General features: G+C 40.3%; 5 pseudogenes and 2 gene segments (V, D, J or C); 3 read left to right on the top strand and 4 right to left on the bottom strand.

Annotated features, from left to right (window-relative positions):
* Window positions 1-31,794: 31,794 nt before the first annotated feature.
* LOC147303276 (immunoglobulin kappa variable 2-29 pseudogene) lies at window positions 31,795-32,341 on the bottom strand (annotated as a pseudogene).
* Window positions 32,342-33,306: 965 nt separating this feature from the next.
* Window positions 33,307-34,065, top strand: LOC147303275 (uncharacterized; annotated as a pseudogene).
* Window positions 34,066-35,522: 1,457 nt separating this feature from the next.
* Window positions 35,523-35,995, bottom strand: LOC147303274 (immunoglobulin kappa variable 6D-21-like). The segment is given in 2 exon segments: window positions 35,523-35,833; window positions 35,950-35,995. Coding segments are annotated over 2 exon segments (357 nt in total).
* A 2,468-nt stretch (window positions 35,996-38,463) lies between these two features.
* Window positions 38,464-39,042, bottom strand: LOC147303273 (Ig kappa chain V region GOM-like). The segment is given in 2 exon segments: window positions 38,464-38,804; window positions 38,991-39,042. Coding segments are annotated over 2 exon segments (360 nt in total).
* A 2,260-nt stretch (window positions 39,043-41,302) lies between these two features.
* Window positions 41,303-41,745, top strand: LOC147303272 (Ig kappa-b4 chain C region pseudogene; annotated as a pseudogene).
* A 1,730-nt stretch (window positions 41,746-43,475) lies between these two features.
* Window positions 43,476-47,157, bottom strand: LOC147303271 (immunoglobulin kappa variable 6D-21 pseudogene; annotated as a pseudogene).
* Window positions 47,158-51,038: 3,881 nt separating this feature from the next.
* LOC147303270 (Ig kappa-b4 chain C region pseudogene) lies at window positions 51,039-51,481 on the top strand (annotated as a pseudogene).
* Window positions 51,482-72,089: the final 20,608 nt, after the last annotated feature.

The raw sequence follows: 72,089 nt of genomic DNA, 5'->3' as shown, positions 1-72,089 counted from the left end.
CTGGTGTGAAACGATGACAAGCAAGAGCAGAGACTTTTATGCTACATTTTTACCTTTCATGTTTCCGTTTGCACTTTTTTTTGCTATGACCACAACTTCTTGATTTTACATTGAGACTTCAAAAGATCACCATTACCAACTGAGTCAGTTTCTTTTGTGTTTTCTTCAACTCAATTGTATGTGTGCTCTATCATATTTTATTAATGAAGAATGTAAGTTATTCTACATACTTCTATTCATGAAGCATAATCTGGTTCCTCACAAAATTTAGGGAGTTCTTAAAAAAATACAATGTGTGTCTGAGTGTGTGTGTGAGTGTGTGTGTGTGTGTGTGTGAGTGTGTGTGTGTGTGAGTGTGAGTGTGTGTGTGTGTATGCGTGTGTGTGTGAGTGTGTCTGTGTGTGTGTGTGTGTGTGTGTGTGTGTGTGTGTGTGTCCTCAGTGAACTGTATCAGTCTCTGCAGTATCTTCCAGCTGCAGCAGTCACTTCAGTTTCTGTTCAGTCTGACTGAGGGAGGTTTTTGTACGACTGTTTTTCACTGTGTGAACACATACTGACTGTTAACATAGAATTCTCCCATACAGTAATAAACTGCTGCATCTTCAGCCTGGACTCCACTGATGGTCAGAGTGAAGTCAGAGTTTGATCCACTGCCTGTAAAACGAGCTGGAATCCCTGATACTTGAGTGCTAGTGTAGTAAATGAGCAGTTTGGGAGGTTGTCCGCTTTTCTGTTGATACCAGGATAAATCATTACCATCAACATCCTGACTGGTCGTACACTTGATGCTCACAGATGCTCCCACAGCAGAGCTCACTGCTCCAGGCTGAGTCACTGTGATCTGTCCTCTGGACTCTGAGGACACAGAGACAAAAACATAAAGCAGCTTCATGGTTTTGTGGGCTTCATTTCAGAGGGACAGATGTTGATAGAGGAGAGGAGTTTGATTCTCTGGACTTTACCTGTGAAGCAGCAGCAGAGGAGAGTCCAGATGAGGACGCAGATCAAAGTCATGTTTTTGATGAGGAGGATTTCTGTGGCTTCTGTTGTGATGAAGGACAGCTGTCAGTCATCCAGTGTTCAACTCTCAGGACTATAAACTCTCCCAGAGCACTGGAGCATGGTGCTGCTGATGCAAAGTGCCTCTCTATGGAAATGACTGCAACAGGGAGTGGGATCGATCTGATGATGCTGTTGATGATGTTCACTGTAAATTATTTCAAAAAGAACATTTCTTCCTCCTTCTATGAAAAATTCAATTCTTTTTATCTTGATCTGGTGGTGAATCAACTGATTTTATCATTAGTTAGAAAGATATTTCAGATTTTGTATAATTATATTTTTGAGTGAATGTATGATTGTAACGTCGTGTCTTAGGTTACAATCATACATAGGTATGTTTTTAAATAGGACATTTTCTGCAATCCTCTTAAAAAAACATCTCAGCTGAAGGAGAAGACAAGAAAATATTTCAAGAGCAAACCTGAGCCCTACATTGTAATATAATACTAAGTGTTGACCAGTCTGGACTGTGCAGGGTGCCAGTTCAAGCTCAGTGGGTGCGCAGACGACCACATGCCCCATGGGATTAGGGTATCGCTGTCATGGTACTGGGTCTGAGACCCAGTGTTTTGTGTATTTTAGTGCTATTTCGTTGTTTATTGTATTTTTTGGCCGTTTTCTCTGTTTTATTTTTGTTTTATTTTAATTTTGAGTCTTGTGTTCTTTGTTCGTTGTATTAGGTTCACTTCTCCTGTCCCGTCATTATGTTAATGTCAGTCAGCTGTTTCCCCATTTGTCCCCACTTCCCCATATCACCTCCTGTATACAATACAATACAATTTTATTTATATAGCACATTTAAAAAAACACAGGTATGCCAAAGTGCTTCACAGAACGAGTTAGAGCAATAATAAATACAAATACAAAACACAAAATACAAAATACAAAATACAAAATACAAATAAAATATACTAACAGGCGGGTGACATAACTAACCAATAATACACCAGGCGTAGTAGGCACAACCTGAAAGGCTGAAGGTTAAAACATTATAAATATTAATAAAGCAAAAAAGATAACTTACAGTACACCAAAAATGCAGGTTCTAGGAGGCGGGGAAAGCAAGGCTAAACAAATAAGTTTTTAATCGAGATTTAAAAGATTGAATTGAATCAGACGCCCGAATAGCTAGAGGGAGGTTATTCCAGAGGTAGGGTGTGACAGCAGCGAATGCGCGGTCACCTCTGGTCTTGAGCCGAGATCTAGGTCGCACCAGGAGCATTTGGCCTGCTGATCTAAGCGCTCTCCCAGGGGTATAAAAGCTGAGGAGATCCGTAAGATAGCTGGGTGCAGTGTTACTTATGATTTTAAAAGTGAGCAATAAGATTTTAAAATCAATACAAAGTTTAATAGGGAGCCAGTGCAGGTCGGAAAGAACTGGAGTAATAGACTCAAACCTGCCAGTTCCAGTTAAAAGACGCGCAGCCGCATTTTGAACGAGCTGTAGTTTGTGAACAAGGGCAGAATGGAGACCAAAAAAAAAAGATTCGGCCCAAGGGTAACAAGTATAAAGAGAACAGCATGGGACCCAGCACAGACCCCTGGGGGACACCAGAGGTAACAGGGGCAATGGAGGAGGCATAGGTACCCATGGTGACAGAAAAGGACCTGTGTGTATTTTTTTCATACACTTGATTAATGAAAAAATTCTTGGCAAATGCTTTCGCTTTCGTCCGCCGTATGTATTTAAGTCGGTGTGTTTTCTGTATGTCTGTCATGGTCCTGAGTCTGACGACTCTGTGTTTTGTGTGTATTTATATTATTCTATGTTCTTTGTTTATTCTGTTATATCTTTTGTTAAGGTTTACCATTTGTTAGGGTTTTGTTCTGTGCCTGCCTGCTCCCACTTCTCCGTGTTCGTTAGCGCTTCAGGTTTGTTTTCTTAGTTTTTTCCAGTTTAGGTTTTGTTTAGTTTCCTCCACTCCTCTGCCGTTTCTGTTTGTACCTCCACCTTCTCTATAAAAACTCCCCTGCATCTCAGCTGCCTGCATCTTGGGTCCTCATTAAATTCCACACGGCTCATCCCACGAGCCCTGACAATGTCATTGTCAGGTCGTCTGTTATACCCACCACAATTGTCACTGTTGTCACAGTTCTCATAGTTTTTTCGTAGTTTTCATTTTTGGTTCAGCCCTCAACCCAAATAAAGGCTCGTTTTTTGCTGAAACCTGCAACTCCTCTGTCATCATCTGCTTTTGGGTCCTGTATCAAAAAAGCACAGGCACATCCTGCCGTGACAGAACGATCTGACGCAAGATGGACCCAGTGGATGCTGTTCGTGAGGAGGGTGTCACCGTCTCTGGAACCTGTGAGCATACATCTCTGGCACCTCGGATGTGTGGACAAAGCTGGTGGGAGTAAACAACATGGAGGCGATTCTTCACGGCAATCCCGAACTGCTGGAGATCCCGTCGGCTTCGGCGCTGATCTGCTATCTGGTCCGAGCCAAGGAGACGATCCAAGCCCGGGAGCTGCTGGATTACTCTGCCCACTGCGGCTGCAGCTGCCAGTGGACTGCACGCCTGCCGTTTCTGCTTCGTCTCCGCCAGCAGTCCCCGCGCTTGCTGGTTCGGCTTCGTCTCAGTTACGAATCCGTCGCCAGCAGCTCCACTATTCGTGGCTCTCATGCTGCCGTGACATTTAGCGTGCCTGACGCCTGCCAAGCCAATGCTATGCAGCTACGCAGAGTGTGTGTAGCCAAGCCACTGGGGGCTTTTCTGCCATGGCCTCACCGACGACGTCACCGCTTTGTATGCAGTTCGCCACCACAGGCCTCCTGGTTGCCCCCAGAGTTACATCGGTATCAACTGTTAAGCTGTCGACCCCCACAACTATTTGATCGTGGGCTATTGTGTTGCCGACCTCCGGGTCGTCCTCTGGAGCTTCATTGAAACTTCATTGATTTTTGGGCCATGTGCTTTTTGTATTGGATTGTCTTGGACTAAAGTGCTGTTAACATGTAAGCAGGACAGAATAAATAGTAAAGTCTGTTTTCCAAAAGACGCCTGCACATGTAAACAGGGCCTCAAAAGTGAAGGACATTTAAAAAATATTCAGAGGAAAGGTTCAATTTGTAAAACTTACTTTAGATTTTTAGAAAACTCACTCAGTTAAACACACTTTCAGTGATTCACAATGATGTACAATGCTGACCACAGGATGCAAAAGTTAAACCTGACCACAGCTCAGAATCATTCATCTCTGTTTTAACTTCACATTTGTATATGTTTTGTAGAATAACAGGACAACCTGTGACACTGGACAGACTTGAGTTTCATGTCCTGAACAGGTTTTGTGATGTAGTGTGTAATAACTGCTCCTTATCGTTTGTAACCTGTGTGTGGGAGTACACACAAAATAGTTTTTTGATGCAGTTTGAAGTTTAGTGAATGTAGGTTAAAAGTACATTTTAATGTTTAGAGTAGTGCTGTTAGCGTTAATTTTGTTAAAATGACGTTGAAGTCACAACTGCATTAACACTACAAATCTCTCTTAGCGAGTTAACGCAGATCGCCCCGTGCGTTGGCTGCACGGCGTCAACGCATTAGCGCAGTTAGATCGTTAACGTGTTAGTGGCGTGCAGCCCCATGCACAGAGAAGGGCTGCAGCCACTGGGGAGCGCCATATTGCGACCTCCACAGTAACTGGAAGCATGTGACCTCCACAGTAACCGGAAACACGTGATCTCTACAGTAGGTGGAAATGCGTTCCTGCATGGATCGTCGTCTGTGGAAACCTTGCAAGTGGATCGTAAAGGTTGGGACAGAGTCTGTCATGTATAAATTTGCCGTTAATAATTATATAATTCTAGGAATCATCTAGTTTGCTTACACTGATTATGTTGGCACTTTGTTAGCGTACAACAACGGTCAGACCCCCGAGGTATCTAAACTTGCAATGTGTGTACTTTTGACACCTCTGGTTAGCTTTTAGTGGTCAGTTTCAAACGTATTAGATTTTTGCTTGTTATTGAACAAATTCACTTCACTACTTTTCTCTATCTGACATCAGTGCACATTGTTCCCTTTACTGCATATTGCACTTTATTTATGTCTCTCATTCCACCTGCATCAACATTGTAGCGTTTGTCACAAAGACAAACTTACATTCTGCTCTGTTTTTTATTGCCCAGATGTTAGTTAGCCTTTGCTAAATTGTCTGTTATATGTCAATAGATACGTATGTCACTAATAAAAGTGTCTGGTAAATTATGTTTTTGTAAAGAATTTTCTCCCAAATCTCTTACATGCTAACTGTAACGTGTTATTTCTGCTAAAACCTGAACTTAAATGTGTATATGGTGTTTATCTGTTGTTCTCTCTGTTTATTCTGCCTCCAAGCCAGAATTGCAGGGTTAGGGTTTTTTTGTCCTTGCTACATTTGGAGCGCTTAGGCCTAATAAAATATTGTTAAACCATCTGCTGTCTCTGCTCTGGGTTTCTGCGCCTGAGTTCAGTTCAGTACAGACCACTCGGTCCCGTGGCAGTAACAGCATTGTTTATACTTCTTACTTCAAAGTAAAAAGCTTACAGTTGCTATTAACATTAATGTATTACCCTGTAATCAATAATATTTTTATACATTTTATGGGCTCTATCCTGGCCATTTGTGGCCACTTCACTTTTCTTTTGACTGCTACACTGCAGTGGACCAAAAGAATGGTGCAGGTTTGATCTTAATGTGGTTATGGCGTTAACGTCATTTTAACAAGATTAACGCTGACAGCACTATTTTAGATTTTTTCTAACTCTAAAATACACAATATATCACAGCCATAACCTTTTGGTTACTGAGGACCAAAACTGGATAAAAACTCTAAAATAAATGCAAATTACATTTTTGGAAAATTGTTTTATTGTGTTTCATTCATTTTTATTTCATAATTATAATAATAATATGTCATGAAATTATGATTTAAAGAATTCATATTGGTGAGTTTGTTTGTTTCAGAGTCAGAGAGCCGTGTCTCTCTACAGTCAGAGGTTTTTGTACGGCGCCTCAATGAGTTTGTATCACTGTGGTACACGTTCGGTGGAGGAACCAGACTGGATGTTGGAAGTAAGTCAAACTTAAACCGCTTTTACTTTAACAGATTTCTTTCTTGTAATTATCTTGACTTTTCTGTTCAGTGTGCCAGAAAAAAACTCGGTAAAATATTTTTTCCATCAATTTTCATGAAGAAACAAAGTTAGCTTCAGAATAAATGTTAAAATGAATATTAACAAATGATATAAAACATCAGAGTGGAATTGAGGATATTTTACATATACATACATCTGGTTAAGTCTAGAGAGCTTTTAGTTTTAATTCAGTCTGTTAGTCAGAGAGCCGTGTCTCTCTACAGTCAGAGGTTTTTGTACGGCGCCTCAATGAGTTTGTATCACTGTGGTGGACTTTTGGTGGAGGAACCAGACTGGATGTTGGAAGTAAGTTAATTAAACTGTGTTTATTATTAAATATTGTATCATTTTATTTAATAATTATTTGTTAGGCTGCTTAGATGAGACAAAAGTATTTTTTTTTTATTTAAAATAATTTAGTGTTTGATGTTTGTCCTTTTTACTGGACTAATTCAGATGAGCTCTGCGAGTTTCTCTTGTTTAATCTACATTTCTGTCACAGTAAAATGTAGACAAGAGTAAACTTCATCATCTTATGATTAGTTTGTAAATTTCATCCACATCAGCTGCTGTTTGGATGAGTTAAAGTTTGCTTTCTGATGTTTTTATCGTGTCAGATGTTTCAGATTTAGTTTGAAATCATGTGAGCTGTTCAATAACATTTCAAATCTACATGAATGAGTAGCTGCTCTGTGCTTGTGTCCACTCATTTCTTCAGTCGTCCATGATTTAGACTTCTAATCATTTTAAAGCCAAACTTCTGCTGTAAATGTTTCCACATCTGCTTCTTTTATTTCCAGTGTAGTTTGAACATATTTCAGCTCAAACTGTGTGATGATTCTCTCTGTGCTGATATGCATGAGAGGTTTCTTAAAGGGAAGTGAAACAATGTGTGAGTGAATGACTGGTGGAGCAGAAAAAACACCTGACAGAAACTTCTTAACGGAGAAATTCAAATTGTGGTTTGTGTCCTCTAAGCTGATTGGTGTTTCCTAGGTGATACCCGCCCCGCCCTGAAGGTGCTGGGTCCCTCCAACAAGGAGCTGGAGCAGGGGAAGGCCACGCTCATGTGTGTGGCCAACAAGGGCTTCCCCTCAGACTGGAGTCTGTCCTGGAAGACGAGCGACAGCAGTGGCAGCAGCAGCATCAGAGGGGAGGAGAGCAGGACTCCTGGAGTGCTGCAGAATGACGGCCTCTACAGCTGGAGCAGCACCCTGACGCTCACTGCAGACCAGTGGGGGAAGGTGGGCTCTGTGACCTGTGAGGCCACCCAGGGCTCCCACACTCCGATCTCAGAGATACTGAGGAGAGACCAGTGTTCCCAGTCCTGATGTCAATCACTGAGTCTTTGATGTTGATTTTCTTCTGTCTCTTTGTTTCTTTGTGTTTGCAGATTTAAAAAATAAACTCATTAAACAGTCATGTTTCCATCTCATAATGACAACAATCAGAGCAACAATCTCCTCTAGTTTCATCCTTTTGTGTCTGTTGTAAAGCTGATATTTCAAACTCTTAAAAGAATAAAAACGTACCGAGAAAACATGTTCTTTGACTCTGTGAGTTTAATAAATGCACATTAAAAAATTAAGATTTTGTAATATTTATTAAACCAGACCAAAATAAAAATGTAAACAGACACATCAAGTGTAATGTGCAGTGAAAATGGTTAAATATACTTTTTAATCCACATATTAAATATTTCTCTATAAGATGTTGAGGTCATGTCAACCATAGATTATCTGTGTGCTCTTCATAATTTCTAGTCTCAAAGCTGTTTTATGATCTACATTTTAATCTGATCTAAAACCTAATAAGTAAAATTAAAGAGCAGGGTGTCATCTGTATGTTTAAACAGAGATCATTTAAATCAAGTTCAAGTGAAGATTTACTGAAGTTTGATTAATGAACTATTTGACAGTGAAACTGTGATGAAGCACCAAAGCAGAGAAGAGTCTAGAAGCTGGTGGTGGCAGAGGTGAAGCAGGTGGAGACTTAGCTGAGGATCTCTAATTGTCAGGATGAGGTGGAGATCAGGAGATTTAAAGCACACAAAACAGAGGCTGAGTAACTCACAGAAGGCAGCGAGACAATAACTGGACTCAAATAATGACGACAGAATTGAGCTTGAAGTGGACATGATGTTAAGAACAGACTAACAGAACAAACACAGGAATGCAGGCAGATGAGAGACTACAGGTCTGCTTTAATCAACTTATATAGAAGTTAATCTCTTCTAGTGTTCACAGCAAAATGAGAGAAACTCACTTCACTAAACCTCTTAACACAAGAAAAAGACCACGGTCTGTCAGGAGGACGCTTGCTGGTTTTACATCTGACAGAGACAGTCTGTCCTGGAACAAAAGACTGAGTCGGCACTTTTTCTCCCAGTTAATAATAAAGAATATCAGAGTTATTGAAGTTACAGGTTTCATGTTTCATGCTTCATGCACGACATTCACAGTGTTGGTTTTTGCCCAGTTTAGGTATTTGTGTCTTAGTCCTGTTTTTCCTTTGCTTTGTATTTTTCATGCAGTCTCAATGAACGCCTCGCTTTCTGGTAAATTCCATCCTGTTTCCACGTGTCTGATTTTGGGTCCTCTCACTCTCTGCTCCACACAATCTGCTGCTGCAGATCGTGACATTATTTGAATTATTCATTCTTTTTGTTAAAGTCTTTATTAGTTTCACTATTTGACTTGTCCAGGGTGTACCCTGCCTCTGACCTTAAGACAGCTGGAATAGGATGGGATGCATGTATAGTTTCATTATTATCATTATTGTCAGATCATCAGCATGTGATAATGTGGATATAACACCAAAATAGTAAAATGCCTTCTTATTTTGCATTTATTTATTACAGTTTTTTCATTTTTGATTTCAGACAACCAAACTGTACGATTAAGAAGAAAGCTGTGTTTCTTTACACTCAGAGGTTTTAGCTCAATCATGATGATACAAACTCTTTTCTTTCAGGATCCAGACTGGATGTCTGGAAATAAATCAATTTTAAATGAGTATTTTAAACAATACTTTGTCCTTCTGTTTTTGTTTTAGCATGCTAAGTATGTAAAAAAAGTCCTGTTTAGAAGCGGACATGTCACAGTGCTGGATCTGTGACCCAGTGTTTTGTCTGTGTTGTTAATTTATATTCTTTGATTACTTTTATTCATGGTTTTGGTTATCTTTTTTTCTTAAGTTCTTAGTGATCCTAGTTCTCCCTCCCTCAGTGTCCATCTCAAGCCTGTGTATAAGCTCTTGTCTCCATGTTTATTGTTCCCTCTGTTGCACAGGCAGTCATGTCTCCATGTCTCAGTGTCTAGTGTCTGTCTCTGTTTTTGTTCCCCCAGTCACGGTGTCTTTTCTGCATCTACATATTCGTCATGCTTCCTGTTTTCTTCTGATAGTCCTTGTCCTGTGTTCAGTTTTCAGTATTGCTTCCCCTTGGTCTCCTTATGTGTGATTATTTCCATCTGTGCTCTCCTCCTGTGTGTCATTCCCTTGTGTGTTTCCTCTGCCTGTTGTCGTGTTGTCCAACAATGTGTCACCAACTGCTGCACCTGTAAGAAAAAACAAAGGGAACAAAAACATACAGCACCTGGAACACAAAGATATGAAAATGCACAGATACATAAATTAACAATCTTTTTGTGGTGTGTGTCATTGTCACAAAAGGTAGACAATAATGAGGGCAGGGAGGTGCAATAATGCCCTCCTGGGTGTCAGAGGCAGACAGCGATAGATCCAGGAGATCCAGGAGGCCACAGCAGGAGAAGGAGGAAGGCCCCAGATGGGGCACCCAGAGGGTGAGAGTCTCAGAGAACCAGAGGCAACAGGCATCAGTCAGATGTCCTAGCACGAGCCGAGAACAGTGCCCAAGGACCACCTGGCACGACTTTGAAAAGTGGAATGAGAGGCAGAGTCTTCAGCTCAGAGAAGATCAGCTTCCAAGTTGAAGTCATGAATCACAATCACACACAAATCTGTGTTTATTGATACCAAATACAGTTACAATGCATTCATTGTATACTCTGATTACATTGTATAAAGAGTGAAATGCATGTTTATTACTGCTTCTATTAATAGTGTTGTTATGAGTGGTTATGATGCTGTTTAAGGTAAATCTGGAGGAAATCCATCAGTCTCTGCAGCAGTCAGCTCAGCTCTTATTCAGTCTGAGGTAAAATAATATTAAAATGTGTAAACACATCTGTGCTGAGATAACTCTGAACTCTAAACTTATTTGTTCTCTATCATGTAGGAACGTCTGTGAGCAGTAAAGTGCTTTTTCTGTAGCTCCTTATTTATTCATGTTGCTTTAAAATTTAAGACTTAAGATTCAAACTAATAAAATCATTTAAAGATTTCAAAGTTATGCTCTGATAAAGCAATTAACAAAGTGGAGTCTAAGCAATGATGGGAAAGAGGAAACGAATGCTGGATTCAAAAGTTTACTATTTAAATTTCTACAGCAGCTAATTAATAAATACTTAATTTATCTACTGATGTTTTCTGTGTGTTCAAAGTATTTGGTGGTCTTTTAATTTACAGCAATACACTCAATGTTAATGCTGTGTGTGTGTGTGTGTGTGTGTGTGTGTGTGTGTGTGTGTGTGTGTGTGTGTGTGTGTGTGTGTGTGTGTGTGTGTGTCCTCAGTGAACTGTATCAGTCTCTGCAGTATCTTCCAGCTGCAGCAGTCACTTCAGTTTCTGTTCAGTCTGACTGAGGGAGGTTTTTGTACGACTGTTTTTCACTGTGTGAACACATACTGACTGCTGATATAGTGTTCACTCTGACAGTAATAAACTGCTGCATCTTCAGCCTGGACTCCACTGATGGTCAGAGTGAAGTCAGAGTTTGATCCACTGCCTGTAAAACGAGCTGGAATCCCTGATTGTCGAGTGCTAGACCAGTAAATGAGCAGTTTATGAACTCCTCCATCTTTCTGTTGGTACCAGGCTAAATTGTGGTAGTTGCTCCAAACATAAACATCCTGACTGGTCCGACACTTGATGCTCACAGTTCCTCCCACAGCAGAGCTCACTGCTCCAGGCTGAGTCACTGTGATCTGTCCTCTGGACTCTGAGGACACAGAGACAAAAACATAAAGCAGCTTCATGGTTTTGTGGGCTTCATTTCAGAGGGACAGATGTTGATAGAGGAGAGGAGTTTGATTCTCTGGACTTTACCTGTGAAGCAGCAGCAGAGGAGAGTCCAGATGAGGACGCAGATCAAAGTCATGTTTTTGATGAGGAGGATTTCTGTGGCTTCTGTTGTGATGAAGGACAGCTGTCAGTCATCCAGTGTTCAACTCTCAGGACTATAAACTCTCCCAGAGCACTGGAGCATGGTGCTGCTGATGCAAAGTGCCTCTATGGAAATCATCTGACTGACTCCAGCAGGGATGTTGTTTGTCAATGAATCAACCACTTCATGATATTGACAGAAACAAAGGTGCTCATTTCAGTATCCAGTTAGACTTATTAAAGTGGAAATTATTTTTCTGAATGTCTCTTTTTATTTAACCTTTGTGCCCTCATCAAATTTTCCACCATGTCGACACCTTCATATACAAAAATGTACATTCAAAAAATTTGCCATAAAGTCCCCATATGGCAATATTTTTTCTCCTTTGTTTTCAAAAATAAATTGAGCCCTTTTCCAATTTAAATAATTTTCACAGTTTTAACCCTTTATATGCCACTTTAAACAGTTTAATCTTTATTGAAAAAACTCTCAAAAACTAAATATTTTCCATATAATAAATAGGATGGGGATGGGACATTGGTGTTTATTAGTGTCTTGGACATGTCAAAGTTGAGCAACAAAACTGATTTTATTGCTTAATTATTAAGTTATTTATGAAAAACAAAAAAGCTGAAAAAATATTGTTTTATGACGATTTAATGCCAGATTCTGTTCTTGTACATTTTGGTCCACAAAGGTGTCGACAGGGTGCAAAATGCATCAACAGAGTACGGATGACACGTAAAAGTAAAAGACACCAGATTTCAAAAAACTTGACCAAAAAGAAGATTTCCTTCAAAAATCCATGTCACAAGTTATAACACAGCCAAAATGATCACAAAATTTAAAAAAGTATAAAAAATGGTTTAAAATGTAAACATCTGTTGATCCTGTTACAGTCCCTAAATTTATGGCTCAAAGAATGAGAGGATGAGATGAGATGCCACAAGGCTGCTGCTGGTCTTTTAATAAAGCTTTTAATAAAGGGGATGTAGCTCCTCCCAAAAGGACAGACGGAAGCAAAAGGAGGAAGAAAACCGTGAAAAGTTCCAACAGGGCAGATTGTTAAACATCAGGTGTAGTAAAAAGGTTGAATGTGTTCTTATGTCCACATCTAATGTGAGTCGAGCTGTTTGGGTCACGTCAGCGGTCGATGAACCAGATGCTCTTCATAATTTCTCATCCTGAAGCAGTTCTTTGTCCTGCATTTGATTCTGATCATCACATTAAAACTATATTAATAAAGAGATTCAGTGACATAATTAAAGTACATGGTATCATTTGCATGGAGAACTTTACCAAAAACAGGAGCAGAGAGAAAACAGTCTGTATCTCTTGTTGTCTTACAGTGAATTACTATGATCCCATTTTCATTGCTGACATTAATGCTAACAATAATTTAAAATAGAACATAAATACTCTCAAATCAGCCGTGTTAATGTCTGTGAAGGTTCTCAGTCATCCAGGTCATTGTAGTCAAAGGAGCTTGCAAAGAAATTGTCATTGACAACACTGTCATCCCCTATGTAGCCGGTGTATCAGAGAAACTCAGGAGAGTTTCCTCCAAGCATGACATCCCAGTGTATTTCAGACCCAGCAACACGCTCAGACAAAAACTGGTTCACCCGAAAGACAAAACTCCAAAACACAAACTTAACAATGTGGTGTATGCTGTACCAACACGCTGTACAGTGCAGCGAGGAATGCCCAGACCTCTACATCGGAGAGACCAAACAGCCACTTCACAAGCGCATGGCACAACATAGAAGAGCCACCTCCACAGGACAAGACTCAGCAGTCCATCTGCATCTTAAGGATAAAGGACACTCTTTCGAGGATGCCAATGTTCACATTTTGGACAGAGAGGACAGATGGTTTGAAAGAGGAGTGAAAGAAGCATCTATGTCCACTGTGAGCGACCATCTTTGAACAGAGGCGGTGGTTTACGACACCAACTCTCTGCCATCTATAATCCAGTTTTGAGTTCCCTCCCCAGACGCCTTAACACCCACTCACATCCTGGGCCATCTGACCTCAGGAAATCACATGATAAGGTGGGGCCAGGTTTCACAATGAACACACCCGTAACTCTGGCTGATTGGGACCCACACCCTCTTTCACGCCTTGGCTCAGGCGATTAGAGGATCATCAGTGGGTCCTTTTGTCCCCCTTTGGGGGGAAACTCCCACTGGGTTTAAATCTGGGACCCCTCGCCATTTGACCTTAGAACTGAAGAAGCTTCTCGGATGAGAGGTGAAACATCTTCAAGTAACTTAAAGAAGTCCAGACGCTTTTCTTTGCAAGCTCCTTTGTCTACGATGACCTGGATGACTGAGGACCTTCACAGACACTGGCCTCTTAACAGCTGTGAGCAGAGAGGCAGGACACATGCAAACACACAGAGTCAGTCATCTTTCCTCATCATGTCATCCTGTGTCATGTGTTCAGAATCCTTCAGTCAATACAACACTTTTTTCCTTTCTCTTTTTTTTTTAATTTAAGTTTAATTTAGTAATTAAAGATATTCCAAAACAGGAACATGTATATTTACTTAAGTATCCAAATTTCAACAATATTTTGTCAATTTGTGTTTAAAAGGTTAAACTTGACCAATTATTCTTTTCCTAATTTCTTCCATAATTTACTTTCAGAGAGTGTGTGATGACTCATGCTTTGGTATTTATGAATATAAATAATTATAGAAAGATTTACATATAAACATTATTGTTACATTTCTTGAAAACGTATCACTGTGGTGATCGCAGCCCAAGGAGGTGAAGCCTCTTTGGGCATCTTTTCATCTTTGCTTTGTGGTTTTAGCCTTTACATTTATATTATTAACTGGTAATTTAGTGTCAATGCATTTCAGTGTAACAGTGAAGTAATGTAATAAGTAATGTAATAAGTAATGTAACTAATTACTTTCTCTGGCAAGGATTTAAGTAATGCTCTGCATTACTTTTGAACATGTGTGATACATTGCTTTCTTTGAATAATCACCCGAACACTGCACACTGCACTATTTACCTTCTAAGTCTCTAATTTCTCCCTTGATTTTTCACTGCTTATTAATGAATGAAACAAATATTAAATAAGAACATTTTTGGCTTATTTTGTGTTGTCAAAAAGGTCATACCAGTAGTTAGATACAATTAATAAACAGCATCAAAGTAAAAGATGAAGTAATGTTGCAATTTGTACATTTTCAGACAGAATACACGATATTATTTTCTGACTTTTAATTAATATTTTTTATATCAGTATTAGCATTATTGCTATTTGATTGGGGATCAGCCATCTGTAAAGTGTTTGGAGACTCATTGTTTTTACAAGACTTTAATTATGTTGACTTTATCAAAATAAAAATAAAAATCTAACATTTATTTAATGAAAAAAAAGTCCTGGTTTAATTCAATTTGATTATAAGTTTTGGATATCATTGCATTTTGTGCAAGTTGTCTGAAAAGCTGTGTGTGTGTGTGTGTGTGTGTGTGTGTGTGTGTGTGTGTGTCCTCAGTGAACTGTATCAGTCTCTGCAGTATCTTCCAGCTGCAGCAGTCACTTCAGTTTCTGTTCAGTCTGACTGAGGGAGGTTTTTGTACGACTGTTTTTCACTGTGTGAACACATCCTGACTGTTAACATAGAATTCTCCCATACAGTAATAAACTGCTGCATCTTCAGCCTGGACTCCACTGATGGTCAGAGTGAAGTCAGAGTTTGATCCACTGCCTGTAAAACGAGCTGGAATCCCTGAATATCGAGTGCTAGCACGATAAATGAGCAGTTTAGGAACTCCTCCATCTTTCTGTTGGTACCAGGATAAAAAGTCGTTGTTATAAACATCCTGACTGGTCGTGCACTTGATGCTCACAGTTCCTCCCACAGCAGAGCTCACTGCTCCAGGCTGAGTCACTGTGATCTGTCCTCTGGACTCTGAGGACACAGAGACAAAAACATAAAGCAGCTTCATGGTTTTGTGGGCTTCATTTCAGAGGGACAGATGTTGATAGAGGAGAGGAGTTTGATTCTCTGGACTTTACCTGTGAAGCAGCAGCAGAGGAGAGTCCAGATGAGGACGCAGATCAAAGTCATGTTTTTGATGAGGAGGATTTCTGTGGCTTCTGTTGTGATGAAGGACAGCTGTCAGTCATCCAGTGTTCAACTCTCAGGACTATAAACTCTCCCAGAGCACTGGAGCATGGTGCTGCTGATGCAAAGTGCTGCTCTATGGAAATGACTGCAACAGGGAGTGGGATCGATCTGATGATGCTGTTGATGTTCACTGTAAATTATTTCAAAAAGAACATTTCTTCCTCCTTCTATGAAAAATTCAATTCTTTTTATCTTGATCTGGTGGTGAATCAACTGATTTTATTATTAGTTAGAAAGATATTTCAGATTTTGTATAATTATATTTTTGAGTGAATGTATGATTGTAACCTCGTGTCTTAGGTTACAATCATACATAGGTATGTTTTTAAATAGGACATTTTCTGCAATCCTCTTAAAAAAACATCTCAGCTGAAGGAGAAGACAAGAAAATATTTCAAGAGCAAACCTGAGCCCTACATTGTAATATAATACTAAGTGTTGACCAGTCTGGACTGTGCAGGGTGCCAGTTCAAGCTCAGTGGGTGCGCAGACGACCACATGCCCCATGGGATTAGGGTATCGCTGTCATGGTACTGGGTCTGAGACCCAGTGTTTTGTGTATTTTAGTGCTATTTCGTTGTTTATTGTATTTTTTGGCCGTTTTCCCTGTTTTATTTTTGTTTTATTTTAATTTTGAGTCTTGTGTTCTTTGTTCGTTGTATTAGGTTCACTTCTCCTGTCCCGTCATTATGTTAATGTCAGTCAGCTGTTTCCCCATTTGTCCCCACTTCCCCATATCACCTCCTGTATACAATACAATACAATTTTATTTATATAGCACATTTAAAAAAACACAGGTATGCCAAAGTGCTTCACAGAACGAGTTAGAGCAATAATAAATACAAATACAAAACACAAAATACAAAATACAAAATACAAAATACAAATAAAATATACTAACAGGCGGGTGACATAACTAACCAATAATACACCAGGCGTAGTAGGCACAACCTGAAAGGCTGAAGGTTAAAACATTATAAATATTAATAAAGCAAAAAAGATAACTTACAGTACACCAAAAATGCAGGTTCTAGGAGGCGGGGAAAGCAAGGCTAAACAACTAAGTTTTTAATCGAGATTTAAAAGATTGAATTGAATCAGACGCCCGAATAGCTAGAGGGAGGTTATTCCAGAGGTAGGGTGTGACAGCAGCGAATGCGCGGTCACCTCTGGTCTTGAGCCGAGATCTAGGTCGCACCAGGAGCATTTGGCCTGCTGATCTAAGCGCTCTCCCAGGGGTATAAAAGCTGAGGAGATCCGTAAGATAGCTGGGCGCGGTGTTACTTATGATTTTAAAAGTGAGCAATAAGATTTTAAAATCAATACAAAATTTAATAGGGAGCCAGTGCAGGTCGGAAAGAACTGGAGTAATAGACTCAAACCTGCCAGTTCCAGTTAAAAGACGCGCAGCCGCATTTTGAACGAGCTGTAGTTTGTGAACAAGGGCAGAATGGAGACCAAAAAAAAAAGATTCGGCCCAAGGGTAACAAGTATAAAGAGAACAGCATGGGACCCAGCACAGACCCCTGGGGGACACCAGAGGTAACAGGGGCAATGGAGGAGGCGTAGGTACCCATGGTGACAGAAAAGGACCTGTGTGTATTTTTTTCATACACTTGATTAATGAAAACATTCTTGGCAAATGCTTTCGCTTTCGTCCGCCGTATGTATTTAAGTCGGTGTGTTTTCTGTATGTCTGTCATGGTCCTGAGTCTGACGACTCTGTGTTTTGTGTGTATTTATATTATTCTATGTTCTTTGTTTATTCTGTTATATCTTTTGTTAAGGTTTACCATTTGTTAGGGTTTTGTTCTGTGCCTGCCTGCTCCCACTTCTCCATGTTCGTTAGCGCTTCAGGTTTGTTTTCTTAGTTTTTTCCAGTTTAGGTTTTGTTTAGTTTCCTCCACTCCTCTGCCGTTTCTGTTTGTACCTCCACCTTCTCTATAAAAACTCCCCTGCATCTCAGCTGCCTGCATCTTGGGTCCTCATTAAATTCCACACGGCTCATCCCACGAGCCCTGACAATGTCATTGTCAGGTCGTCTGTTATACCCACCACAATTGTCACTGTTGTCACAGTTCTCATAGTTTTTTCGTAGTTTTCATTTTTGGTTCAGCCCTCAACCCAAATAAAGGCTCGTTTTTTGCTGAAACCTGCAACTCCTCTGTCATCATCTGCTTTTGGGTCCTGTATCAAAAAAGCACAGGCACATCCTGCCGTGACAGAACGATCTGACGCAAGATGGACCCAGTGGATGCTGTTCGTGAGGAGGGTGTCACCGTCTCTGGAACCTGTGAGCATACATCTCTGGCACCTCGGATGTGTGGACAAAGCTGGTGGGAGTAAACAACATGGAGGCGATTCTTCACGGCAATCCCGAACTGCTGGAGATCCCGTCGGCTTCGGCGCTGATCTGCTATCTGGTCCGAGCCAAGGAGACGATCCAAGCCCGGGAGCTGCTGGATTACTCTGCCCACTGCGGCTGCAGCTGCCAGTGGACTGCACGCCTGCCGTTTCTGCTTCGTCTCCGCCAGCAGTCCCCGCGCTTGCTGGTTCGGCTTCGTCTCAGTTACGAATCCGTCGCCAGCAGCTCCACTATTCGTGGCTCTCATGCTGCCGTGACATTTAGCGTGCCTGACGCCTGCCAAGCCAATGCTATGCAGCTACGCAGAGTGTGTGTAGCCAAGCCACTGGGGGCTTTTCTGCCATGGCCTCACCAACGACGTCACCACTTTGTATGCAGTTCGCCACCACAGGCCTCCTGGTTGCCCCCAGAGTTACATCGGTATCAACTGTTAAGCTGTCGACCCCCACAACTATTTGATCGTGGGCTATTGTGTTGCCGACCTCCGGGTCGTCCTCTGGAGCTTCATTGAAACTTCATTGATTTTTGGGCCATGTGCTTTTTGTATTGGATTGTCTTGGACTAAAGTGCTGTTAACATGTAAGCAGGACAGAATAAAGAGTAAAGTCTGTTTTCCAAAAGACGCCTGCACATGTAAACAGGGCCTCAAAAGTGAAGGACATTTAAAAAATATTCAGAGGAAAGGTTCAATTTGTAAAACTTACTTTAGATTTTTAGAAAACTCACTCAGTTAAACACACTTTCAGTGATTCACAATGATGTACAATGCTGACCACAGGATGCAAAAGTTAAACCTGACCACAGCTCAGAATCATTCATCTCTGTTTTAACTTCACATTTGTATATGTTTTGTAGAATAACAGGACAACCTGTGACACTGGGCAGACTTGAGTTTCATGCCCTGAACAGGTTTTGTGATGTAGTGTGTAATAACTGCTCCTTATCGTTTGTAACCTGTGTGTGGGAGTACACACAAAATAGTTTTTTGATGCAGTTTGAAGTTTAGTGAATGTAGGTTAAAAGTACATTTTAATGTTTAGATTAGTGCTGTTAGCGTTATTTTTGTTAAAATGACGTTGAACCCACAACTGCATTAACACTACAAATCTCTCTTAGCGAGTTAACGCAGATCGCCTGGTGCGTTGGCTGCACGGCGTCAACGCATTGGCGCAGTTAGATCGTTAACGTGTTAGTGGCGTGCAGCCCCATGCACAGAGAAGGGCTGCAGCCACTGGGGAGCGCCATATTGCGACCTCCACAGTAACTGGAAGCATGTGACCTCCACAGTAACCGGAAACACGTGATCTCTACAGTAGGTGGAAATGCGTTCCTGCATGGATCGTCGACTGTGGAAACCTTGCAAGTGGATCGTAAAGGTTGGGACAGAGTCTGTCATGTATAAATTTGCCGTTAATAATTATATAATTCTAGGAATCATCTAGTTTGCTTACACTGATTATGTTGGCACTTTGTTAGCGTTACAACAACGGTCAGACCCCCGAGGTATCTAAACTTGCAATGTGTGTACTTTTGACACCTCTGGTTAGCTTTTAGTGGTCAGTTTCAAACGTATTAGATTTTTGCTTGTTATTGAACAAATTCACTTCACTACTTTTCTCTATCTGACATCAGTGCACATTGTTCCCTTTACTGCATATTGCACTTTATTTATGTCTCTCATTCCACCTGCATCAACATTGTAACGTTTGTCACAAAGACAAACTTACATTCTGCTCTGTTTTTTATTGCCCAGATGTTAGTTAGCCTTTGCTAAATTGTCTGTTATATGTCAATAGATACGTATGTCACTAATAAAAGTGTCTGGTAAATTATGTTTTTGTAAAGAATTTTCTCCCAAATCTCTTACATGCTAACTGTAACGTGTTATTTCTGCTAAAACCTGAACTTAAATGTGTATATGGTGTTTATCTGTTGTTCTCTCTGTTTATTCTGCCTCCAAGCCAGAATTGCAGGGTTAGGGTTTTTTTGTCCTTGCTACATTTGGAGCGCTTAGGCCTAATAAATTATTGTTAAACCATCTGCTGTCTCTGCTCTGGGTTTCTGCGCCTGAGTTCAGTTCAGTGCAGACCACTCGGTCCTGTGGCAGTAACAGCATTGTTTATACTTCTTACTTCAAAATAAAAAGCTTACAGTTGCTATTAACATTAATGTATTACCCTGTAATCAATAATATTTTTATACATTTTATGCATTAACCCTCTGGGCTCTATCCTGGCCATTTGTGGCCACTTCACTTTTCTTTTGACTGCTACACTGCAGTGGACCAAAAGAATGGTGCAGGTTTGATCTTAATGTGGTTATGGCGTTAACGTCATTTTAACAAGATTAACGCTGACAGCACTATTTTAGATTTTTTCTAACTCTAAAATACACAATATATCACAGCCATAACCTTTTGGTTACTGAGGACCAAAACTGGATAAAAACTCTAAAATAAATGCAAATTACATTTTTGGAAAATTGTTTTATTGTGTTTCATTCATTTTTATTTCATAATTATAATAATAATATGTCATGAAATTATGATTTAAAGAATTCATATTGGTGAGTTTGTTTGTTTCAGAGTCAGAGAGCCGTGTCTCTCTACAGTCAGAGGTTTTTGTACGGCGCCTCAATGAGTTTGTATCACTGTGGTACACGTTCGGTGGAGGAACCAGACTGGATGTTGGAAGTAAGTCAAACTTAAACCGCTTTTATTTTAACAGATTTCTTTCTTGTAATTATCTTGACTTTTCTGTTCAGTGTACCAGAAAAAAACTCAGTAAAATATTTTTTCCATCAATTTTCATGACGAAACAAAGTTAGCTTCAGAATAAATGTTAAAATGAATATTAACAAATGATATAAAACATCAGAGTGGACTTGAGGATATTTTACATATACATACATCTGGTTAAGTCTAGAGAGCTTTTAGTTTTAATTCAGTCTGTTAGTCAGAGAGCCGTGTCTCTCTACAGTCAGAGGTTTTTGTACGGCGCCTCAATGAGTTTGTATCACTGTGGTGGACTTTTGGTGGAGGAACCAGACTGGATGTTGGAAGTAAGTTAATTAAACTGTGTTTATTATTAAATATTGTATCATTTTATTTAGTTTTTGATAAGTTTTTTGATGTTTGTCCTTTTTACTGGACTAATTCAGATGAGCTCTGAGAGTTTCTCTTGTTTAATCTACATTTCTGTCACAGTAAAATATATGTAGACAAGAGTAAACTTCATCATCTTATGATTAGTTTGTAAATTTCCACCACATCAGCTGCTGTTTGGATGAGTTAAAGTTTGCTTTCTGATGTTTTTATCGTGTCAGATGTTTCAGATTTAGTTTGAAATCATGTGAGCTGTTCAATAACATTTCAAATCTACATGAATGAGTAGCTGCTCTGTGCTTGTGTCCACTAATGTCTTCAGTCGTCCATGATTTAGACTTCTAATCATTTTAAAGCCAAACTTCTGCTGTAAATGTTTCCACATCTGCTTCTTTTATTTCCAGTGTAGTTTGAACATATTTCAGCTCAAACTGTGTGATGATTCTCTCTGTGCTGATATGCATGAGAGGTTTCTTAAAGGGAAGTGAAACAATGTGTGAGTGAATGACTGGTGGAGCAGAAAAAACACCTGACAGAAACTTCTTAACGGAGAAATTCAAATTGTGGTTCCTGTCCTCTAAGCTGATTGGTGTTTCCTAGGTGATACCCGCCCCGCCCTGAAGGTGCTGGGTCCCTCCAACAAGGAGCTGGAGCAGGGGAAGGCCACGCTCATGTGTGTGGCCAACAAGGGCTTCCCCTCAGACTGGAGTCTGTCCTGGAAGACGAGCGACAGCAGTGGCAGCAGCAGCATCAGAGGGGAGGAGAGCAGGACTCCTGGAGTGCTGCAGAATGACGGCCTCTACAGCTGGAGCAGCACCCTGACGCTCACTGCAGACCAGTGGGGGAAGGTGGGCTCTGTGACCTGTGAGGCCACCCAGGGCTCCCAGTCTCTGGTCTCAGAGATACTGAGGCGAGACCAGTGTTCCCAGTCCTGATGTCAATCACTGAGTCTTTGATGTTGATTTTCTTCTGTCTCTTTGTTTCTTTGTGTTTGCAGATTTAAAAAATAAACTCATTAAACAGTCATGTTTCCATCTCATAATGACAACAATCAGAGCAACAATCTCCTCTAGTTTCATCCTTTTGTGTCTGTTGTAAAGCTGATATTTCAAACTCTTAAAAGAATAAAAATGTACCGAGAAAACATGTTCTTTGACTCTGTGAGTTTAATAAATGCACATTAAAAAATTAAGATTTTGTAATATTTATTAAACCAGACCAAAATAAAAATGTAAACAGACACATCAAGTGTAATGTGCAGTGAAAATGGTTAAATATATTTTTTAATCCACATATTAAATATTTCTCTATAAGATGTTGAGGTCATGTCAACCATAGATTATCTGTGTGCTCTTCATAATTTCTAGTCTCAAAGCTGTTTTATGATCTACATTTTAATCTGATCTAAAACCTAATAAGTAAAATTAAAGAGCAGGGTGTCATCTGTATGATTAAACAGAGATCATTTAAATCAAGTTTAAGAGAAGATTTACTGAAGTTTGATTAATGAACTATTTGGCAGTGAAACTGTGATGAAGCACCAAAGCAGAGAAGAGTCTAGAAGCTGGTGGTGGCAGAGGTGAAGCAGGTGGAGACTTAGCTGAGGATCTCTAATTGTCAGGATGAGGTGGAGATCAGGAGATTTAAAGCACACAAAACAGAGGCTGAGTAACTCACAGAAGGCAGCGAGACAATAACTGGACTCAAATAATGACGACAGAATTGAGCTCGACAGTGGACATGATGTTAAGAACAGACTAACAGAACAAACACAGGAATGCAGGCAGATGAGAGACTACAGGTCTGCTTTAATCAACTTATATAGAAGTTAATCTCTTCTAGTGTTCACAGCAAAATGAGAGAAACTCACTTCACTAAACCTCTTAACACAAGAAAAAGACCACGGTCTGTCAGGAGGACGCTTGCTGGTTTTACATCTGACAGAGACAGTCTGTCCTGGAACAAAAGACTGAGTCGGCACTTTTTCTCCCAGTTAATAATAAAGAATATCAGAGTTATTGAAGTTACAGCTTTCATGTTTCATGCTTCATGCACGACATTCACAGTGTTGGTTTTTGCCCAGTTTAGGTATTTGTGTCTTAGTCCTGTTTTTCCTTTGCTTTGTATTTTTCATGCAGTCTCAATGAACGCCTCGCTTTCTGGTAAATTCCATCCTGTTTCCACGTGTCTGATTTTGGGTCCTCTCACTCTCCGCTCCACACAATCTGCTGCTGCAGATCGTGACATTATTGGAATTATTCATTCTTTTTGTTAAAGTCTTTATTAGTTTCACTATTTGACTTGTCCAGGGTGTACCCTGCCTCTGACCTTAAGACAGCTGGAATAGGATGGGATGCATGTATAGTTTCATTATTATCATTATTGTCAGATCATCAGCATGTGATAATGTGGATATAATACCAAAATAGTAAAATGCCTTCTTATTTTGCATTTATTTATTACAGTTTTTTCATTTTTGATTTCAGACAACCAAACTGTACGATTAAGAAGAAAGCTGTGTTTCTTTACACTCAGAGGTTTTAGCTCAATCATGATGATACAAACTCTTTTCTTTCAGGATCCAGACTGGATGTCTGGAAATAAATCAATTTTAAATGAGTATTTTAAACAATACTTTGTCCTTCTGTTTTTGTTTTAGCATGCTAAGTATGTAAAAAAAGTCCTGTTTAGAAGCGGACATGTCACAGTGCTGGATCTGTGACCCAGTGTTTTGTCTGTGTTGTTAATTTATATTCTTTGATTACTTTTATTCATGGTTTTGGTTATCTTTTTTTCTTAAGTTCTTAGTGATCCTAGTTCTCCCTCCCTCAGTGTCCATCTCAAGCCTGTGTATAAGCTCTTGTCTCCATGTTTATTGTTCCCTCTGTTGCACAGGCAGTCATGTCTCCATGTCTCAGTGTCTAGTGTCTGTCTCTGTTTTTGTTCCCCCAGTCACGGTGTCTTTTCTGCATCTACATATTCGTCATGCTTCCTGTTTTCTTCTGATAGTCCTTGTCCTGTGTTCAGTTTTCAGTATTGCTTCCCCTTGGTCTCCTTATGTGTGATTATTTCCATCTGTGCTCTCCTCCTGTGTGTCATTCCCTTGTGTGTTTCCTCTGCCTGTTGTCGTGTTGTCCCATGTGCTGTAGGTTTCTCCATGTTTCTGTCCATCATTCCTAGTTCCATGCTCCTTATTTCCTAGTGTTTCTGTCTCTAGTCCCCCAGAGTCTAGTTCTTATTTTCCATGTTCAAGTTTTGGTTTGTTTTTCGTAAATGTTTATTTTGTGCATTATTTCCCAACAAATAAAGCTGCCTCTTTAAATTTGTTTCCGTGTAAGAATCCTGAATCCAGGAACCTTCATGCTGCCTGCCATACAGCAAACATGACAGGACATTGAATAACAAACATTAGTATACACAGAGCCAGCCAGATGTAGAAGTGTGATGTGTCTCATGTGATGGTGTTTTAACCTGAGTGAGCACTTCATTTAATTATTCACGATATCCATATCCATTTCATCTTTCCAGGATATCAGTGTATTTAAACTTTTAGCGTCCGAGAGCCTGAAAGCTATAAATATTTTACTTTTTACCACTTTGCTTCAGTTTAGTTAATTTTATATCTAAATGTTTACAAATTGCATTTAATTCCTGTTTGAATCATGATATTAAAATGGGAAACAGAGACATTGTCCTGGTAATTTGATGTTTTTGTGTTTCTTTTTAAATTCTTAAATGGTTTTGTCCTGCCTTACCTCTGAGCTACTTTACTCAAATACTCCTGTACAGAAACATGTTACTAATATATGTTGTTTAATCCTGTCATGTCTGGCAGTTTATGCAATCTGAATTATGATCTGAATGCACTGTGGTGCCAAAAACATGTTGCAAGATCAGCTCTATAAGTTCTCTATGGTTCCTCTTGTTTCCTCTGCCTGTTGTCGTGTTGTCCAACAATGTGTCACCAACTGCTGCACCTGTAAGAAAAAACAAAGGGAACAAAAACATACAGCACCTGGAACACAAAGATATGAAAATGCACAGATACATAAATTAACAATCTTTTTGTGGTGTGTGTCATTGTCACAAAAGGTAGACAATAATGAGGGCAGGGAGGTGCAATAATGCCCTCCTGGGTGTCAGAGGCAGTGTCACGGTCTGGCTGGCAGACCGTGGGGATGAGGAAAGTAGGACCCAAAACGCAGGACTCTGCGATGCCACAGTGCACTTTATTTACAGTGAATAGACAGGTAAGTCCAACAATTAACTCAGAGATGTAATTTGCCAATGGTGCTCATCCCTTGCTCCCAGTGCGTCCCGTGCTGTAGCTCCCTTAGTTTGTGTGCTCCCCAACTCGCTTCTTCGCCCGACTTTCCTGGAGGAAGAAGGAAAAACCACAATAAGCCACACACGCTAGCCGACTATACCGGTCAAGAGTAATAATCCCACGTCGACTGTCGCCGCGAGTCCAGGTTAAATACCTCTTCCTAGCTGGGAGGGATGATCACCACCAGCTGGTCAGGTAATCAGCTGCAACAGCAAAGAGCGACTCCCGATGACGACAGTCGCCCGGACACGCCTCTTCCACGACGCACGCTTCCGTCAACAGCCCCGAGGACGGGGGGAGAGAGAGAGAGAAGCAGACACATACATACAAACGTGGACAGAACAGTAGACGACAGACCCCAAATAATAGTCGTAATAATAATAATAATAACAACAATAACCCTGAGTAACCTCCAGAGCCGGGTCCGTGACAGTCAGACAGCGATAGATCCAGGAGATCCAGGAGATCCAGGAGGCCACAGCAGGAGAAGGAGGAAGGCCCCAGATGGGGCACCCAGAGGGTGAGAGTCTCAGAGAACCAGAGGCAACAGGCATCAGTCGGATGTCCTAGCACGAGCCGAGAACAGTGCCCAAGGACCACCTGGCACGACTTTGAAAAGTGGAATGAGAGGCAGAGTCTTCAGCTCAGAGAAGATCAGCTTCCAAGTTGAAGTCATGAATCACAATCACACACAAATCTGTGTTTATTGATACCAAATACAGTTACAATGCATTCATTGTATACTCTGATTACATTGTATAAAGAGTGAAATGCATGTTTATTACTGCTTCTATTAATAGTGTTGTTATGAGTGGTTATGATGCTGTTTAAGGTAAATCTGGAGGAAATCCATCAGTCTCTGCAGCAGTCAGCTCAGCTCTTATTCAGTCTGAGGTAAAATAATATTAAAATGTGTAAACACATCTGTGCTGAGATAACTCTGAACTCTAAACTTATTTGTTCTCTATCATGTAGGAACGTCTGTGAGCAGTAAAGTGCTTTTTCTGTAGCTCCTTATTTATTCATGTTGCTTTAAAATTTAAGACTTAAGATTCAAACTAATAAAATCATTTAAAGATTTCAAAGTTATGCTCTGATAAAGCAATTAACAAAGTGGAGTCTAAGCAATGATGGGAAAGAGGAAACGAATGCTGGATTCAAAAGTTTACTATTTAAATTTCTACAGCAGCTAATTAATAAATACTTAATTTATCTACTGATGTTTTCTGTGTGTTCAAAGTATTTGGTGGTCTTTTAATTTACAGCAATACACTCAATGTTAATGCTGTGTGTGTGTGTGTGTGTGTGTGTGTGTGTGTGTGTGTGTCCTCAGTGAACTGTATCAGTCTCTGCAGTATCTTCCAGCTGCAGCAGTCACTTCAGTTTCTGTTCAGTCTGACTGAGGGAGGTTTTTGTACGACTGTTTTTCACTGTGTGAACACCCACTGACTGTTAGGATGGTGAAAACTCTGACAGTAATAAACTGCTGCATCTTCAGCCTGGACTCCACTGATGGTCAGAGTGAAGTCAGAGTTTGATCCACTGCCTGTAAAACGAGCTGGAATCCCTGATTGTCGAGTGCTAGACCAGTAAATGAGCAGTTTATGAACTCCTCCATCTTTCTGTTGGTACCAGGCTAAATTATTGCTATAAACATCCTGACTGGTCGTACACTTGATGCTCACAGTTCCTCCCACAGCAGAGCTCACTGCTCCAGGCTGAGTCACTGTGATCTGTCCTCTGGACTCTGAGGACACAGAGACAAAAACATAAAGCAGCTTCATGGTTTTGTGGGCTTCATTTCAGAGGGACAGATGTTGATAGAGGAGAGGAGTTTGATTCTCTGGACTTTACCTGTGAAGCAGCAGCAGAGGAGAGTCCAGATGAGGACGCAGATCAAAGTCATGTTTTTGATGAGGAGGATTTCTGTGGCTTCTGTTGTGATGAAGGACAGCTGTCAGTCATCCAGTGTTCAACTCTCAGGACTATAAACTCTCCCAGAGCACTGGAGCATGGTGCTGCTGATGCAAAGTGCCTCTCTATGGAAATCATCTGACTCTTTTGTTGTGAGTCAGTTTGCTGCATTGACTTGGAACCAGTTGTCCTCTTAGAGTGAAGGGTCACTGAAAATGTATTAAAGTTGCTCTAGTTTTGAACTCCAGCTGTTTGAGTTACACCTGAATTCTGCTGCACCTTTGCTGTGTGCCCTCATATATCGCCCTCCCAAGTTTAACAAGGATTTTATCAAAGAGTTTTAAGGTTTTATGGCTGGAATCGTTCTTAAATTTGACAGTTTTTTAATCCTTGGTGATTTTAGCATCCATGTCTGCTGTGACTCTAAACTGTTGGTCAAGGACTTTTTAAATAGTCCTTTTTCTGCTGCCTTTATGGACTCTGGAATAATGAACTCCAACTGTAAAAGTGTTGAGGACCTTTCGGACATTCTTCATTCTACCTGCACTGATATCTTGGACTCTATTGCTCCGCTCAGGACTGCGCGCTAAGCATTTATCAGAGCCGTGGTTGAATGAACATACGCGCTCCCTCAGACGTGACTACAGACGCGCTGAAAGGAGATGGAAAAAGGACAGATTGTATGTTTCCCTACAGATTTTAAGGACTCGTCTTTCTGCTTACCAAGAAGCTGTAAAAACTGCAAAGACACAGTTTGTCTCAAACTTAGTGTCAGTAAACAGTCACAGGCCTCAGGTACTTTTTAACGTTCTTAATCGCTTTCTTAGTTTATGTGATAATTCTGGAGTCACTTCTTCACCAAGTATGTGCGATGATTTTTTAGCATTTTTTAATGACAAGATCCTATCGATCAGGGCCCTTGTCTCGTTGTCTGCTGCCTCAGATCAGAGTCCTTCTCCTGTGTGCTCAGCTGTCTTAGAGCAGTTTGATCCCGTCTCCCTTAAGGACTTGACCGCAGTAGTTAGTAACCTAAGATCATCACACTGCCACTCTGATTGTCTCCCCCCGAGCTTGCTTAAAAGCACTTTTAATACTGTTGGGCCTTTCATCCTGATATTAATTAATCCGTCCCTTGCTGCAGGCTGCGTCCCATCATGCTTTAAACAAGCTGTAGTTCAGCCTCTTCTTCAAAAACAAAACCTGGACCCAACTGTTCTGTCCAACTACAGGCCTATCTCAAAGCTTCCTTTCCTATCTAAAGTCTTGGAGAAAGTGGTCTACCTACAGTTGCAGGCACACCTTGATTTTAATATGATCTCTGAAAAATTTCAATCTGGTTTTAAATCACTACATAGCACTGAGACGGCACTTTTAAGGATTTTTAACGATATTCTTTTAACTCTGGACTCTGGCAGCCCTGCTGCCCTTTTATTGTTGGACTTGTCAGCAGCTTTTGACACGGTCGACCATGACATCCTGTTATCACGGCTAGAATTTCATGCTGGCCTAAAAGGATCTGCCCTACAGTGGTTTCGGTCCTATTAGTCAGAAAGGTTTTTTCATGTCAATATGGGCCCCCACAACTCCAAAATAGCCCCTCTTAAATACGGTGTACCTCAAGGCTCTATTTTGGGTCCTGCCCTGTTCGCACTCTATTTGTTGCCATTGGGCTCCATCTTCTCGCGGTACAGCATTTCATTTCATTGTTTTGCTGATGATTTGCAGATTTATCTACCTTTAAAAGCAGGGTCAGACCATCCGCAGCTCTTATTACGCTGCCTTGACGATGACAAACAGTGGTTGTCATTAAATTTTTTTAAAGCTAAATGAAAATAAAACTGAGGTTGTCATTTTTGGCAACTTTAATCATATCGACAGCACTCTGGGCGCCCTTTCCTCATATTGTAAAACACATGTAAAAAACCTCGGTGTCTACATTGATGGTTCTTTTAAATTGAATAAGCAGGTGAGTGCAGTAGTTCAGTCCTGTTTTTTCCGTTAAGACAGCTAGCCAAGGTAAAGCCATACCTTCCGGCTAACGTCTTTGAGCGTGTTATACACCTTTTTCTTACTTGCAGATTGGACTACTGCAATTCATTGTATTATGGTCTAGATCAGGCCACCATCCATCGTCTTCAGATGGTTCAAAATGCTGCTGCTCGCCTGCTAACTGGTACCAAACGGAGAGAGCATATAACCCCAGTTTTAGCTTCTTTACACTGGCTTCCTGTCTCCTACAGGATCCAATTTAAACTTCTACTTTTTGTTTTGAAGTCACTTAATGCCCGAGCCCCTCCTTACCTGTCTGAGCTCCTCTCTGCCTATGCTCCAGGAAAAACCACGAGGTCTAGCTCAAAACTAATATTGTCCATCCCACGGACTAACCTCAAATCCCGTGGTGATAGATCCTTCTCTGTGGCAGGTCCCAGACTTTGGAATAGTCTCCCCTTAAATATTAGATCTGCACAAACACTTGAGCAATTTAAATCTTTACTAAAGACACATTTCTATGCCCTGGCTTTTAACACACTATGACCCAAGCATTTTTGGTCTTATTTGAATTAGTTTAGTTATTGTTTTAATTCTTTTACTGTCCTTTTATTGTTTTTTACAGTTATTATTGTATTACATTGTTGCTTTTTAATACCATTTTTATATTGTTAAGCACTTTGTGCAGCATCGGCTGTTTGAAATGTGCTATATAAATAAATTTGACCTTGACCTTGACCCCAGCCCGCCGCCTCTCACCAGGGGCAACTCCAGACTGAGACAGAGTCCAGCCCCTCTCCAGGAGACTGGTTCCAGAGCTCAAGCCATGCGTAGAGGTGAGCCTGACTATATCTAGCCAGTACCTCTCAACCTCACGCACTAACTCAGGCTCCTTCCCCACCAGAGAGGTGACATTCCATGTCCCTATTGCCAGTCTTGGCAGCCGGGGGTCAGTCCGCCAGGGCCTCCGCTCGGCACACAATGCACCCGTCCCCTATGGCACCTCCTGAAGGTGGTGGGCCTGCGGGAGGATGGGCCCATGTCTCCTCTTCGGGCTGTGCCCGGCCGGGCCCCATGGACTAAGGCCCGGCCACCAGACGCTCGCCCTCGGGCACCCTCCCTGGGGCTGGCTCCAGGGCGGGGCCCCGATAACCCTATCCCGGGCAGGGTAAACTGTTCCCTCAATGTTCTCTTCATAAGGTTCTTCTGAATCGCTCTTTGTCTGGTCCCTCACCCAGGACCAATTTGCCATGGGAGACCCTACCAGGGGGCAAAAGCACCCAGACAACATAGCCACTGGGATCCCAGGGACACACAAACCCCTCCACCATGATAAGGTAGGGATTCACAGAGAGGCAAAAAGAAGATTTCCTGCAAAAATCCATGTCACAAGTTATAACACAGCCAAAATGATCACAAAAGTTAAAAAAGTATGAAAGATGCTTTAAAATGTGAACATCTGTTGATCCTGTTACAGTCCCTAAATTTATGGCTCAAAGAATGAGAGGATGAGATGAGATGCCACAAGGCTGCTGCTGGTCTTTTAATAAAGCTTTTAATAAAGGGGATGTAGCTCCTCCCAAAAGGACACACGGAAGCAAAAGGAGGAAGAAAACCGTGAAACGTTCCAACAGGGCAGATTGTTAAACATCAGGTGTTGTAAAAAGGTTGAATGTGTTCTTATGTCCACATCTAATGTGAGTCGAGCTGTTTGGGTCACGTCAGCAGTCGATGAACCAGCTGCTCTTCATAATTTCTCATCCTGAAGCAGTTCTTTGTCCTGCATTTGATTCTGATCATCACATTAAAACTATATTAATAAAGAGATTCAGTGACATAATTAAAGTACATGGTATCATTTGCATGGAGAACTTTACCAAAAACAGGAGCAGAGAGAAAACAGTCTGTATCTCTTGTTGTCTTACAGTGAATTACTATGATCCCATTTTCATTGCTGACAGTAATGCTAACAATAATTTAAAATAGAACATAAATACTCTCAAATCAGCTGTGTTAATGGAAATATTTATAACTGTCAGTATGTACTGATAAATTAAATTCAAATGTAGTAATATATAATATAGAGCATGTACCTAAAACACTTCAGAGACACGTTGCCTGAAGTTTTTGCTTTAAAGATGATTACATGATAATCATAAATATTTGTGTTTCTGTAGAACTTAAAGCAGGATGAATTAGTCATTAGTCTTTTGAGTTTCTAGCTTTCATAATTCAAAGATCAAATATTTAAATGATTGTTTTCAATCGTTGCTCGTATCGATATTCTCTATTTTACAGATAATTAATTGCAGCAATAACATTTTATTTTGAGCATGAGGAACTGATGAGATTAACATTTATAAAATGTTATTATAACAAAATTTAAAAACTATTTTTAAAATTATCAAAATATTTTATCAATGTAAAATAATGTGTGTTTCTGAGCAGCTGTCAGTTCAGATGATCTTTTTTCTCAGTTCCTCTCCAGCTGTGTGAGGTTTTTGTACGGCGTTGTATCACTGTGTGAACGGGCGGCTGTTACACTGCTGACAGTAATAAACTCCTGCATCTTCAGCCTGAACTCTGCTGATAGTCAGAGTGTAGTCAGTCCCAGATCCACTTCCACTGAAACGATCAGAAACTCCAGACTGACGGCTGGTAGCAGAATAAATTAAGAGTTTGGGAGATTCTCCATCCTTTTGAAGGTACCAGTTAAGGCATGAGCCAACACTTGAACTGGCTTTACATCTGACAGAGACAGTCTGTCCAAGAACAACAGACTGAGCTGTAGGAGTCTGAGTCAGGACTTGTTCTCCTGATGAACCTGAAAACATGAAAAAGTGGAGAAAGGTTATTGAGATGATGAACATCCAAACATTCGAGGATCATTTCTCTAACATGGAGAACAGATGGAAGAAGGTCAGTGCTGCTGGTTTCAGAGTTTCTCCATCAGAGCAGAACATCATTGTGGTGAACCTGGCTGCATGCTGAAGCAAAGTTTTCACAGAGAGTCTCACCCTGAACAAGGAGCCCCAGGGTGGCCAGCAGTAGAGTCAGTGACATCATCATTGTGCTGCTGGTGTGTGAGTGGCTCTGAAAGGCCTGGACAGCCACTGATCAACACTGGCCTCTTAACAGCTGTGAGCAGAGAGGCAGGACACATATGCAAACACACAGAGTCAGTCAGCTGCAGCTGTCCTCTGCTGAATAATTAAATCATTCATGACATCTAGTGGAGAGATAAATTTGAATTAAAAAAAAAATCAAATGGAAAATGTGAAATAATTCAAATATGAATTCTAATACAAATAAATATAGACATGCATGGATTTAAGACGGGCCTTAAGTTTGAACAAAGACAGAGACTCAACAATGTTAAATCAAAAGCTGTAAAATGGACTGGAAGAGTTCATGGAGTCAGGGGCAATCTTTTGAGACAGACTCAGGTTTCTGAACATTTTGCCTTGAACATCCTGTTTTGCTGGTTAAAATTTCTGCAACAAAAGGCAGTTTGCTTGTGTTTGAGATTTAGATCCTACCACATTTCTTTGCCATGTTTATGTCTCTTCAGGTTGAATCCTTTCCCCCCTATTGCTATTTTCTATCAATGATTGCAACTTCTTCTGTTTAACAGTCATATATATAAATCATATCCTCCAATGAGTGCGGCCTGTGTGCCAAAATAAATACTATGCTTTTCAGTTCTTCAACGGGGCTTACAACTTTTACCACGTTTGGCTGGACTCCAAACGTGAATTTAAAGTAAAAAATGGGAGTGATCTGTTTACTGTTCATGTTCTGTCACAGCACATAGAAGATTTATTTCTTGCCATTTCACAGTGTGACCTGTGAGGCCACCCAGGGATCCCACACCTCATTATTCATCTGCACTCTTGCTGTATTTTTTGTTTGTTTCATGCTTTAAGACCATTAAATTTTCCTATTTTTAAACACTTTGTGTTTTAAAAAAAGATCTCTCTCTGTCTGTCTGTCTGTCTCTCTCTCGCTCTCTCTATACATATATATATATGGCAACAAACATCCACGGATACAACAGTAAGATGGCCCCAACCGACCCCGTGCTCAGCAGTGAATACCTCAGGCAGCAGAAACCCAAGAAAGAAGAGGAAGAGGAGGCACCATCATGGAAGGACAGGCCCCTGCACAGTATGTACCACCGACAGAGAGAGGAAGTGGCTGATATCCAGAAATCCTACCAGCAGATGGACAAAGCTGGACTGAAAGACAGCACAGAGGCACTAATCATGGCAGCACAGGAACAAGCTCTGAGCACAAGATCCGTAGAGGCTGGGGTCTATCACACCAGGCAAGACCCCAGGTAGAGGCTGTGTAAAGATGCCCCTGAAACAATCCAGCACATAACAGCAGGGTGCAAGATGCTAGCAGGCAGGGAATACATGGAACGCCATAACCAAGTGGCCGGCATAGTGTACAGGAACACCTGTCCCGAGTATAACCTGGAAGTCCTGAGGTCAAAATGGGAGACGCCCCCAAGGGTGGTGGAGAATGACCGAGCTAAGATCCTGTGGGACTTCCAGATACAGATGGACTTGCTGATGGTTAACCAACCGGACATAGTGGTGGTAGACAAACAGGAGAAGACGGCCGTAGTGATCGATGTAGCGGTTCCGAATGACAGCACCATCAGAAAGAAGAAACATGAGAAGCTCGAGACGAGGGCTCAGAGAAGAGTTTGGGAAGTTGAGGAGAGTGAAGGTAACAGTGGTCCCAGTGGTAATCGGAGCACTGGGTGCAGTGACTCCTAAACTAGGCGAGTGGCTCCAGCAGATCCCAGGAACAACATTAGAGAGCTCTGTCCACAAGAGCACAGTCCTGGGAACAGCTAAGATACTGTGCAGTACCCTCAAGCTGCCAGGCCTCTGGTAGAGGACCCGAGCTTGAAGGATAAACCGGCCGCAGGGGCGAGAGGGGAATTTTTATACATACATACACATATATATATATATATATATATATATATATATGTGTATGTATGTATAAAAATGGTTCAGAAACCTATTCCCATGAAGCAAGACAAACAGTGATCGATCGGTTTTAACTTGCGCAAGGGAAGCCCCGGTCGGTATCTCAGAAAAGCACTGTGAATCCAACCTCAGATGACTGACCCCAGCCTCCACTTGCCGCCTTTTATTGAAAACAGTTACAGTTCACACAAGCACCGCCCATTGTAACCCACCTATGGTTACAAAAGATAAGGCACTGTGTGTATGTGTGTGTGAGTGTGTGTGTGTGCACGTGTAAGCACGTGTGTGTGCACGTGAGTGAGTGTGTGTCTCTGTGTGCGTGACTTCCTGATTACAACTGTTTTAACAACATCCTTGGTCATAAAAAAGGTCACCTCCCCCCACCCTATATATGGCTCAATTCCTGTAATGTTTCACCATACACAAACACAGGTGATGCCATAATGGCAGGAAGTTTACTAAACAAGAACACAGAACCTTCACATATGATGTGCCTGCAGGTAAACACTATAACTAATTGCCTCCCTAACATCTTACATGTATAGGGGAGGAACAGAAGAATGCCTTTGATCATACAGTTTAAGGCAAGGTTTACAAATTTAAGTACAACAATGGCAACATTTAACAATTCACTCTAACAGCAGAGAAATTTGAATTTGTGTGTACAGTATATAATAACTGATTGTTTCATATGTTAAAGTGGGTCCATATTCTGTCATTCATGAAACACACCTGATTTTGTTTGGAAACACAAATTAACACCTTTCTTTAGAATTGTACTCATTAAATATGAAGCGTTCACCATGGATCTCGTAATAGTTTATCTCCACATACTGCTTTGGATCAGGTTTTTCTAAAACTCATGAATCTTCACTGAGGGTCAAAAACAGCTCCAGACTGACTCGCAGTAAAACTGTTAGAAACTCCAGAATGATGATTTGTAACAGATTAAACAAAGTGTTTAGTTACATCTGCAGTTTTCTGAACATAGGGACAATCTATTCTGGAAATTTGTCCATAATCAGAGAACAGTTACACTTTTATTTGGTGACACTACTGGTGGTGAATTATTTCAAAATGTTAAAGACGTCTTATTTCATTAAATGTTTTTACTGTTGATGTGTACTCATTATCTCAAACTGTAAAACAGGATTAATGATTCATCTCAGTGCTTTACTTTTCTGCAGCTGTTTCAGATCAGTTCCTCTTCAGCTGAGAGGTTTTTGTACGATGGTTTTTCACTGTGTGAACGGGAAGCTGTAACCACTTTGTCCACAATAATAAACTCCTGCATCTTCAGCCTGAACTCCACTGATGGTCAGAGTGAAGTCAGTTCCTGACTGACTTCCACTGAAGCGATCAGGAATTCCAGACTGACGACTGGTTGCATATGAAACAAGCAGTTTAGGAGATTCTGCAGGTTTCTGAAGATACCAGTGCAGGTAGCTACCCATACTTGAACTGGCTTTACATCTGATAGAGACGGTCTGTCCTGGAACAACAGACTGAGCTGTAGGAGTCTGAGTCAGGATGATTTCTGCTGATGAACCTGAAAATATTAATGAGATGAGAAGAGTTATTGAGAAAAATCCATCTTGGAGAAAATTTACTTGAATTTGAAGTGTGGAGTTGGCTGCATGCTGAGGTTTTCACAGAGAGTCTCACCCTGAACAAGGAGCCCCAGGGTGGCCAGCAGTAGAGTCAGTGACATCATCATTGTGCTGCTGGTGTGTGAGTGGCTCTGAAAGGCCTGGACAGCCACTGATCAACACTGGCCTCTTAACAGCTGTGAGCAGAGAGGCAGGACACATATGCAAACACACAGAGTCAGTCAGCTGCAGCTGTTTCCTTCTCAGTGCTGAAGCCATTTCCACTTTACATTATTACATATTGAGGACATCGAATGTTCTGACAGTTAATTGTAGATTATAAAAAAATGCTTTGCAGTTTTCTACTCTGGTCTTTTCACAAGTCATTAGTAACAACAATATGGTTTTTCCAGTTTGACACAGGTGTTTACAATGTGGAGATGTGAATAGAGAAACATACCACATGAAGTGATGCTGAGATCAAAATAGATGATAAACTCCAACCATCAGTCTTGGACATTTGCAAAAGCTGTAAACATGGAAGCCGTGTGAGTTTCTCCCAAACAAAAACCTTTGTGAGCTCAGATTTCCTCTGGTTTTTATTGTGATGACTGTAACTGTAAGTTTTATGTATTTCTCAGCGATAGATGTGTCTCCACCTGTGAGTAAGATCAGGTGTTGTGAATGAAAACTCCACCTCAGCTCTTAGTGGTGAGATTCAGAAATCAGAATCAGATTGTTCCATCTGTAATCTCAGTTTGATCAAATCAAGTCTTTAACTGACTTTTGAGCAGAATCTGATCCGAAGAAGCTGGAGAAGTTTCATGAAGATTATTGTTTTTGATTCAAGTCTTCACCTTTGAAAGATACAGTTGTAAATGATATTTTCCAGAGTGAACCTGAGGTCAAAGTTCACTAAGCATTTTCTCATTCTCTGTCTGACGGCTCCTTTCAAGTTTTGGCAAATCAGATAAAAGGTGAGAAAGTAACAGACTGTGAACAGCAGTCAGTGCAGTTTCTGTTCAGTCTGTTCTGTTTTTCACTGTGTGAACACCCACTGACTGTTAGAACAGTGAAGACAGTAATAAACTGCTGCATCTTCAGCCTGGACTCCACTGATGGTCAGAGTGAAGTCAGAGTTTGATCCACTGCCTGTAAAACGAGCTGGAATCCCTGATTCTAGAGTGTCAGCATAGTTAATGAGACGTTTAGGAACTCCTCCATCTTTTTGTTGGTGTCAGAACTGGTCATGGTCTGCTCTTTGATGAACTCTAATGGGTTTTAGAGGCAGAGGATATTTAGCCTTTTAATGATTTGATTTAAATGTCAAGAAATAGAAGAAAACAAAATCCTATCCCACCTGGATTGTGACACTTTTACTGGTGGAGTGAATTAAATAATACTATTCACAATTAAACCTGGACATATTGGAAAAAAGCAATTAAAAAAAGAATGATTGGAATCTATGTGAAGGACTGATGGAGACTTCTTATCTTTACCTGTTTCCAAGTAATACAAACTTGATGATTTGATGCATGAGAGGGAAGTGAAACAAAGTGAGAGCGAGTGACTGTCAGAGCAGATCAAAAAATTTAAAAAACACCTGACAGAAACTTCTGGAGTCCCAGTGTGCTGCACAAAGACAGTTCATTGAATTCAATGCAAACCTGTGGATGAAGGTGGGCTCTGTGAGGTCATCCAAGGCCTCCTCACACTAGAGTTATTGAGGAGAGACCAGTGTTCCCAGTTGAAGTACTGTTTTACACTCCTGCTTTCAGTCTGCAGTTTCTAACACTGTCACGCTCCAGATTCATCCATAATGTCGATGTAGATGGCTGCTGTAAGACTTTGAAATAATAAATATCTTTCACATGTGCAAAACGTTTGACTTTGTGTACAATAGTAACAGTGGTTAAATTATTAGTTCTAAAGGAAAAATTCAGTCATCACAGGTCATTTTTTATGTTTTAAGGACTGTTTACAAACTTCTCACGTCCACTTTTATTTTATATTCATTCAGATTATTTCCTCATGTTTCTCTCTGAATATTTGAATTTAAAAAAGTCCAAACAATAAAGATACTTCAGTCTTGGTATCAAAGAGCAGGGCATCGTCTTTATAAAGGGATTTAGAAAAACAGCTGCTGTTAATATTTAATAAATCAACTGTGGTTGTGCATATTTCGTTTGAACTCATAATTTTAGTCATGTGTTTTGACATAAAATGTAAACTAGAAATATTTAATTAAAGGCCAGTGATGATTCATTTGTCTTTAAAAAATGCTTTATATTTGACTCTGTACTGAATTATTAAATATCGAATACACTGATGAAAACTTAAAAAATGTAAAAAAATAATCCCTTTTTTCTCAAAACAGAGCAGGGAAGAGCTGGAAAGTTTTTTTTAAAAAGTATTTGATAAAAATGTTTGAAAAGAGATAAAATTCGATTCAGCAAATATTCAAAATCTAAACTGAAATTATTTCAGTGTTATTTTTGGTAACTTATCTGTTCACATTGTAATATTTCCACAATTAAAAAATGTATATTTTATGGTGTATTGTGTAACTACAGCTGTTGATCAGTTCCTCTTCAGCTGTTTGAGGTTTTTGTACGGCGTTGTATCACTGTGTGAACGGGCGGCTGTTATGCTGCTGACAGTAATAAACTCCTGCATCTTCAGTTTGAACTCCACTGATGATCAGAGTGAAGTCAGTCTGAACTGCTGTTGCCCGAAAACGATCTGGAACTCCAGACTGACGCTCTGTAGTATCATAGATCAGGAGTTTAGGAGCTTTTCCAGATTTCTGAAGGTACCAGTTAATGTCATCACCTATAGATGTACTGGATTTACATCTGATAGAGACAGTCTGTCCTGGAACAACAGACTGAGCTTTGGGAGTCTGAGTCAGGACGATTTCTGCTGATGAACCTGAAAACATGAAAAGAGGAGAAGTTTAGAGAAAGATGATCAAACATTAGAGGATCATTTCTCTAACATGGAGAACAGATGGAAGAAGGTCAGTGCTGCTGGTTTCAGAGTTTCTCCATCAGAGCAGAACATCATTGTGGTGAACCTGGCTGCATGCTGAAGCAAAGTTTTCACAGAGAGTCTCACCCTGAACAAGGAGCCCCAGGGTGGCCAGCAGTAGAGTCAGTGACATCATCATTGTGCTGCTGGTGTGTGAGTGGCTCTGAAAGGCCTGGACAGCCACTGATCAACACTGGCCTCTTAACAGCTGTGAGCAGAGAGGCAGGACACATATGCAAACACACAGAGTCAGTCATCTTTCCTCATCGTGTCATCCTGTTCGTCCTTTAGTTAGTGCAGTGCTTCTTTGTTTTAACTTGCATTTTTATTTATTCAACTTGCATTCACTAATTAAAGATATTTCAGCACACAGGAACATGTATATTTACTTAAGTATCCAAATCTCCACAATGTTTTATCAATTTGTGTTTAAAAGGTTAAACTTGACCAATTTTTCTTTTTCAATTTCCTCCATCATTTACTTTCAGAGAGTGTGTGATGACTCATGCTTTGGTAGCCATGAATATAAATAATTATTGAATCATATACAAAAATGCATTAATTGTTACCTTTCATGAAAATGTCCTGATACTACAATCCCACACACCACTGCCAATCCATAACTAGTAAAGACGTAGTGTCGATCTGCAGGACCAGCATCCCAATACAGCAAGTCTGGATCAGCTCTCTGTTTAAAAAGTTCTCATCTCTGATCCTATCCTGACGTTTAACAAAACTAAATAGAAAAAGGTTCTTTTGTCTGTTTTGCTCTTTTAAAGATGACTCTTTCTTTAGTTAATCGATTTTGTGAGCCAAAGATTTCCCAGCTGTTGAATATTAAAAAGCTTTCTCATGCTGTCAGTGTCATATCAATAAATATAAAAAAGCCCAGATTTTACTGAAGAATGCAGAGGAAGATGTAGATGCTTTTCATAAATGAAGACTTAAACGACATCTATTATATTTGTTCTGAGTGATCACTAGTGTCATTAAACTTTTCAATCTTGAGTTGAGTGAGCTTTTCCAAGATGACAGGAGGAACTATGTGTCACGGCTGAGCAGCCGGTGTGTTTGTGGAGTGGACCCAAGTGCACCACAGAAGAAGAGAGAAGTTTAAACAAAAGGCGAGCCCTTTATTTGGCTGGAAAAACCCCACAGGAATAACGTCTAAATGTCAAGGAGATTTTGGGCCGATGTGTTAGACAGAGCTCTCGTCTGCATGATTTGGGAGAAAGGGCCTCATCCCTCCAGTACAGTTCAAATTCTTTGAGAATCAGTGCCAAGGAGCACTGAAGATGTTCCTTTCAGTGCCAACTAGACACTAGAATATTTTTTAAATGTATATATATTTCAGTTTATTGGAGGCAAATATGTCTTTATGTATTTTTCAGTATTTATGGATTTATCACAATTAACCTACACTGTATATCACGTGAAAAAAAAAAAGATATTTGAGGGAATCAAAAAGGTCTCAGTTTATACTGACACATATTAAATCAAGTTTTAGATTCCATTTTAAATTGATGATTTCATTACTGATTGATTTGATATCATCAGAGGAAGAAGTCCCATTTTCAAAACTCATATATTCAAAATAAAAATATATCTTCTTTAAATATGTAGCACTGCAATAATTTCATTTTTTTTAGATCAGTTGGTAAAACTGAAAAGGAAGGAGTGAATTATTTTGTTGAGTTTGTTTGTTTCAGAGTCAGAGAGCCGTGTCTCTCTACAGTCAGAGGTTTTTGTACGGCGCCTCAATGAGTTTGTATCACTGTGGTGGACTTTTGGTGGAGGAACCAGACTGGAATTTGGAAGTAAGTTAATTAACTGTGTTTATTATTAAATGTTTTATCATTTTCTTTTATAACTACTTGTTAGGCTGCTTAGATGAGAGAAAACTTTTTTTTTAATTAAAACAATTTAGTTTTTGATGTTTGTCCTTTTTACTGGACTAATTCAGATGAGCTCTGCGAGTTTCTCTTGTTTAATCTACATTTCTGTCACAGTAAAATATATGTAGACAAGAGTAAACTTCATCATCTTATGATTAGTTTGTAAATTTCATCCACATCAGCTGCTGTTTGGATGAGTTAAAGTTTGCTTTCTGATGTTTTTATCGTGTCAGATGTTTCAGATTTAGTTTGAAATCATGTGAGCTGTTCAATAACATTTCAAATCTGTATGAATGAGTAGCTGCTCTGTGCTTGTGTCCACTCATTTCTTCAGTCGTCCATGATTTAGACTTCTAATCATTTTAAAGCCAAACTTCTGCTGTAAATGTTTCCACATCTGCTTCTTTTATTTCCAGTGTAGTTTGAACATATTTCAGCTCAAACTGTGTGATGATTCTCTCTGTGCTGATATGCATGAGAGGTTTCTTAAAGGGAAGTGAAACAATGTGTGAGTGAATGACTGGTGGAGCAGAAAAAACACCTGACAGAAACTTCTTAACGGAGAAATTCAAATTGTGGTTCCTGTCCTCTAAGCTGATTGGTGTTTCCTAGGTGATACCCGCCCCGCCCTGAAGGTGCTGGGTCCCTCCAACAAGGAGCTGGAGCAGGGGAAGGCCACGCTCATGTGTGTGGCCAACAAGGGCTTCCCCTCAGACTGGAGTCTGTCCTGGAAGACGAGCGACAGCAGTGGCAGCAGCAGCATCAGAGGGGAGGAGAGCAGGGCTCCTGGAGTGCTGCAGAATGACGGCCTCTACAGCTGGAGCAGCACCCTGACGCTCACTGCAGACCAGTGGGGGAAGGTGGGCTCTGTGACCTGTGAGGCCACCCAGGGCTCCCAGTCTCTGGTCTCAGAGATACTGAGGAGAGACCAGTGTTCCCAGTCCTGATGTCAATCACTGAGTCTTTGATGTTGATTTTCTTCTGTCTCTTTGTTTCTTTGTGTTTGCAGATTTTTAAAAAAGCATCAAACAGTCATATTTCCATCTCATAATGACAACAATCAGAGCAACAATCTCCTCTAGTTTCATCCTTTGGTGTCTGTTGTAAAGCTGATATTTCAAACTCTTAAAAGAATAAAAACGTACCGAGAAAACATGTTCTTTGACTCTGTGAGTTTAATAAATGCACATTAAAAAATTAAGATTTTGTAATATTTGTAAAACAGACCAAAATAAAAATGTAAACAGACACATCAAGTGTAATGTGCAGTGAAAATGGTTAAATATATTTTTTAATCCACATATTAAATATTTCTCTATAAGATGTTGAGGTCATGTCAACCATAGATTATCTGTGTGCTCTTCATAATTTCTAGTCTCAAAGCTGTTTTATGATCTACATTTTAATCTGATCTAAAACCTAATAAGTAAAATTAAAGAGCAGGGTGTCATCTGTATGTTTAAACAGAGATCATTTAAATCAAGTTCAAGTGAAGATTTACTGAAGTTTGATTAATGAACTATTTGACAGTGAAACTCTGATGAAGCAACAAAGCAGAGGTGAGTCTAGAAGCTGGTGGTGGCAGAGGTGAAACAGGTGGAGACTTAGCTGAGGATCTCTAATTGTCAGGATGAGGTGGAGATCAGGAGTCTGAGAGTTAAAGCACACAAAACAGAGGCTGAGTAACTCACAGAAGGCAGCGGGACAATAACTGGACTCAAATAATGACGACAGAATTGAGCTCGACAGTGGACATGATGTTAAGAACAGACTAACAGAACAAACACAGGAATGCAGGCAGATGAGAGACTACAGGTCTGCTTTAATCAACTTATATAGAAGTTAATCTCTTCTAGTGTTCACAGCAAAATGAGAGAAACTCACTTCACTAAACCTCTTAACACAAGAAAAAGACCACGGTCTGTCAGGAGGATGATCACATCTTATTTTCATTGGTTTCAGATTTAGGTAGGACTTTATATTAATGTCACACTTTTAAGCATTAGTAAGATATTATTTTAAAGAGAAACATTTTAGTTCTTTGTTCTGTCTACATTAATACTTTGGAAACTGACTAAATAACTTTAGGTTTTTACAACAGTAACAGTGATTCGTTTGTGCTGGAAATATCCAAATGAGGCTAAATCTTCACTGAACACATCCCCTACAAACACTGTTATAACAGCCTGCTTGATTTGTTAATCAGCAGAATATCAGAATATTATAGACACTAGTTGTGATGTGACTACAATGATTTTCTGGATTTGTGTGATGAAGGACTGCAGCTGAGCTCCACAGAAGCATCAGTTTAATATTTAACAGCTTACAAATAGAAAAGAGCTTGTGTCTTTTTATCTGAACTCTCAGTTTCTCTAAAGTCTATTTTCTCTCTCTGGACACACTGTCTATTATTATAAATGTAGAAACTAAGAATGAGTCAGACTGATGGACTACTCTTGTAAGGAGAATAATGCAAACTAAAACTACATAATAATTTCACAACCTTTAATTAGGGGTATAATGTGGCATACGATAATATAATAATCTCACAGTGTACACAAATGAAATTCCACAGTAAATATTAAAGTAATCGTTCCTCCCAGTCTTTTAGTTTGTTCTGCAGCTGTTGCTTCAGATCAGTTCCTCTTCAGCTGAGAGGTTTTTGTACGACAGATTTTCACTGTGTGAACGGGAAGTTGTAACCACTTTGTCCACAGTAATAAACTCCTGCATCTTCAGCCTGAACTCCACTGATGGTCAAAGTAAAGTCAGTCCCAGATCCACTTCCACTGAAACGATCAGAAACTCCAGACTGACGGTTTGTTGCATAATAAACAAGCAGTTTAGGAGCTTCTGAGGGTTTCTGAAGATACCAGTGGAGGTAGCTACCCATACCTGAACTGGCTTTACATCTGACAGAAACAGTCTGTCCTGGAACAACAGACTGAGCTTTAGGAGTCTGAGTCAGGACGATTTCTGCTGATGAACCTGAAACATAAAAAGAGGAGAAGAGTTATTGAGACAAATTGAGCTCAGAGAAAGATGATCAACATCCAAACATTCGAGGATCATTTCTTTAACATGGAGAACAGATGGAAGAAGGTCAGTGCTGCTGGTTTCAGAGTTTCTCCATCAGAGCAGAACATCATTGTGGTGAACCTGGCTGCATGCTGAAGCAAAGTTTTCACAGAGAGTCTCACCCTGAACAAGGAGCCCCAGGGTGGCCAGCAGTAGAGTCAGTGACATCATCATTGTGCTGCTGGTGTGTGAGTGGCTCTGAAAGGCCTGGACAGCCACTGATCAACACTGGCCTCTTAACAGCTGTGAGCAGAGAGGCAGGACACATATGCAAACACACAGAGTCAGTCAGCTGCAGCTGTTTCCTTCTCAGTACTGAAGCCATTTCCACTTTACATTATTACATATTGAGGACATCGAATGTTCTGACAGTTAATTGTAGATTATAAAAAAAATTCTGAAGTGAAGCAAAGTAATTATTAAAAACAACAAAAAAACAAAGTAAATATTTGGTTTCATGCATTTTTCTGAATTCTGAAGAAAATTTAAACTCAAAGGTAGAATTGTGTGAACTTGGAAGCCTAAAGAAAACATGACATGAGACTCATTCTGACGTCAACAGAGTGACAGGAATCCTTGTTGATGGCTGCTTGGCTTGAAATGCTACTGATTTAGCATCAGTGTGTGAGCTAATGATAGTGAAGCTGTTTATGAAATGTGTGCCTGAGTTCTTCTGTGGCTGATCTAAATGAACAGAAGGTGTCCTCTTTGCAGAAGGCAGATGAGTTCACACTAATGCACTAAGTGACTTTTTTCATCCTGAACTCTGCTCTGATTGGCTGAAAGCTGCTAACATGCAGGCTAAAGGCCTCACTTTCAAATGTTTGTTGTCTGAACATGAAGACGAGAAAAAACTGAAAAACTCTGGTGTCATAAGAGCTGAATGTAAAACTGGATATATTTGACTTTAAACTGATTCGATATAATCTTCACAAATCGTTGAGCTTCAGAGTGACTGAGTGTTGAGATTTGTTTCTTTTATTTAAAGACAGCGTGTCTGTGATCCATTATGAAGCTGAGGTCAAAGTTCATGATCAAGCATCTTCTAACTTCTCAAAGATTCACAGCAACAACCGTGACAGTTTGAGATTTCCTGAGTTTTGAGTGGGTAGAAAGAAGTTTCCACCATAATAATCATTTAATAGTGAACTTTAGATTTCTGAGTGATATGATGAAAAATTCAGTCCCTTCATGAAATTGTGTTTGTGCTCATTGAACTGTGTCAGTCTCTGCTGCAGCTGGAAGTTACTGCAGTTTCTGTTCAGTCTGACTGAGGGAGGTTTTTGTACGACTGTTTTTCACTGTGTGAAGGGCTCCCAAGAGTTGACATTAAATTCTCCTTTACAGTAATAAACTGCTGCATCTTCAGCCTGGACTCCACTGATGGTCAGAGTGAAGTCAGAGTTTGATCCACTGCCTGTAAAACGATCTGGAATCCCTGATGCTCGAGTGCTAGCAAGGTAAATGAGCAGTTTAGGAACTCCTCCATCTTTCTGTTGGTACCAGGATAAATAGTTGTTGCCATAAACATCCTGACTGGTCGTACACTTGATGCTCACAGTTCCTCCCACAGCAGAGCTCACTGCTCCAGGCTGAGTCACTGGGACCTGAGGTTTAGACTCTGAGGACACAGAGACAAAAACATAAAGCAGCTTCATGGTTTTGTGGGCTTCATTTCAGAGGGACAGATGTTGATAGAGGAGAGGAGTTTGATTCTCTGGACTTTACCTGTGAAGCAGCAGCAGAGGAGAGTCCAGATGAGGACGCAGATCAAAGTCATGTTTTTGATGAGGAGGATTTCTGTGGCTTCTGTTGTGATGAAGGACAGCTGTCAGTCATCCAGTGTTCAACTCTCAGGACTATAAACTCTCCCAGAGCACTGGAGCATGGTGCTGCTGATGCAAAGTGCTGCTCTATGGAAATGATCTGACTGACTCCAGCAGGACTTGTTTAAAAAAAGTTTTTCACAGCATATTTAGCATGTGACACACATGAACCCTGTAGAATTTATAGACAGTTAACAAATGCTCTTTGAGCGCAAAATCTCCAACGGGAGATTGATGGACATTTAGATCGACTGTAAAATTGACATGCAGTTGTTCGCACTAAAGGAAACCACCATCATTTCATGTGGCTACCATATCGGCGCCAGCTGTGGTCTCAAGGTTGGAGCTGACCAACAAAAAACTGTTTCTGATGACAGACTCTGTAGACTCTTCGTTCCCATCCTGTGTCGCCCATCCTGGATTCCAAACACCTTTGAACGCTTATCTCCAAGGCTGAGGTCGAACGGCGGGTCTAGTCCCAGCCCATGCTGGAGGACCGGATGTGCTGTCTAGACCGACTTACTCTCACCCCTTACTCATGCCTGTTTCTTGTCATGTGCTTCTATGGTGTATTAAGATTCATGTGCTTTTGTGCTGAGGTGGGTTTTTTTTCTGTCCTCAAACTGTTCACCCATCAGGAGCTCAGTCTGGGTGGAGCTTTTTTCTCCGTCTCTCGCCTCATGTTGTGTATCCGTTCTTTAAGTCTGATGTCGTTAGCCATGTCTGGGCCCAAACTCCGCTGCAGGTCCTTAAGTCAAATGATCACTGCAGTATTACTGAGAGTTGAAAAACTGAAAATTCTTTCATCTTTAATAAAATGATCAGTGTGGCTGCTCTACCAGGTATAACAATTAATTTTAACACCCGGGCATCCATGAAAACAGAATTTATATTTAGACTTCCATCTAAATATATTACACCATGTTCTGACTGAGAGATTTATGAAACAAATTAAAACGTACAGCTCTGCTATCACTTCCAACATAAATGAAGACAGGAAACTAAACAGCAGTGACGTTTGTAGGGTTACTGAAGTTGGACTACCTGGTATATAATGATGTGCTACGTGATCGCTAGCACGACAAAGCTATGTTAGCATAACATAAACAGTGAAGCTGGAGGACGAACGCTAACGGAGGACTTTTTTCCACTCGATAAAAGTTAATGTGAGGGTTCCCAATGGTTAGGGGCAAATGCAATCGCATGGCAGGATGCTGTAAACGGACTAAACGTCAGTCCAGTGTTGCCAACTTAGCGACTTTGTAGCTATTTTTAGCTAGTTTTCAGACTCCCTTAGCGACTTTTTTTCTAAAAAGCGACTAGCGACAAATCTGGCGACTTTTTTTGGTGTTAGGGAAAAATATAACTCGACCCCTACAGTGAGGGGATGTGAACGCTGTATGAATTTGAACAGATGTGTTAGAGCTCACCTTTATCCTCCTGTATCATCACCATCATTGACACTGAATGAGGCGACATAATCATAATTATAAGACTTTAGAAAAAACAGGAGAATCAGTGCCAAAGAGCACCGAAGGTTTTATAATCAATGTTGACTCAACAATGTAAACAAACACTTGTTCAGTTTTTGCTCCTTTGTTGTGAGTTACTTACCTCACTTTGTCACTGCAGAATGATGTCATGGAAATTTCATTAACAGTCCACAGACACGATGAGCAGTAGCCAACACCTTTTAATTCCAAGCAGGTGAGAGAGAGGAATTTCAGTGGGGCACTGAAACGCAGTCTCTAAGGCTACGTCCACACTAATGCGCTTTCATTGGAAAACACATCGTTTTCTCTCTGTTTTGGCGTCCCGTCTACACTGAGACAGCGTTTTCACTCAAGGAAAATGCTGCGCTCTCGTAAACGCATACATTTGAAAATGGTGCTTTCGCGTCGCAGTGTGGACAGCGAAAACAGAGACTTTCTAAAACGATGATGCATGTTAGTCATGTGATGCAGTCATTTGACCAATTAAACTAAGATAGCGGAGGGCATTATACAGCAGTTGTTTTGTTTGCTCTACTAAGACTAATATCAGTCTGTACATGCTCCAGATTGCTTTTCTTCAAATTCTTTAACTCTTACTCGCTTTTGCAACTTTGTACTTTTGTGTTACTCACAGCAACAACCCCAGCTCATTGTTAGTCCATTTAAAAAACTCGGTGCTTTCCGCAACATTTTGCTGGAAAGTAAATACGTGGCAGACAGAAATGAAGCAGGTCGAATCTTCTTGCATTTCACACATGCGCAGTACTGGAATTTAAACATTTTCAACCGTTTCAATGTGGACCCGCAACTCTGTGAAAACAACTGAAAACCCTAGTGTGGACGTGGAGTGTTTTCAGATGAAAACACCGTTTTCAAATCTATCTGGGCTAGTGTGGACGTAGCCTGAAGATGAATGGCACAGCCCTCTTTAAATACAGTCAAACAGTTGTTGTTCACACCCTTGTCCCATCTGAGAGAGAGAGAGAGAGTTTACAACCTTGTCTCCTCTTCCAGTGTCACATAGAGACTGCTCCTTGCCTCTTCACCCCATCCCCAAAGACCTGATTAACAAAAGACTTCACCACCTGTTGGATCCTCCCCCTCTGGGTGTCACCAACTTTCTCACGATGTCTGACTTTGTGCAATAGAGTAAAAGCTGAATGCTTCCCCACATGTGAACCTTGAAGTGACCCAAAAGTGATATTACTAAAACATGTGACAAATTCATAAAATAAAAGAAATTTCCAGCACATTTCCACTCTTTGGATTACTCTGCTAATCACATCAATAACAGACATTTCTTTTCTGACATTCTGTATATATTACATCAACATTTTTGTTCATCTCCAATCATCCTCATAGCCTAAACTTCCATATGCAAAAGATAACAATAATGATAAAAGGAAAAAACTTCCCAAAAATATCAAATTACACATGGAAACATGATGTTCATTCATGAGAAACTGTGGCTAAGATAACTGGCGTACTAGAAAAGCAGTGGTAGTTCTGACTGCTGGTATACCACAACTTTATGCTTTCAACAGCTATCGTTAAGCGACCTAGCTTGTATGAAGCTTATCTGATATTTATATAGTGATCCTCCAGCTTCCAACTGTATTACCCTTCCAGGACCTGAAGCTCAGTAAAGCACCCCTCCGACAGCCAAACCCATCTGTTCTCTGATTGAATTGTTAAATTTGTGATTGACATGACATTGACCAATTAGCTGAAAGGAAGAAAAATCGGGTCAAAATTCGTACTTGTAAGTTGAGAGTCACACACATGAGCGCAGAGATTTGCACATAGTTTTTTGCTTTATATCTGTAACCAGACCTCAACAAAAAAAATTATAACTCGTGTAAAAAATGTTTACAAACACAAATCTTTTTTACACACACACAAATTTTTATCTGTAGATGCACAAACATAAAACTTTCACATATTTTGGTTTACAAGGTTACAAAACTCAGTTCACAACTATGCATTTGATTCACAAGTACAAAATATTTATGACCACAATTTGAGCCCATAAATGGCCTTCATCCCTCCAGTAGAGTTCACAGTCTTAGGCTATGTTCAAGCTGCAGGTCTTAATGCTCAATTACGATTTTTTTGTCTGGTTGTTCACACTACAAATAAAATGTGACATCAAACGCACTCTACTGTGAACGGTTCACGGCCCTCAAATCGGCCCGCATGAGCAAAAGAAGACGTCACACACAACGCGCTCTGTTTACGGAAGTAAAAATGGCGGCTACAGAGCTAGTAGGTGTTGTTGCAGCAGTCTATCAACTTTTGCACAACCAACAGAATTTTACAAATTAATTAGAGAATGAAGGACACTGAGAAAAAAGAGAGCTTGTGCTTTAACAATGGCCGTGTTGTTTAGCTTGAATAGAATTGTCTCCCCATATGCTAATAAAGTCGAAAACCTCAGTTTTTGTCCATTGACTCGCTCCGTCTCCAGTTTCCGCTGTCATGCTTTCTCGTTTGTCTATTCTGGCGCTGATAATTGGCACCTGTCTTGTGTCAGTGACGTAAAAGACGGATTTAATGCAACATGACCAGCAGTCGCTTTCTAAAACGTCAGATATGTATCGTATTCAGTACCACATACGAAAGTGAACTAGGTCGGATTTGGAAAATGTTGGATTTGTGCTGTTCTGTCATACCATGATCGGATATGAGTCGCTTAGGGTCAAAAAAGTTGGATTTGATGCACTTTCGCCTGCAGTGTGAACGTAGCCTTAGTCTTGCTGTTCAGTGCTGGCTCAGTACCGTTGTATGTTTGTGTCCTTTGTCAATATATATGCATCTTTGTATGGAGTGGATCAGCCAGTTTATCAGAGCATCAAACACAAATATATCTGATTTTTCTATATTTATGAATATAGTCTCTAAAAATGTAGGAAATCACAAAGTCTTCATTTACACTGATGCATATTAATTAACATTTACATTTCTGTAAATTGGATCCACTGTGTTATTCTCAGATTTTGATATCAGAAAAAGTCCCAAGAAATCAAAGTCAAAAGTTTTACATTCCAAATAAATTATTCATTATTTAAATGTGATGCACTGTAATATTTTCAGTTTTCACATGAGCTGACAAAATGATACAAACAGTGAATGATTTTGTTGAGTTTGTTTGTTTCAGAGTCAGAGAGCCGTGTCTCTCTACAGTCAGAGGTTTTTGTACGGCGCCTCAATGAGTTTGTATCACTGTGGTGGACTTTTGGTGGAGGAACCAGACTGGATGTTGGAAGTAAGTTAATTAAACTGTGTTTATTATTAAATATTGTATCATTTTATTTAATAATTATTTGTTAGACTGCTTAGATGAGACAAAAGTATTTTTTTATTTAAAATAATTTAGTTTTTGATGTTTGTCCTTTTTACTGGACTAATTCAGATGAGCTCTGCGAGTTTCTCTTGTTTAATCTACATTTCTGTCACAGTGAAATGTAGACAAGAGTAAACTTCATCATCTTATGATTAGTTTGTAAATTTCATCCACATCAGCTGCTGTTTGGATGAGTCAAAGTTTGCTTTCTGATGTTTTTATCGTGTCAGATGTTTCAGATTTAGTTTGAAATCATGTGAGCTGTTCAATAACATTTGAATCTATATGAATGAGTAGCTGCTCTGTGCTTGTGTCCACTCATTTCTTCAGTCGTCCATGATTTAGACTTCTAATCATTTTAAAGCCAAACTTCTGCTGTAAATGTTTCCACATCTGCTTCTTTTATTTCCAGTGTAGTTTGAACATATTTCAGCTCAAACTGTGTGATGATTCTCTCTGTGCTGATATGCATGAGAGGTTTCTTAAAGGGAAGTGAAACAATGTGTGAGTGAATGACTGGTGGAGCAGAAAAAACACCTGACAGAAACTTCTTAACGGAGAAATTCAAATTGTGGTTCCTGTCCTCTAAGCTGATTGGTGTTTCCTAGGTGATACCCGCCCCGCCCTGAAGGTGCTGGGTCCCTCCAACAAGGAGCTGGAGCAGGGGAAGGCCACGCTCATGTGTGTGGCCAACAAGGGCTTCCCCTCAGACTGGAGTCTGTCCTGGAAGACGAGCGACAGCAGTGGCAGCAGCAGCATCAGAGGGGAGGAGAGCAGGACTCCTGGAGTGCTGCAGAATGACGGCCTCTACAGCTGGAGCAGCACCCTGACGCTCACTGCAGACCAGTGGGGGAAGGTGGGCTCTGTGACCTGTGAGGCCACCCAGGGCTCCCAGTCTCTGGTCTCAGAGATACTGAGGCGAGACCAGTGTTCCCAGTCCTGATGTCAATCACTGAGTCTTTCATGCTGTTTTTCCTCTTTCTCTCTGTTTCTTTTTGTTTGCAGATTTTTAAAAAAGCATCAAACAGTCATGTTTCCATCTCATAATGACAACAATCAGAGCAACAATCTCCTCTAGTTTCATCCTTTTGTGTCTGTTGTAAAGCTGATATTTCAAACTCTTAAAAGAATAAAAACGTACAGAGAAAACATGTTCTTTGACTCTGTGAGTTTAATAAATGCACATTAAAAAATTAAGATTTTGTAATATTTGTAAAACAGACCAAAATAAAAATGTAAACAGACACATCAAGTGTAATGTGCAGTGAAAATGGTTAAATATATTTTTTAATCCACATATTAAATATTTCTCTATAAGATGTTGAGGTCATGTCAACCATAGATTATCTGTGTGCTCTTCATAATTTCTACTCTCAAAGCTGCTTCACGATCTACATTTTAATCTGAAAATGTTGAAAAATTATTATAATTGACATTAAAGAGCAGGGTGTCATCTATATGTTTAAACAGAGTTTATCTTAATAAAGTTCAAATGAAGATTTACTGAAGTTTGATTAATGAACTATTTGGCAGTGAAACTCTGACGAGGCAACAAAGCAGAGGTGAGTCTAGAAGCTGGTGGTGGCAGAGGTGAAGCAGGTGGAGACTTAGCTGAGGATCTCTAATTGTCAGGATGAGGTGGAGATCAGGAGTCTGACAGTTAAAGCACACAAAACAGAGGCTGAGTAACTCACAGAAGGCAGCGAGACAATAACTGGACTCAAATAATGACGACAGAATTGAGCTTGAAGTGGACATGATGTTAAGAACAGACTAACAGAACAAACACAGGAATGCAGGCAGATGAGAGACTACATGTCTGCTTTAATCAACTTATATAGAAGTTAATCTCTTCTAGTGTTCACAGCAAAATGAGAGAAACTCACTTCACTAAACCTCTTAACACAAGAAAAAGACCACGGTCTGTCAGGGGGACGCTTGCTGGTTTTACATCTGACAGAGACAGTCTGTCCTGGAACAAAAGACTGAGTCGGCACTTTTTCTCCCAGTTAATAATAAAGAATATCAGAGTTATTGAAGTTACAGGTTTCATGTTTCATGCTTCATGCACGACATTCACAGTGTTGGTTTTTGCCCAGTTTAGGTATTTGTGTCTTAGTCCTGTTTTTCCTTTGCTTTGTATTTTTCATGCAGTCTCAATGAACGCCTCGCTTTCTGGTAAATTCCATCCTGTTTCCACGTGTCTGATTTTGGGTCCTCTCACTCTCCGCTCCACACAATCTGCTGCTGCAGATCGTGACATTATTTGAATTATTCATTCTTTTTGTTAAAGTCTTTATTAGTTTCACTATTTGACTTGTCCAGGGTGTACCCTGCCTCTGACCTTAAGACAGCTGGAATAGGATGGGATGCATGTATAGTTTCATTATTATCATTATTGTCAGATCATCAGCATGTGATAATGTGGATATAATACCAAAATAGTAAAATGCCTTCTTATTTTGCATTTATTTATTACAGTTTTTTCATTTTTGATTTCAGACAACCAAACTGTACGATTAAGAAGAAAGCTGTGTTTCTTTACACTCAGAGGTTTTAGCTCAATCATGATGATACAAACTCTTTTCTTTCAGGATCCAGACTGGATGTCTGGAAATAAATCAATTTTAAATGAGTATTTTAAACAATACTTTGTCCTTCTGCTTTTGTTTTAGCATGCTAAGTATGTAAAGAAAAGTCCTGTTTAGAAGCGGACATGTCACAGTGCTGGATCTGTGACCCAGTGTTTTGTCTGTGTTGTTAATTTATATTCTTTGATTACTTTTATTCATGGTTTTGGTTATCTTTTTTTCTTAAGTTCTTAGTGATCCTAGTTCTCCCTCCCTCAGTGTCCATCTCAAGCCTGTGTATAAGCTCTTGTCTCCATGTTTATTGTTCCCTCTGTTGCACAGGCAGTCATGTCTCCATGTCTCAGTGTCTAGTGTCTGTCTCTGTTTTTGTTCCCCCAGTCACAGTGTCTTTTCTGCATCTACATATTCGTCATGCTTCCTGTTTTCTTCTGATAGTCCTTGTCCTGTGTTCAGTTTTCAGTTTTGCTTCCCCTTGGTCTCCTTATGTGTGATTATTTCCATCCGTGCTCTCCTCCTGTGTGTCATTCCCTTGTGTGTTTCCTCTGCCTGTTGTCGTGTTGTCCCATGTGCTGTAAGTTTCTCCATGTTTCTGTCCATCATTCCTAGTTCCATGCTCCTTATTTCATAGTGTTTCTGTCTCTAGTCCCCCAGAGTCTAGTTCTTATTTTCCATGTTCAAGTTTTGGTTTGTTTTTCGTAAATGTTTATTTTGTGCATTATTTCCCAACAAATAAAGCTGCCTCTTTAAATTTGTTTCCGTGTAAGAATCCTGAATCCAGGAACCTTCATGCTGCCTGCCATACAGCAAACATGACAGGACATTGAATAACAAACATTAGTATACACAGAGCCAGCCAGATGTAGAAGTGTGATGTGTCTCATGTGATGGTGTTTTAACCTGAGTGAGCACTTCATTTAATTATTCACGATATCCATATCCATTTCATCTTTCCAGGATATCAGTGTATTTAAACTTTTAGCGTCCGAGAGCCTGAAAGCTATAAATATTTTACTTTTTACCACTTTGCTTCAGTTTAGTTAATTTTATATCTAAATGTTTACAAATTGCATTTAATTCCTGTTTGAATCATGATATTAAAATGGGAAACAGAGACATTGTCCTGGTAATTTGATGTTTTTGTGTTTCTTTTTAAATTCTTAAATGGTTTTGTCCTGCCTTACCTCTGAGCTACTTTACTCAAATACTCCTGTACAGAAACATGTTACTAATATATGTTGTTTAATCCTGTCATGTCTGGCAGTTTATGCAATCTGAATTATGATCTGAATGCACTGTGGTGCCAAAAACATGTTGCAAGATCAGCTCTATAAGTTCTCTATGGTTCCTCTTGTTTCCTCTGCCTGTTGTCGTGTTGTCCAACAATGTGTCACCAACTGCTGCACCTGTAAGAAAAAACAAAGGGAACAAAAACATACAGCACCTGGAACACAAAGATATGAAAATGCACAGATACATAAATTAACAATCTTTTTGTGGTGTGTGTCATTGTCACAAAAGGTAGACAATAATGAGGGCAGGGAGGTGCAATAATGCCCTCCTGGGTGTCAGAGGCAGACAGCGATAGATCCAGGAGATCCAGGAGATCCAGGAGGCCACAGCAGGAGAAGGAGGAAGGCCCCAGATGGGGCACCCAGAGGGTGAGAGTCTCAGAGAACCAGAGGCAACAGGCATCAGTCGGATGTCCTAGCACGAGCCGAGAACAGTGCCCAAGGACCACCTGGCACGACTTTGAAAAGTGGAATGAGAGGCAGAGTCTTCAGCTCAGAGAAGATCAGCTTCCAAGTTGAAGTCATGAATCACAATCACACACAAATCTGTGTTTATTGATACCAAATACAGTTACAATGCATTCATTGTATACTCTGATTACATTGTATAAAGAGTGAAATGCATGTTTATTACTGCTTCTATTAATAGTGTTGCTATGAGTGGTTATGATGCTGTTTAAGGTAAATCTGGAGGAAATCCATCAGTCTCTGCAGCAGTCAGCTCAGCTCTTATTCAGTCTGAGGTAAAATAATATTAAAATGTGTAAACACATCTGTGCTGAGATAACTCTGAACTCTAAACTTATTTGTTCTCTATCATGTAGGAACGTCTGTGAGCAGTAAAGTGCTTTTTCTGTAGCTCCTTATTTATTCATGTTGCTTTAAAATTTAAGACTTAAGATTCAAACTAATAAAATCATTTAAAGATTTCAAAGTTATGCTCTGATAAAGCAATTAACAAAGTGGAGTCTAAGCAATGATGGGAAAGAGGAAACGAATGCTGGATTCAAAAGTTTACTATTTAAATTTCTACAGCAGCTAATTAATAAATACTTAATTTATCTACTGATGTTTTCTGTGTGTTCAAAGTATTTGGTGGTCTTTTAATTTACAGCAATACACTCAATGTTAATGCTGTGTGTGTGTGTGTGTGTGTGTGTGTGTGTGTGTGTGTGTGTGTGTGTGTGTGTGTGTGTGTGTGTGTCCTCAGTGAACTGTATCAGTCTCTGCAGTATCTTCCAGCTGCAGCAGTCACTTCAGTTTCTGTTCAGTCTGACTGAGGGAGGTTTTTGTACGACTGTTTTTCACTGTGTGAACACACTCTGACTGTTAATGTAGTGATCACTCTGACAGTAATAAACTGCTGCATCTTCAGCCTGGACTCCACTGATGGTTAGAGTGAAGTCAGAGTTTGATCCACTGCCTGTAAAACGAGCTGGAATCCCTGATACTCGAGTGCTAGCATAGTGAATGAGCAGTTTAGGAACTCCTCCATCTTTCTGTTGGTACCAGAACATATAGTTGTTGCCATAAACATTCTGACTGGTCGTACACTTGATGCTCACAGATCCTCCCACAGCAGAGCTCACTGCTCCAGGCTGAGTCACTGTGATCTGTCCTCTGGACTCTGAGGACACAGAGACAAAGACATAAAGCAGCTTCATGGTTTTGTGGGCTTCATTTCAGAGGGACAGATGTTGATAGAGGAGAGGAGTTTGATTCTCTGGACTTTACCTGTGAAGCAGCAGCAGAGGAGAGTCCAGATGAGGACGCAGATCAAAGTCATGTTTTTGATGAGGAGGATTTCTGTGGCTTCTGTTGTGATGAAGGACAGCTGTCAGTCATCCAGTGTTCAACTCTCAGGACTATAAACTCTCCCAGAGCACTGGAGCATGGTGCTGCTGATGCAAAGTGCCTCTCTATGGAAATCATCTGACTCTTTTGTTGTGAGTCAATTTGCTGCATTGACTTGGAACCAGTTGTCCTCTTAGTGTGAAGGGTCACTGAAAATGTATTAAAGTTGCTCTAGTTTTGAACTCCAGCTGTTTGAGTTACACCTGAATTCTGCTGCGCCTTTGCTGTGTGCCCTCATATATCGCCCTCCCAAGCTTAACAAGGATTTTATCAAAGAGTTTTAAGGTTTTATGGCTGGAATCGTTCTTAAATTTGACAGTTTTTTAATCCTTGGTGATTTTAGCATCCATGTCTGCTGTGACTCTAAACTGTTGGTCAAGGACTTTTTTATTATTATTCGCTCTTTTAACTTGACCCAGTGGGTTACTGGTCCCACGCATGAAAAAGGTCACACACTGGACTTGGTGCTCTCCCACGGGTTGGATGTGTGCATCACGGAAATATCCGAGTTGCGCATCTCCGATCATCTTCCTGTGTTGTTCACTCTAACACTGCGCTGCTCGATGGATAAGCCGTACGTCCCAGCGCACAAAAAGCGAGCGCTTAATGTACTAACAGCGCCGCTTTTTCCGCTGCCTTTATGGACTCTGGAATAATGAACTCCAACTGTAAAAGTGTTGAGGACCTTTCGGACATTCGTCATTCTACCTGCACTGATATCTTGGACTCTATTGCTCCGCTCAGGACTGCGCGCTAAGCATTTATCAGAGCCGTGGTTGAATGAACATACGCGCTCCCTCAGACGTGACTACAGACACGCTGAAAGGAGATGGAAAAAGGACAGATTGTATGTTTCCCTACAGATTTTAAGGACTCGTCTTTCTGCTTACCAAGAAGCTGTAAAAACTGCAAAGACACAGTTTGTCTCAAACTTAGTGTCAGTAAACAGTCACAGGCCTCAGGTACTTTTTAACGTTCTTAATCGCTTTCTTAGTTTATGTGATAATTCTGGAGTCACTTCTTCACCAAGTATGTGCGATGATTTTTTAGCATTTTTTAATGACAAGATCCTATCGATTAGGGCCCTTGTCTCGTTGTCTGCTGCCTCAGATCAGAGTCCTTCTCCTGTGTGCTCAGCTGTCTTAGAGCAGTTTGATCCCGTCTCCCTTAAGGACTTGACCGCGGTAGTTAGTAACCTAAGATCATCACACTGCCCCTCTGATTGTCTCCCCCCGAGCTTGCTTAAAAGCACTTTTAATACTGTTGGGCCTTTCATCCTGAGATTAATTAATACGTCCCTTGCTACAGGCTGCGTCCCATCATGCTTTAAACAAGCTGTAGTTCAGCCTCTTCTTCAAAAACAAAACCTGGACCCAACTGTTCTGTCCAACTACAGGCCTATCTCAAAGCTTCCTTTCCTATCTAAAGTCTTGGAGAAAGTGGTCTACCTACAGTTGCAGGCACACCTTGATTTTAATATGATCTCTGAAAAATTTCAATCTGGTTTTAAATCACTACATAGCACTGAGACGGCACTTTTAAGGATTTTTAACGATATTCTTTTAACTCTGGACTCTGGCAGCCCTGCTGCCCTTTTTATTGTTGGACTTGTCAGCAGCTTTTGACACGGTCGACCATGACATCCTGTTATCACGGCTAGAATTTCATGCTGGCCTAAAAGGATCTGCCCTACAGTGGTTTCGGTCCTATTAGTCAGAAAGGTTTTTTCATGTCAATATGGGCCCCCACAACTCCAAAATAGCCCCTCTTAAATACGGTGTACCTCAAGGCTCTATTTTGGGTCCTGCCCTGTTCGCACTCTATTTGTTGCCATTGGGCTCCATCTTCTCGCGGTACAGCATTTCATTTCATTGTTTTGCTGATGATTTGCAGATTTATCTACCTTTAAAAGCAGGGTCAGACCATCCGCAGCTCTTATTACGCTGCCTTGACGATGACAAACAGTGGTTGTCATTAAATTTTTTTAAAGCTAAATGAAAATAAAACTGAGGTTGTCATTTTTGGCAACTTTAATCATATCGACAGCACTCTGGGTACCCTCTCCTCGTATTGTAAAACACATGTAAAAAACCTCGGTGTCTACATTGATGGTTCTTTTAAATTGAATAAGCAGGTGAGTGCAGTAGTTCAGTCCTGTTTTTTCCGTTAAGACAGCTAGCCAAGGTAAAGCCATACCTTCCAGCTAACGTCTTTGAGCGTGTTATACACCTTTTTCTTACTTGCAGATTGGACTACTGCAATTCATTGTATTATGGTCTAGATCATGCCACCATCCATCGCCTTCAGATGGTTCAAAATGCTGCTGCTCGCCTGCTAACTGGTACCAAACGGAGAGAGCATATAACCCCAGTTTTAGCTTCTTTACACTGGCTTCCTGTGTCCTACAGGATCCAATTTAAACTTCTACTTTTTGTTTTTAAGTCACTTAATGCCCGAGCCCCTCCTTACCTGTCTGAGCTCCTCTCTGTTTGTGCTCCAGGAAAAGCCACGAGGTCTAGCTCAAAACTAATGCTGTCCATCCCACGGACTAACCTCAAATCCCGTGGTGATAGATCCTTCTCTGTGGCAGGTCCCAGACTTTGGAATAGTCTCCCCTTAAATATTAGATCTGCACAAACACTTGAGCAATTTAAATCTTTACTAAAGACACATTTCTATGCCCTGGCTTTTAACACACTATGACCCAAGCATTTTGGTCTTATTTGAATTAGTTTAGTTATTGTTTTAATTCTTTTACTGTCCTTTTATTGTTTTTTACTGTTATTATTGTATTACATTGTTGCTTTTTAATACCATTTTTATATTGTTAAGCACTTTGTGCAGCATCGGCTGTTTGAAATGTGCTTAACAATAAATTTGACCTTGACCTTGACCCCAGCCCGCCGCCTCTCACCAGGGGCAACTCCAGACTGAGACAGAGTCCAGCCCCTCTCCAGGAGACTGGTTCCAGAGCCCAAGCCATGCGTAGAGGTGAGCCCGACTATATCTAGCCAGTACCTCTCAACCTCACGCACTAACTCAGGCTCCTTCCCCACCAGAGAGGTGACATTCCATGTCCTTATTGCCAGTCTTGGCAGCCGGGGGTCAGTCCGCCAGGGCCTCCGCTCCTGGCCGCCACCCGGCACACAATGCACCCTGCAATCTGCAATTTCTGCAATCTGGTAGAAGGTTCCGCATCATCCGGGCAAGGACAGAGAGACTCAAGAGGAGCTTCTATCCCCAAGCCATCCGTGCCCTAAACACACACACACCCGCCCTCTCACATCATCTATAATTGACTGAGACAGGACTCTCTTCCAGACACTAAACCAAGGCACAATGTACATTTCAAATTCCTTTAACACTTACACCCCCGGAGAGCAGTCATTTCGGGGTAGTACCTTAGACCCCCGCGGAGTCATCATTTTGCGTTTCTACCTTTAAAAGCCGGAGAGCAGTCAAATGCTGGAAGTGGAAGCTAAATTGGCTAGTCATTCATATGTATATTGGGTCGTTACCTAGGAATTCTGGAGGGAGGGGATTGGGGGAGAAATCAACACACATGAGTCTAGGTCCTTTGTTGCTGACATTTATTGATAAAAACAGTAGTTTCATTTCATGTTATTTCCTTTTTCATTTCAAGCAAGGAAGTGGATGTAGTTAGTAAGTAAGATATTTCAGACATTATTCTGACACAGAGGAGGAGATACTGGAATTATAATTAGTATCTATGCATGCATTTGTGATTTTGTTTGACCTTCCCATTGCTCACAATTTGAATTTGTTCACACTGCAGATGAGTGTCTCAGTCCCCAAACAAGCTCTCTTTTTCGGTGGAGAAGCAGTCTCCTCATCCGCAGTGAGTGTGGAGAAATCAACACACATGAGTCTAGGTCCTTTGTTGCTGACATTTATTGATAAAAACAGTAGTTTCATTTCATGTTATTTCCTTTTTCATTTCAAGCAAGGAAGTGGATGTAGTTAGTAAGTAAGATATTTCAGACATTATTCTGACACAGAGGAGGAGATACTGGAATTATAATTAGTATCTATGCATGCATTTGTGATTTTGTTTGACCTTCCCATTGCTTACAGTACAAAAAACCAACCATTTGTACACATATGTACTAATAATAATAAAAAGTGAGTGCAACACTGCAACCCGTCACCCCGTCGTTCAGTGGTCGTTGATCAGTGGTCCATTGTGGCACCATTCAGAGCACTGGTACAATAGTACCAGCAAGATATGGGAAGACATTGCAAATGTACTTGGATTTTAGGTTGCAAGCCACCCAAAACTTGATCCCAAACTTGTCAGGTTTACTTGCAAACACTTGGAGTGTTTCAGTATGCCATCTTAGGGAGAACTCAACACACATGTAGGTCCTTTGTTGCTGACATTTATTGATGAAAATAGAAAAAAAACCAACCGTTTGTACACATGTTTACAAATAATAACAAAAATTGAGTGAGTACATTACAACATTTTCAGCAATCACTCACAATCCTGGCACTGCCACGGTATCTGTCGCCTGCATTTACCACATGTGTACCTGTAGCAGTGAACACATCGCACAGTGGCCTGATTTTTTTTGCATCTGTGTTTGACCTGACACGTGGCCCTTTTTCCAGGGCTCGGTGTGGAGGGTTGTGTCCGAAGCAACTGTTCTTTTCTTTCCTTCTTCGCAGCTACATGAGAGTGAGCCAATTCGGTTGCAAGGGCTACCAGGAAGTCCACCCGTCTTTCCTTCGTCCCGGTGCATTCTTGATACAGCACATGTGCATTCAGTGCTGCCATGTCAATCATGTTATAAAACACGGCAACTGGCCAGCGCCGTGTTCCTTTGCGGACAGTGTACTCCCGAACCATCTGGTCCATCACATCCACGCCACACTTTGTCTTGTTGTAAAGGGTGACAGTGTTTGGCTTCCTTTTGGTAGTGTTTTCGGTCTGAACCACGCTGTGCATGCTGCTAAGAATATATACTGTCTTCTTCCGTTTGGCCGCATACGCCGTCAGCGTGGCAGCAGAGGTTGAAAACACCTAAGAAATAAGATAAATTGTTAATTCCATAGCCCTTTTACACACAATGAAACACATAAACATAGAACCACAAAAGACCTGCAACATACCTGAGTGGTGAATTCATTGCGATCTGTCTGTCTAGTGGATTGAGGAATTTCCCTGCGAATCTTGTTGACTGTGCCGAGGATGGTGGTTTTCCGTCTAAGAAGTTTTTGCGCAAGTGAAAGCGATGTGAAAAAATTGTCAGTGGTAACATTTCTGCCCTTGTCCAGGAATGGTTCCATCAGCCTCATAACTACATTTTCGGAAAGTCTCTCCCCAGTGGGACGATTGGGGTCCTTGCCAAGATATGGGAAGACATTGCAAATGTACTTGGATTTTAGGTCGCAAGCCACCCAAAACTTGATCCCAAACTTGTCCGGTTTACTGGCAATATACTGCAGGAAACTGCACCGAGTTTTTGATGGGAAAAGCTGTTCATCAACGGTGATATGTAGACCAGGGTTGTAGCACGTGATGCAGTTGGTGACAAATGATCCCCACACACTGGAAATTGCTGCGAACTTATCAGTCTTTGCTCGATCACAGCGGGTGGACTTGTCATCAAAGCGTAGGTGTTGCATGATGTCTTGGAAGCGGTTTCGTGCCATAGTTCCAATTATCTGTGGGTTTCCCAGGTTTGCTGACCAGCAGTCATTTACAGATGGAACCCTGTAAACCCCCCGCAAGATGACAATAGCAATAAATGCCATTAGTTCAGGGAGGTCCATGAACCAACAAACATGCTCCGTTTGCTGTGCATGTTGAATAGTCCATTCTTGAATGCTACGAAGCATGTCAAGAGTGATGAAACACAGGAAGCTCTGAAGGCGACTCAAGATACTTCTCCTGGCCTTAGCCGTTGGCTCTCCATCTGCAGCGTACGGTTCTATAGGGGTGAAAGGGAGACGGGTCCCCACATGTTCTTCACGCCACACTGTGCCATCTTTCGCTGTCTCAGTCCCCAAACAAGCTCTCTTTTTCGGTGGAGAAGCAGTCTCCTCATCTGCAGTGTGAACAAATTCAAATTGTGAGCAATGGGAAGGTCAAACAAAATCACAAATGCATGCATAGATACTAATTATAATTCCAGTATCTCCTCCTCTGTGTCAGAATAATGTCTGAAATATCTTACTTACTAACTACATCCACTTCCTTGCTTGAAATGAAAAAGGAAATAACATGAAATGAAACTAACCGGAAGACTGATCAGACAGCTCTGAGTCCGAATCCGGCTGAACTTCTAGGTCTTCTCCATCCGAGTCACAAGGGTCGACTTCCGCCAGGATCATTTCCAACGCCTGCTGGGTGGTGAGTCTTCTCTGCATTTTCTTTCCTTGGAGAGGAGGTCCGTACACCACAGGATTCTTCAGGGCAATGAAGGGTTAGGCTAAGTGCAGTGAGATTGTATCATATATATACCCTTGATCACAATTGATCAGTGGGGTCAGGTCACACTGATCAGCGGGGTCACACCCCCGTCGTTCAGTGGTCGTTGATCAGTGGTGCCACAATGGACCACAGAACGACGGGGTGACGGGTTTCCTGCAGTATATTGCAAGTAAACCTGACAAGTTTGGGATCAAGTTTTGGGTGGCTTGCAACCTAAAATCCAAGTACATTTGCAATGTCTTCCCATATCTTGCTGGTACTATTGTACCAGTGCTCTGAATGGTGCCACAATGGACCACTGATCAACGACGGGGGTGTGACCACATAACAATGCAACCCGTCACCCCGTCGTTCAGTGGTCGTTGATCAGTGGTGCCACAATGGACCACAGAACGACGGGGTGACGGGTTTCCTGCAGTATATTGCAAGTAAACCTGACAAGTTTGGGATCAAGTTTTGGGTGGCTTGCAACCTAAAATCCAAGTACATTTGCAATGTCTTCCCATATCTTGCTGGTACTATTGTACCAGTGCTCTGAATGGTGCCACAATGGACCACTGATCAACGACCACTGAACGACGGGGTGATGGGTTGCAGTGTTGCACTCACTTTTTATTATTATTAGTACATATGTGTACAAATGGTTGGTTTTTTGTACTGTAAGCAATGGGAAGGTCAAACAAAATCACAAATGCATGCATAGATACTAATTATAATTCCAGTATCTCCTCCTCTGTGTCAGAATAATGTCTGAAATATCTTACTTACTAACTACATCCACTTCCTTGCTTGAAATGAAAAAGGAAATAACATGAAATGAAACTACTGTTTTTATCAATAAATGTCAGCAACAAAGGACCTAGACTCATGTGTGTTGATTTCTCCACACTCACTGCGGATGAGGAGACTGCTTCTCCACCGAAAAAGAGAGCTTGTTTGGGGACTGAGACACTCATCTGCAGTGTGAACAAATTCAAATTGTGAGCAATGGGAAGGTCAAACAAAATCACAAATGCATGCATAGATACTAATTATAATTCCAGTATCTCCTCCTCTGTGTCAGAATAATGTCTGAAATATCTTACTTACTAACTACATCCACTTCCTTGCTTGAAATGAAAAAGGAAATAACATGAAATGAAACTACTGTTTTTATCAATAAATGTCAGCAACAAAGGACCTAGACTCATGTGTGTTGATTTCTCCCCCAATCCCCTCCCTCCAGAATTCCTAGGTAACGACCCAATATACATATGAATGACTAGCCAATTTAGCTTCCACTTCCAGCATTTGACTGCTCTCCGGCTTTTAAAGGTAGAAACGCAAAATGATGACTCCGCGGGGGTCTCAGGTAGAAGCCTTCTTGACTTGACTGCTCTCCGGCTTTTAAAGGTAGAACGGTAGAAGCTGGGAATTCCAGTGTTAAATTTAAATATGTTTATATTGTCTATCCTGTAAAATAGTCAGATGTCTATTCATATTAATGTACAGAATTCACCTGCTTGCTGCTACTACTGCACATTCACCCAGTGTATATACTATATGTATATATATATATATATATATAATGTTCTTCCTCTACACCCCCCCCCAATTTTTGCACATGTTGAGGAGCGTGTCAGGCTACATTTCACTGTGTGTTATACTTGTATAACTATGCATGTGACAAATAAAGAACCTTGAACCTTGAACCTTGAACCCAACCCCTATGGCGCCTCCTGCGGGTGGTGGGCCTGCGGGAGGATGGGCCCATGTCTCCTCTTCGGGCTGTGCCCGGCCGGGCCCCATGGACTAAGGCCCGGCCACCAGACGCTCGCCCTCGGGCACCCTCCCCGGGCCTGGCTCCAGGGCGGGGCCCCGGTAACCCTATCCCGGGCAGGGTAAACTGTTCCCTCAATGTTCTCTTCATAAGGGTCTTCTGAATCGCTCTTTGTCTGGTCCCTCACCCAGGACCAATTTGCCATGGGAGACCCTACCAGGGGGCAAAAGCCCCCAGACAACATAGCCACTGGGATCCCAGGGACACACAAACCCCTCCACCATGATAAGGTAGCAATTCACGGAGAGGCAAAAAGAAGATTTCCTGCAAAAATCCATGTCACAAGTTATAACACAGCCAAAATGATCACAAAATTTAAAAAAGTATAAAAGATGCTTTAAAATGTGAACATCTGTTGATCCTGTATGCTGAAGCAAAGTTTTCACAGAGAGTCTCACCCTGAACAAGGAGCCCCAGGGTGGCCAGCAGTAGAGTCAGTGACATCATCATTGTGCTGCTGGTGTGTGAGTGGCTCTGAAAGGCCTGGACAGCCACTGATCAACACTGGCCTCTTAACAGCTGTGAGCAGAGAGGCAGGACACATATGCAAACACACAGAGTCAGTCATCTTTCCTCATCGTTTCATCCTGTGTCAGGTGACATGTTCATCCTGCTTTTTTTCATTTGTCTTTTTAATTTATTTAATTTGCATTTATTAATTAAAGATATTTCAGCACACAGGAACATGTATATTTACTTAAGTATCCAAATCTCCACAATGTTTTATCAATTTGCGTTTAAAAGGTTAAACTTGACCAATTTTTCTTTTCCAATTTCTTCCATCATTTACTTTCAGAGAGTGTGTGATGACTCATGCTGTGGTAGTCATGAATATAAATAATTATTGAAACATATACATAAATGCATTAATTGTTACCTTTCATGAAAATGTCCTGATACTACAATCCCACACACCACTGCCAATCCATAACCTAGTAAAGACGTAGTGTCGATCTGCAGGACCAGCACCCCAATACAGCAAGTCTGGATCAGCTCTCTGTTTAAAAAGTTCTCATCTCTGATCCTATCCTGACGTTTAACAAAACTAAATAGAAAAAGGTTCTTTTGTCTGTTTTGCTCTTTTAAAGAAGACTCTTTCTTTAGTTAATCGAGTTTTTGTGAGCCAAAGATTTTCCAGCTGTTGAATATTAAAAAGCTTTCTCATGCTGTCAGTGTCATATCAATAAATATAAAAAAGCCAAGATTTTACTGAAGAATGCAGAGGAAGATGTAGATGCTTTTCATAAATGGAGACTTAAACGACATCTATTATATTTGTTCTGAGTGATCACTACTGTCATTAAACTTTTCAATCTTGAGTTGAGTGAGCTTTTCCAAGATGACAGGAGGAACTATGGCTGTATCCCAATTCAGGGTCTGCAGCCTTAAAGTACGCAGCCTCAACGATCCTCAAGGGCCGCGTACTCAAAGACCGCTAAGGCCGGAAGTGTGAGGCTTGTGAAATGGGACAGTCTAGCCTCCGTTGCGCTGCCCAGGTTGCCTAGCAACCATGATACTAACAGCTGGAAACGTTTCATACAGCTGTGTTTGACAGAAATGAAGGAGAAAATCTTTGGTTCATTTGTTTCTTTCTACATGAGCTTTGATCGTTCTCTGTAGGATTAAGCTCAGCTATTGAACGGCGTATATTTTAAAGTAAAGGCTTTAAAACCAAGTTAGTACAAACGTCACTAATGTCACATGACTTTGCCGACATGTGGCCAACAGTAATGTTTAATGTTCTTCGTTATTAAACATTTGCACATAAATAAGTGACATGATATTCAGTACTTACTTTAAGTTTACTCTTCGGCCGCCCCTCATCCGCCGTTTTTTTCTGCAAATTTATCCACACCCATCGCCGCGCTATGCATTCTGGGATATGTTGGGCCACGAAGTCTACACCGCCACAGCCTTAAAATTCATGGAAATGAAGGACGCATTTCAGGGCCGCATTTCGAGCAGCCTTTGAATTGGGACAGCCTTCGGCGCGCCGCTGTGACGTAATCGGCCTTGAAATGCGTACTTTACGGCTGCAGACCCTGAATTGGGACACAGCCAATGATGCCACAGGGAAAATTAAAAAAAACACCATGAACATGGGAATACTCGACTCTTCAAAGTAAAACAGGAAACTTGGAGAGACATAGACATGATAACATATGATAGACTAACACAGAAGACAGGAAAAGACTCACAAACAAGGAGACTTAGGTGGTAACACAACTAGGCTAAACTTCAATTAAACCCTAACTAAGCATAACACCACAAGAACGTAACATATTTTAATATAAGCTAAGAAATCAAAAATACTAAATAAACTCAAAACACAGGGTCACAGACTCAGCCCCTGACACTAGGGATCAGTTAATGCTTTAATGAGGATGGAAATTATGTGAAACTAGAAAGTGCATTTTCTGAAGAAACTGCAGTGTGAATGCTTGAATCTGAATGTATGCACTGAAATGAATTAATTACTGAATTTAAGTTAAAAATCTTGAATGAGATTAAAAAAAAACCCAGAATTTAACCTGAAAACAAAAGTGCTGAACTGCTAAAAGCTGAAGGTTACACAGAAGAAGAAGTTGGAAAAAAGCTGAAAATGTTTTAATTGTAAATTAGAAAAACCTAAGAAATGAGAAAAGAACATTTAGAGTCAGAAAACATCTGAAAGAATATTAAAAGGTCATATTCTTTGAATCACTGAATGACTAAAATGTGATCCCTCCACTTGGACCCACACAGTTTAAAAAGTTTACATCTCTGAGCTTAGAAAGACAAGATGTTGGAAAAAGAACAACGATGGCGACGTTTTGAGGGTAAAATGATGGCTTTAACACTGTGGACACAGCAGCAGTTGAAAGAGAAGTGTTTAAGATGAATTTTGGCAGAGTGGCAGAGAGAGCTCGTTAAGCAGGCAGGTGTGAGCCTGGTTGCTATAGTGACCGCACCCAATGGCTCCATACACACGTACACAGACATGCGCCTCACTTTTGCTGCTTAAAATGAACAGAAAAGTCAGGCCGAAACAAATCGTTCCCAAATGAAAAGTAAAAGTCGTATTGACAAAATTCTTTCACTGTGAGCGACAGCAATGTCTAGTCTACCAAATTCTCAGTTTTCATGTCTGTGGAGTTTATTATATGGACGTGGTGACAGTGGAAAGACACCATGCTCTTCTGATTTTCAAACGAACCTTCTGAGCCATTTTAACATTAGAGTCTATGGAAGAGTTGGAGGGAGGAGGCTGTGCATTGGTGACATTTATGAAAGAACCATAACACCTAGTACAATAGTAAACACATTGGATGAAAGAGGACAGCGATGGCTACGTTTTGAGGGTAAAATCATACCTGTAGAGCAAACGCTGCAGACACAGCAGCAGTTTTAAAAAAGATTTTAAGATTAATTTTTTTGCTCCTCTCACTCTAGCAGTTGAGCTGTCTCACTCTAGCCCCAACATTCCGTCCCATACACACCCATTATAAATTTTGAAACGGGTGAAAAAACATCATGAAACTTAAACTGGAACTGAAGAAAAAGTATAATAGATATTGAAAAGATAAATACAAGTTGAATAGTTGAATGTCTTGTCTTCGTTTTAAAGTTTGAATGGTGGCTCTATGTCAATGTATGTGGAAGTAGTAAGAGTTTAAAAATGAGTAAGTTGAATGAGAATTTGAAGGGTCTCCGCATTGAAATACATGGGAAATTTTTGTTGAATAAAGTTGAATAAAATTAAAAATATAAATGTTAAAAATGAGAAAAATAGAAGCAGTCATGTCCAAAATAATAGGAATCTAACGATGTTTGAATGGTTTTTCTAAGTTGAACAGTTTTGAAGGAGTTAGATGCCAAAAAACGTACGGAATATGGAATAATAACTAGAAAGTGCATTTTCTGAAGAAACTGCAGTGTGAATGCTTGAATCTGAATGTATGCATTGAAATGAAATAATTACTGAATTTAAGTTAAAAATTTTGAATGAGATTAAAAAAAAAACCCGAATTTAACCTGAAAACAAAAGTGCTGAACTGCTAAAAGCTGAAGGTTACACAGAAGCAGAAGTTGGAAAAAAGCTGAAAATGTTTTAAATGTAAATTAGAAAACCCTAAGAAATGAGAAAAGAACATTTAGAGTCAGAAAACATCTGAATGAATATTAAAAGTTCATATTCTTTGAATCACTGAATGAAGAAAATGTGATCCCTCCACTTTGATCCACACAGTTTAAAAAGTTTAAATGCCTGAGCTTTGAAAGACACGGTGTTGGAAAGAGAACAATAATGGCGACAATTTGAGGGTAAAATGATGGCTGTAACACTGTGGACACAGCAGCAGTTGAAAGAAAAGTGCTTAAGATGAATCTTGGCAGAGTGGCAGGCAGAGCTCGTTAAGCAGGCAGGTGTGAGCCTGGTTGCCATAGTGACTGCACCCAATGGCTCCATACACACGTACACAGACATGCGCCTCACTTTTGCTGCTTAAAATGAACAGAAAAGTCAGGCCCAAACAAATTCTTCCCAAATGAAAAGTACATGTCGTATTGACAAAATTCTTTCACCGTGAGCGACAGCCATGTCTAGTCTACCTAATTCTCAGTTTTCATGCCTGTGGAGTTTATTATATGGACGTGGTGACAGTGTAAAGACACCATGCTCTTCTGATTTTCAAACGAACCTTCTGAGCCATTTTAACATTAGAGTCTATGGAAGAGTTGGAGGGAGGAGGCTGTGCATTGGTGACATTTATGAAAGAACCATAACACCTAGTACAATAGTAAACACATTGGATGAAAGAGGACAGCCATGGCTACGTTTTGAGGGTAAAATCATACCTGTAGAGCAAACGCTGTGGACACAGCAGCAGTTTTAAAAAAGATTTTAAGATTAATTTTTTTGCTCCTCTCACTCTAGCAGTTGAGCTGTCTCACTCTAGCCCCAACATTCCGTCCCATACACACCCATTATAAATTTTGAAACGGCTGAAAAAACATCATGAAACTTAAACTGGAACTGAAGAAAAAGTATAATAGATATTGAAAAGATAAATACAAGTTGAATAGTTGAATGTCTTGTCTTCGTTTTAAAGTTTGAATGGTGGCTCTATGTCAATGTATGTGGAAGTAGTAAGAGTTTAAAAATGAGTAAGTTGAATGAGGATTTGAAGGGTCTCCCCATTGAAATACATTATAAATTTTTGTTGAATAAAGCTGAATAAAATTAAAAATATAAATGTTAAAAATATGAAAAATAGAAGCAGTGTTGTCCAAAAGAATAGGAATCTAACGGTGTTTGAATGGTTTTTCTAAGTTGAACGGTTTTGAAGGAGTTAGATGCCAAAAAACGTACGGAATATATAATAATAACTAGAAAGTGCATTTTCTGAAGAAACTGCAGTGTGAATGCTTGAATCTGAATGTATGCACTGAAATGAATTAATTGCTGAATTTTGAGTTAAAAATATTGAATGAGATTAAAAAAAACCAAAAAAAAAAACCGAATTTAACCTGAAAACAAAGGTGCTGAACTGCTAAAAGCTGAAGGTTACACAGAAGAAGGAGTTGGAAAAAAACTGAAAATGTTTTAAATGTAAATTAGAAAACCCTAAGAAATGAGAAAAGAACATTTAGAGTCAGAAAACATCTGAATGAATATTAAAAGGTCATATTCTTTGAATCACTGAATGACTCAAATGTGATCCCTCCACTTTGATCCACACAGTTTAAAAAGTTTAAATGCCTGAGCTTTGAAAGATACGGTGTTGGAAAGAGAACAATAATGGCGACAATTTGAGGGTAAAATGATGGCTGTAACACTGTGGACACAGCAGCAGTTGAAAGAGAAGTGCTTGAGATGAATCTTGGTACAGTGGCAGGCAGAGCTCGTTAAGCAGGCAGGTGTGAGCCTGGTTGCTATAGTGACCGCACCCAATGGCTCCATACACACGCACACAGACATGCGCCTCACTTTTGCTGCTTAAAATGAACAGAAAAGTCAGGCCGAAACAAATCGTTCCCAAATGAAAAGTAAAAGTCGTATTGACAAAATTCTTTCACCGTGAGTGACAGCAATGTCTAGTCTACTGAATTCTCAGTTTTCATGCCTGTGGAGTTTATTATATGGACGTGGTGACAGTGGAAAGACACCATGCTCTTCTGATTTTCAAACGAACCTTCTGAGCCATTTTAACATTAGAGTCTATGGAAGAGTTGGAAGGAGGAGGCTGTGCATTGGTGACATTTATGAAAGAACCGTAACACCTAGGACAATAGTAAACACATTGGATGAAAGAGGACAGCCATGGCTACGTTTTGAGGGTAAAATCATACCTGTAGAGCAAACGCTGAGGACACAGCAGCAGTTTTAAAAAAGATTTTAAGATTAATTTTTTTGCTCCTCTCACTCTAGCAGTTGAGCTGCCTCACTCTAGCCCCAACATTCCGTCCCATACACACCCATTATAAACTCTGAAACGGGTGAAAAAACATCATGAAACTTAAACTGGAACTGAAGAAAAAGTATAATAGATATTGAAAAGATAAATACAAGTTGAATAGTTGAATGTCTTGTCTTCATTTTAAAGTTTGAATGGTGGCTCTATGTCAACGCATGTGGAAGTAGTAAGAGTTTAAAAATGAGTAAGTTGAATGAGAATTTGAAGGGTCTCCCCATTGAAATACATGGGAAATTTTTGTTGAATAAAGTTGAATAAAATTAAAAATATAAATGTTAAAAATATGAAAAATAGAAGCAGTCATGTCCAAAAGAATAGGAATCTAATGGTGTTTGAATGGTTTTTCTAAGTTGAACGGTTTTGAAGGAGTGAGATGCCAAAAAACGTACGGAATATATAATAATAATAATAAAGATTCGAATAACAATACTGTGAATGCTTTTCAAGCATTCACACTAATAACTAGAAAGTGCATTTTCTGAAGAAACTGCAGTGTGAATGCTTGAATCTGAATGTATGCATTGAAATGAAATAATTACTGAATTTAAGTTAAAAATTTTGAATGAGATAAAAAAAAAAACCCGAATTTAACCTGAAAACAAAAGTGCTGAACTGCTAAAAGCTGAACGTTACACAGAAGAAGAAGTTGGAAAAAAACTGAAAATGTTTTAATTGTAAATTAGAAAACCCTAAGAAATGAGAAAAGAACATTTAGAGTCAGAAAACATCTGAATGAATATTAAAAGTTCATATTCTTTGAATCACTGAATGACTAAAATGTGATCCCTCCACTTGGATCCACACAGTTTAAAAAGTTTACATCTCTGAGCTTTGAAAGACAAGATGTTGGAAAGAGAACAACGTTTTGAGGGTAAAATGATGGCTTTAACACTGTGGACACAGCAGCAGTTGAAAGAGAAGTGTTTAAGATGAATCTTGGCAGAGTGAGAGAGAGAGCTCGTTAAGCAGGCAGGTGTGAGCCTGGTTGCTATAGTGACCGCACCCAAGGGCTCCATACACACGGACACAGACATGCACCTCACTTTTGCTGCTTAAAATGAACAGAAAAGTCAGGCCCAAACAAAT

Source organism: Aulonocara sp. 'chitande type north' Nkhata Bay, linkage group LG22, assembly GCF_057382095.1.
Source record: "Aulonocara sp. 'chitande type north' Nkhata Bay isolate Kocher_YH1m ecotype deep benthic linkage group LG22, A_spYH_male_GT1.1, whole genome shotgun sequence".
NCBI classification, from domain to species: Eukaryota; Metazoa; Chordata; class Actinopteri; order Cichliformes; family Cichlidae; genus Aulonocara; species Aulonocara sp. 'chitande type north' Nkhata Bay.
The sequence above is the reverse complement of the archived record's forward strand: the minus strand, read 5'-3'. Positions and strand labels throughout refer to the sequence as shown.